The sequence below is a fragment of the Bufo bufo genome, chromosome 2 (assembly GCF_905171765.1).
Source record: "Bufo bufo chromosome 2, aBufBuf1.1, whole genome shotgun sequence".
Lineage (NCBI taxonomy): Eukaryota > Metazoa > Chordata > Amphibia > Anura > Bufonidae > Bufo > Bufo bufo.
Genome location: NC_053390.1, coordinates 350,769,776 through 350,841,864, shown reverse-complemented (window position 1 = coordinate 350,841,864; position 72,089 = coordinate 350,769,776). Strand labels below are relative to the sequence as shown.

The 72,089-nt window shown below is 43.9% G+C and overlaps 1 protein-coding gene across 1 annotated transcript; it reads left to right on the top strand.

Moving 5' to 3' along the window:
• Window positions 1-12,696: 12,696 nt before the first annotated feature.
• Window positions 12,697-68,282, top strand: C2H9orf135 (chromosome 2 C9orf135 homolog). Its single transcript, XM_040417089.1, has 6 exons — window positions 12,697-12,848; window positions 17,189-17,300; window positions 38,542-38,663; window positions 51,560-51,628; window positions 58,201-58,261; window positions 67,759-68,282. The coding sequence occupies exons 1-6, from the start codon at window positions 12,733-12,735 to the stop codon at window positions 67,948-67,950; spliced, it is 672 nt and encodes a 223-aa protein (XP_040273023.1). The 5' UTR covers window positions 12,697-12,732; the 3' UTR covers window positions 67,951-68,282.
• Window positions 68,283-72,089: the final 3,807 nt, after the last annotated feature.

The following is a 72,089-nucleotide window of genomic DNA, read 5'->3' as shown; positions in this document are numbered from 1 at the left end:
TGCACAGTAAAATATCAATTTTCGCAGATGACACTAAACTGTGTAAAGTAATTAACACTGAAGAGGATAGTATACTACTACAGAGGGATCTGGATAGATTGCAGGCTTGGGCAGATAAGTGGCAGATGAGGTTTAACACTGACAAATGTAAAGTTATGCATATGGGAAGGAATAATGCAAGTCACCCGTACATACTAAATGGTAAAACACTCGGTAACACTGACATGGAAAAGGATCTAGGAATTTTAATAAACAGCAAACTAAGCTGCAAAAAACAGTGTCAGGCAGCTGCTGTCAAGGCCAATAAGATAATGGGTTGCATCAAAAGGGGCATAGATGCCCGTGATGAGAACATATTCCTACTACTTTACCAATCATTAGTCAGACCACACATGGAGTACTGTGTACAGTTCTGGGCTCCTGTGAACAAGGCAGACATAGCAGAGCTGGAGAGGGTTCAGAGGAGGGCAACTAAAGTAATAACTGGAATGGGGCAACTACAGTACCCTGAAAGATTATCAAAATTAGGGTTATTCACGTTAGAAAAAAGACGACTGAGGGGAGATCTAATTACTATGTATAAATATATCAGGGGTCAGTACAGAGATCTATCCCATCATCTATTTATCCCCAGGACTGACTGTGACAAGGGGACATCCTCTGCGTCTGGAGGAAAGAAGGTTTGTACACAAACATAGAAAAGGATTCTTTACGGTAAGAGCAGTGAGACTATGGAACTCTCTGCCTGAGGAGGTGGTGATGGTGAGTACAATAAAGGAATTCAAGAGGGGCCTGGATGTATTTCTGGAGCGAAATAATATTACAGGCTATAGCTACTATAGAGGGGTCGTTGATCCAGGGAGTTATTCTGATTGCCTGATTGGAGTCGGGAAGGAATTTTTTATTCCCCTAAAGTGAGGAAAATTGGCTTCTACCTCACAGGGTTTTTTTGCCTTCCTCTGGATCAACTTGCAGGATGAGAGGCCGAACTGGATGGACAAATGTCTTTTTTCGGCCTTATGTACTATGTTACTATGTTACCTTCACAGTCCCCTCATTCGAACATTGAAAATCTGTGGATAGACCTCAAAAAAGCAGTGCATGCAAGACGGCCTAGGAATCTCACAGAAATGGAAGACTTTTGGAAGGAAGAATGGATGAAAATCCCCCAAGCAAGAAATTAAACAATCTTGGCTGGCTAGTAAAAGCGTTTACAAGCTGTGATGCTTGCCAAAGAGGGTGCTACTAGGTACTAACCATGCAGGGTGCCTAAAGTTTTGCTTTGGGCCCTTCTCCTTTATTGTTATTTTGTAAGTTCATATATGCCAGTGCCACAATCACTTACATCAGATTTTGTGCTCTAAGGCTACTTTCACACTAGCGTTAATATTTTCCGGTATTGAGATCCGTCATAGGTTCTTAATACCGGAAAAAAAACGCTTCTGTTTTGTCCCCATTGATTGTCAATGGGGAGAAAAATGTAACTGAACAGAATGGAATGCTCCAAAATGGATTCCGTTCCATTCTCATACCGGAGAGCAAACCGCAGCATGCGCTTCTGTTTTGTCCCCATTGATTGTCAATGGGGACAAAACGTAACTGAACAGAATGGAATGCTCCAAAATGCATTCCGTTCCGTTCTCATACCGGAGCGCAAACCTCAGCGTCCTGGGACGTTTTCTCTGACACAATCTGACACAATAGAAAACGGATCCGTCCCCCATTAATTTTTAATGGAGTTCATGACGGATCCGTCTTGGGCATGTTAAAGATAATATAACCGGATCCAGCAAAAACGCCAGTGTGAAAGTAGCCTTAAAATTGCTTAAATAGTCACGGCGGTGTCTCGTTCGGTGTAGTTTGCCGTGACACGTCTGCCGTGCATGCAGTTGCCTGGGGCAACGTGTTGTTTCTGCATGTGTGTGCACTGGTCCTGTTTCCTGGCCTCTCCCCAGTCTGGTGGTTATGGGGTTAAGGTGTGGATCTGGGTGTGGTCTCATGGCTCTACTTATCCTGTTGCTTTGAGATGGAGGTCAGTTGTACTCCAGCCTTGATGCGTGCTGGAGTTATGCTCCTGTGCTGGAGATTCCATCTGTCCAGTGTGAGCGCCACCTAGTTTGACATCTATGTCTCTCCAATGTCTTCCCTATGTTTCTATGTATTCTACCCTACCTTCCCTTGTATGTGTTTGGTGTTGTTTATGTTCAGGGTGTGTTGTTATGTCTAGTTTGGTGTTCCATGTCCGATCTGTTTGGTGTTTGTAGTCCAGCATGGTTGCTAGACATTGCCTGTGTTTGTCTGTGCCTTCAGTGAGAGGGTTTCTGGGTTACCTGGAGGGGGAACTACAAGTCAGTGAGCAGGTCTACCTGGTGCCGCCATGCATCCTGTCCGCATGTGGGTCCAGGTAGTTTTTGGTGTTGCTGCGGAATGTAAGTTCTTGTTGTTCCGGTGTGTTGTTTCACTGGGTTCTTACCTGCCGATCCAGTTGCTGTTCACTGTCTTACCCTATCCTTGCTGCTAGGCCTGTGGAGACTCCTGTTGTGGAGGAACAAGTCGTCTCTAGTTCCTGACCTTAATTTCAGGGATCATCATGGCGAATCAGGGTCCTAGGTTCATGTGTATGAGCCCTCTTACCATCTGGGTCAGCTCATACAGTTAGGAGTCAGGGCTAGGATATCAGGGTTGCAATAGGAGGTCCCCTGCTACCTTATCCCGGTATCCAGGCCTGGTTTCAACTCCCGCTTCCGATTGGTGTTCGGTGTGGAGTTCCCCCACACCGCACTATGACAAATAGAGGCCATGCAATGTTTGGCCATCATACTCAAATGTGTTAGGAATACATATTGCACAAATGCTACCAAAATCTACAGGTTTTTGAGAGCACACAGAATACTGTATATGGAACTGAGTTTCTAATTATTATAATTATTATTTACAATTATTTATAATCATTATTATTAATAATATCAATAAATTGGCTTAGTGCATATAATTTATATGCAAAAAACACCTTCAAACAACTTTGATTAAAATTCAACTAAAAGTATTCTGCAAAAAAACCTGTAAGATGTAAAAAATTCATACATATCATGCATGTAAAAGCTAACCTTTATCAGTAGGGCCACTAATAATATCACACTCTAGTGTGGGAGGGAAACCCCACACGAACATAGGAGGGAAAGGGAAAAGGAAATAAGGCCTGAAAACTAGGGAAGGAAGATGGACACCTCCTAGTGAAAACCCTAATCAAACCCCTGACCGACTACCAGTATGAACAGACCCCAGAGGTAGGTGAGTTTATACACAAGAATACCTAAGGTCCTATCAAACCCTAAAGGACCCTGGTACTAATGACAGGAATGAGACATCCTGTTCCTCCAAAAGGAAGGATGAACGGGAGTCTCCCTAAGGCCTAATACAAAACAACAAAAACAACAAAGAAATGCAACTCACAGAAAATCCAAAATACAAAGGGAAAGGTGACACTTAACTTCCAAGAAGCTATGGCAGCACCAGGAACTCGGCCGAAATTCAAGCACCAGATCTGACTAAGCCAGTTCTACTCTACACTAGAATCAACTAAGCCAGTTCTACTCTACACTAGTTTGATAAATCTCCCCCTCTGTTTCTATCCACAATCTAGACTGAGCTAGAACTTTTAGTAGTAATGAGATATTTCCTTGCCTACTGAAGAACTTCTCTCCAAGTTCTTGGCAGGAAAAACGATTGTCCTATAGTGAAAAGCTACACCTGAACCAAGACCCGATCACACTATACATAACAAGGGATTCCTTCCAATCTCAACACGAGTAGAAGTAAAGTTATATGGAGTGTAATGGTAGCAGTAGTATCAAAGGCATCTCCATGACATAAGAAGTATTATAAATGAAGGATATAATTTGAATTTTGCACTGTTGTCCAGGGACCTTATATTATGTCTCTGGTCACAGGGAGACATGATTGGTGGCCACAGCAAATATAGGAAGACAACCCAGGGTCCATTGAATGATCCTAGGGCTAGTTTCACATCGGCATTTATCGGATGCAAAACACGTACGGACATCTGAATGGAGCCTTACAGGGGGGTGATCAATGACAGGGGGGTGATCACCCCATATAGACTCCCTGATCACCCCCCTGTCATTGATCATCCCCCTGTCATTGATCACCCCCCTGTAAGGCTCCATTCAGACGTCCGTATGTTTTTTACGGATCCACGGATACATGGATCGGATCCGCAAAACACGTACGGACATCTGAATGGAGCCTTACAGGGGGGTGATCAATGACAGGGGGGTGATCACCCCCCTGTCATTGATCACCCCCTGTAAGTCTCCATTCAGAATTTTTTTGGGCCCAAGTTAGCGGAAATTTTTTTATTTTTATTTTTCTTACAAAGTCTCATATTCCACTAACTTGTGTAAAAAAAAAAAATCTCACATGAACTCACCATACCCCTCACGGAATCCAAATGCGTAATTTTTTTTTGACATTTATATTCCAGACTTCTTCTCATGCTTTAGGGCCCCTAAAATGCCAGGGCAGTATAAATACCCCACATGTGACCCCATTTCGGAAAGTAGACACCCAAAGGTATTCGCTGAGGGGCATATTGAGTCCATGAAAGATTGAAATTTTTGTCCCAAGTTAGTGGAAAGGGAGACTTTGTGAGAAAAAACAAAAAAAAATCAATTTCCGTTAACTTGTGGCAAAAAATAAAAAATTCTATGAACTCGCCATGCCCCTCATTGAATACCTTGGGGTGTCTTCTTTCCAAAATGGGGTCACATGTGGGGTATTTATACTGCCCTGGCATTTTAGGGGCCCTAAAGCATGAGAAGAAGTCTGGGATCCAAATGTCTAAAAATGCCCTCCTAAAAGGAATGTGGGCCCCTTTGCGCATCTAGGCTGCAAAAAAGTGTCACACATGTGGTATTGCCGTACTCAGGAGAAGTTGGGGAATGTGTTTTGGGGTGTCATTTTACATATACCCAGGCTGGGTGAGAGAAATATCTCGGTCAAATGCCAACTTTGTATAAAAAAATTGGAAAAGTTGTCTTTTGCCGAGATATTTATCTTACCCAGCATGGGTATATGTAAAATGACACCCCAAAACACATTGCCCAACTTCTCCTGAGTACGGCAATACCACGTGTGACACTTTTTTGCAGCCTAGGTGGGCAAAGGGGCCCACGTTCCAAAGAGCACCTTTAGGATTTCACCGGTCATTTTTTACAGATTTTGATTTCAAACTACTTACCACACATTAGGGCCCCTAGAATGCCAGGGCAGTATAACTACCCCACAAGTGACCCCATTTTGGAAAGAAGACACCCCAAGGTATTTCGTGATGGGCATAGTGAGTTCATGGAAGTTTTTATTTTTTGTCACAAGTTAGTGGAATATAAGACTTTGTAAGAAAAAAAAATCATCATTTTCTGCTAACTTGTGACAAAAAATAAAAAGTTCTATGAACTCACTATGCCCATCAGCGAATACCTTAGGGTGTCTACTTTCCGAAATGGGGTCATTTGTGGGGTGTTTGTACTGCCTGGGCATTGTAGAACCTCAGGAAACATGACAGGTGCTCAGAAAGTCAGAGCTGCTTCAAAAAGCGGAAATTCACATTTTTGTACCATAGATTGTAAACGCTATAACTTTTACCCAAACCATTTTTTTTTTTACCCAAACATTTTTTTATCAAAGACATGTAGAACAATAAATTTAGAGAAAAATTTATATATGGATGTCGTTTTTTCTGCAAAATTTTACAACTGAAAGTGAAAAATGGCATTTTTTTGTAAAAAAAACCTTAAATTTTGATTAATAACAAAAAAAGTAAAAATGTCAGCAGCAATGAAATACCACCAAATGAAAGCTCTATTAGTGAGAAGAAAAGGAGGTAAAATTCATTTGGGTGGTATGTTGCATGACCGAGCAATAAACGGTGAAAGTAGTGTAGTGCAGAAGTGTAAAAAGTGGTCTGGTCATTAAGGGTGTTTAAGCTAGGGGGGCTGAGGTGGTTAAGTAGTGTCTCCCTGCTGTGTGGTGTCGGTGGGGTTAATACTCTGGCTGGAGCAAAGTGGTGAGTTGGGTGTGGTCTCAGGATAATGTCACGGATGTAGTAAGGGAGAACACCAAAAGACAACAAGAAGGAAGGGAAAATACACTAGGCCTCACCGCTAGGGAAGGAAAAGGGTCACCACCTATAAAACCCTGCTCCTGGCCCTAACTCCTATCCGTATGGGCACCTCTCGATGGTAGAGATGCCGATACATAGGAACCTAGAAAACCCTGATGGCCCTCGGATGCCTTAATGGTAATGACAGGGCAGATACAACCCGCTCCTTCCCTTGTAAAGGAACCAGCGTCTCGCTGAGGCCTAGTAAACAACAAAGGTGGGGGGTAATACAAAATACAACAAGCGGAACACTTAGCTTCATTTGGTTTTTGGAAGAGCTGGAGTGTGGTTCTAGTTGAAGTCCTGTTCATCCATCATCCATCAGCCTCAGAAGTTAGGTGTTCCGCTTGTTGTATTTTGTATTCCCCCCCACCTTTGTTGTTTACTAGGCCTCAGCGAGACGCTGGTTCCTTCACCAGGGAAGGAGCGGGTTGTCTCTGCCCTGTCATTACCATTAGGGCATCCGAGGGCCACCAGGGTTTTCTAGGTTCCTATGTATCGGCATCTCTACCATCGAGAGGTGCCTATACGGATAGGAGTTAGGGCCAGGAGCAGGGTTTTATAGGTGGTGACCCTTTTCCTTCCCTAGCGGTGAGGCCTAGTGTCTTTTCCCTTCCTTCTGGTTGTCTTTTGGTGTTCTCCCCTACAACATCCGTGACAATAGGTCATCAGTATCTGATCGGTGGGGGTCTGATACCCGGGACCCCTGCCGATCAGCTATTTGAGAAGGCACCAATGCTCCTGTGAGCACCGCAGCCATCTTACGGCTTACCAAGCATAGCGCCGTCCATTGCATAGCGGCTGTACTTGGCACTGCGCTCACAATCACAATCCATTAATAAGTGGCGTAGTAAATGCTATTTGCTGAAGTGACACAACCCCTTTAAGTTCCCAATGTGCTCATGATCTTCTAGCCAGAGTAGTGCAGCGTACTCAAGTTGTGTGTAATAGAGTTTATGGGTGTAGTAGTGCAATGACACTAACCTGAGACGGCTGACTCTCTGCATAGGCAGGTGAGGATAGAAATTGTTCGTGACGCCAGTGCCAATTAAACGGTGGCACGCCGTTTGCGGATAGCAGGAATAAATTGAAGAACACGTGGTATTAAAACAGAACTCCAACTTTAGTAGTTTTCATGCAGAGACAATATTGGAATCGCAGTTCCTTGGCATACAGTCGATTTTGCAATACGGTTGATGCAGGCAATTACAGATTTAGCAAGGTGATTACAGAGCGTTGAACACAGGACTTGCAGTACAGGAGCTTGCACTCTATTTCTGTCTGATCCTGGAATATAGCAATTCTTCACCAAGGCCCAATAACCTAGTTCTGGCTTTATATCCTTGGCTATAGCTTTAGAAAGTACCTCCTCTGTTATTTTTAGTACCTCTTGCTTCTCTGCAGTTTGCCTCTGTCTCTCTCTCTGCTTCTTCCTCAGGCTCTTTAGCTAAGATATTCCTGTTTCTGCATATGGGAATTCAGGAGGGAATCTTCTCCTGGACAGCAGGCTTCTGGCCTGGACTTGTCTCTGACATTGTCTAATCTCCAACTGTAGATTACAGACACTAGACTCCGTCTGCCTTCTACTTCCCTGACTGGGCCTTATATAAACTAGGGCTCCCTAGCTCCCTCTAATGACTAGAAGCTGGAATGACACCCCTAGCAGGCCTGTACATGCAAGTGTCATAGTAACAGGGAAACACATAGCATTGCATTACATGAATTTTATAAAACTGACATATACCAACTTCTCCATAACTAAGGAGGGACGACAGCACACCAAGTGACACTTTAGTAGTGACGGGTATTACAGTTCCCGTACACTACATACCCCACTGCTTTAAGCTGAGTACGACCTCGTACTCCATAATGGGTCGCCCAACTGGAATCTCTACCTGAAATAGAAAATAGAGACATGCAGGCATACATACATGTAATTCATCTGCATTTACGTTTACATCAGGTCCAATTGGCAAAGGTGAAGGGTAGTGACAAGGGGCGTCGTTCTCTTCTCTCAGGATAATGAATGGAACGGGGGCGCTGACCTGGCACAGCGTAACATTATAACCAGGATAGTCCATGACAATAAATAAGTCCATGATAGAACAGCAAAATAGATAAAACAGTATAAAAGTTCTTGGAGGCTCAAAGAACAAACATGAGTCCGTACCCAGGTTATTTCTTATTAAATCACAGAGGCTCTCATGCGGTGGAGTCCATCCCTGGGCACAATACTTTTAAAAGAGCAAAAATCTCAGAGGCTCAGGTTCTTTTGAGTCTGTCTCCGGGCACGGTTCCTTAGTATGAAGTTGCACAATAAAAGGACAGCAAAGACAAGTGCTGTAATACCCCTGATCAACCTGAAAAGGGGGTGAAGGGTAAAAGGTGCAACTAAAGGAACAGGCACAACTTGGTGTGGGGTACCAAAAGCAGGCAGGAGATCCTGGAAACAAACGTGGCCTTGCTGACTTTGTGATTTCAGTGGTCAACACCTACCACTGAGCCGTGGACAAACTGGCAGCCGCAACAAAGGACCAGAAACATAGGACTCCTGTCCTGGAAGGGTTAACATCAAACTTCTGCAGTGAAATAAATCAAAGGCCTAGCAGGCTGATTTACAGTGGCATATCATAACCATTCGGCTCCGCTGGCAAGTATCGTCTGTAGTATTCTTCTACAGGCGGGTGTGCCCACATAACAGTGTCAGGGGGCAGCTGTAGGGTAAAGGGGCCCCTAATAGGTATTGGCCCCCTAGGCCTAGGGGTGAACCCTCTGGAGGACCTTGCCGGTCCTGACATGATCACTGCAGGGTGTAACGTGCTTGGCACCGCCGCCGCAAGCGGTCCGGTGCGCTGTGTGCAGCAGTTTACAGCAATCGCGGGTCCGGTCTGGGGCACTGACGGAGCGGTGGCAACAGAAGGTGGTCTACGGGTGGTGACAGGCACCCTTACCTCATCCTTCCTTGGCGGTGTCCGGATCCTGGCGGTGTGTATCTTGCGTAACTCCCGCAACTTCTCCTCCAGCCGGACGATCTGCTCACCGATGCTCTCTGTGTCGGAGTCGCTGTCCTCTGCTGGCGCCGCCGGCGCAGGTACAGTCACCGATGGCGCGGACTCGGCCTCTGCAGGTTCAGGCGATGCGTCTGGTCTCCGACCCATCCGGATGTTCTTAAAGGTAGCACTAAGTCCTTTTAACTGTTCCAGCTCTGATATGGTCCTCTCCCGACGAGGCAGCTCGGGGGAAGGATAGGGGCTCACCCATTTCTCCAACACGGTTGGCTGCCAGAAGACATTAGGCCCAATGAAGGAGCTCCGCTCCTGGAAGGCGTGATGGGCCGGCTCTGGAGAGCGTTCAGGTTCCCGCTCGCAGCCAGAGTAGTCTTCTCCTTCTTCTGCCTCCCAGTCCTCAGGTGCTCGCTTGGGACGGGTCACAGCAGTCGCATAAGGGCCTCGCAGGCTCTCGGCAGGGGTGTACTCCACTTCCTCTCCCTCGCGGAGGCTGTGCTGGTACGAAGGGAGGTAGTCTCTTTTGACAGACCTTCGATTCACATAGAGGTCTCTGCCAGTTAGATAGTCCTGGATAAACCCGTAGCCACGGGATTTGTCAAATGACAGCACCACTCCCTTTCTCCTTTCCAGGCGGGGTTGGGTGTGCGTATGCTTCTCATGTATTGTCTTAGTTAGTTCCTCATAGATGATTTTGGTCTTTGTATTCCGCTTTATAGCGGCCTCTCGGATCTCCGCCATCAGGGAGGACCATTTGAAAGATGGTTGGAAAAAGTCCCTCCACGAGCCATAGCTGGGCTCGGGTTCTTTCTCCCTTGGGCGGCAGGCGGGTTGCTCCGGTCCCGGAGAGTAGGCCGGTGGAGCCTCTTCTGGCTCTACACCGATATCAGTCATCTTTGCAATTTCAGATGCGGACGCTCACTATCCAACATGCTCGATCCTTCTGAGGAGGGCGATAGGGTCGCGTCAATCAGAGTAGCCAGCTCCTCCCACTGCACTGGGAGGCCGCCCCCCAGGTATTCCAGTATATGGAAGGCGGTGTCCATGCTGGCAGACATGCAAATGTCCAGATAAGCAGTGGCGCCTGACCTTGAACTCCTTCCCGCTCTTTTCTCGGAAAGGCGCCAATTTTTCCCGCCTTTTCGGGATGAAGGTGACGCAGCAGTAAATTCAGCAAGCCCAGCAGCCATCTTTGGGTATAAACGCTGTCTATTCACTGACAGCAAGCAGGATTGTAAAAAGTCCACTAAACCACACTCCAATGTGGCGATTTTCTTCCTCTTGGTAGCGCAACACTGCACAGCGCTTTTTAGAAGTTTTGGGTACACTTTGGGTACGATTTTCAGTCCACAAAGTCCACTTTCAATAAACAGGTAATTTGTCACTTTGGTCACAGGGCAACTGTATAAGGCACAAAGTTCACGCTTCTTGCACTGGAAAGCGTGCGTATCCTGTTTGTGACGCCAAAAGAGAGGTGCAGCGTACTCAAGTTGTGTGTAATAGAGTTTCTGGGTGTAGTAGTGCAATGACACTAACCTGAGACGGCTGACTCTCTGCGTAGGCAGGTGATGATAGAAATTGTTCGTGACGCCAGTGCCAATTAAACGGTGGCACGCCGTTTGCGGATAGCAGGAATAAATTGAAGAACACGTGGTATTAAAACAGAACTCCAACTTTAGTAGTTTTCATGCAGAAACAATATTGGAATCGCAGTTCCTTGGCATACAGTCGATTTTGCAATACGGTTGATGCAGGCAATTACAGATTTAGCAAGGTGATTACAGAGCGTTGAACACAGGACTTGCAGTACAGGAGCTTGCACTCTATTTCTGTCTGATCCTGGAATATAGCAATTCTTCACCAAGGCCCAATAACCTAGTTCTAGCTTTATATCCTTGGCTATAGCTTTAGAAAGTACCTCCTCTGTTATTTTTAGTACCTCTTGCTTCTCTGCAGTTTGCCTCTGTCTCTCTCTCTGCTTCTTCCTCAGGCTCTTTAGCTAAGATATTCCTGTTTCTGCATATGGGAATTCAGGAGGGAATCTTCTCCTGGACAGCAGGCTTCTGGCCTGGACTTGTCTCTGACATTGTCTAATCTCCAACTGTAGATTACAGACACTAGACTCCGTCTGCCTTCTACTTCCCTGACTGGGCCTTATATAAACTAGGGCTCCCTAGCTCCCTCTAATGACTAGAAGCTGGAATGACACCCCTAGCAGGCCTGTACATGCAAGTGTCATAGTAACAGGGAAACACATAGCATTTCATTACATGAATTTTATAAAACTGACATATACCAACTTCTCCATAACTAAGGAGGGACGACAGCACACCAAGTGACACTTTGGTAGTGACGGGTATTACAGTTCCCGTACACTACAGTAGCACAAGCTCTTCCGGATGACACAGGCTCTATAAACCCCGAAGGTTCAGAAAAAAAAACATTTGGCGCTGTCAGATTTATTGGGGACAATAAATTGCCACTAGAATACTGTTTTTGAATCAAAATCTAACTTTATGGATGATATGGGGCTGGGCCCACCACCCCAGGAATCATTTCATCTGCTGGGCACCTATGGTTATCACCGCTTAGGGTACTTTCACACTTGCGTTGTGAGGATCCGGCAGGCAGTTCCGTCGTCGGAACAGCCTGCTGGATCCGGAAATCCGTATGCAAACAGATATAATTTGTAGACAGATCCGGATCCATCTGACAAATGCATTGAAATATTTGATCTCTCTCTCTGGTGTCATCCGAAAAAACAGATCCGGTATTTATTATTTTCATATTTTTAAAGGTCTGCGCATGCCCAGACCAGAAGACCGGATCCGTCAATGCGGCAATTTTAATACATTTCAATGGAAATTAATGCCGGATCTGGCATTCCGGCAAGTGTTCCGGAATTTTGGATGGAGAAAATACTGCAGCATGCTGTGGTATTTTCTCCGGCCAAATACCGTAAGAGGGACTGAACTGATGCATCCTGATGCATACTGAACGGAATGGTCTCCATTCAGAATGCATTAGGATTAAACTGATCCGTTTTGTTTCCGGTACTCCATACCAGAAAAGAATAACGCTAGTGTGAAAGTACCCATAGTTGTGTGGCACATCTCACTACATGGCGTCAGTATTATAGTACAGTGCGAGGCACCAGAAAGAAGTACTAAAAAGATGGATTCAGCACTAGGTGGGATTCAGCACACAGGCCAGGCTTGCTCACAGCCTCCTGACACCAGGCGCGGCACGTGACCCGGCGGATTGATCCAGACAGCATAGCGGCTCATAGCGTCTGTGTTACCATGGCAGCGGGGGGCTACGTTCTGAAATATTTACTGTGCCAGTCTAATAGGGCGATGTAAAATGTTATTTCTGTCCATTGTAACTATAGTTATAACGTTATAGTGGAAAATGCCTTTCAGATATAAATAGAGAAGAAAGAGTCTGCGCACTACTTTACAGGAGACCAAAGGCGGAAGTCTACCACAGCGCAGACCACGCATTGTCCCATCGTTAGTATTAGCGGCGGCATACTCCTGACTTATAATGGCCATGTATGTTATAGACGAGCCCTTCAGGGGGCACCTGCTGGAAAGGAAAGGCTCCCTGTACCTCCGCTCCCATCACATGCACTATGACAAGCCCACCAAGGTGTCCGGCTGGTAAGAGATCCAGTGTCCTCCAGAACCAGGACTGGAAGTGATCCCTCTTTCTTCATGAGCTCCGAATCTGTCTAGATGTCTTCTGTAGACTGTCTACCTGCTGTTCCTCTCTTATTCCCACATTCCTTCCAATGACTATTTTCTTTCTTTGTACACAGGAGGCGCTAGCAAGCACTCCCAATATTATGTCATATAATCTAGTATACCATCCTTGTATTATACCATACAGCGTATTCACACTGCAATACAATGCTTTCTAGTGCAGGGGCAGTGCACGTCCCAAGAGAGGCTGCACTACTGCATGTAGGACCCACACGTGGCTTTACTAGTGTCCTGTAACTAAGTGGTCTTGTTCTCTCTATGACTGGCGCTCCAGCGGTTGGCAAGCTACAACTCCCAGCATGCACACTTGCTCTCATAGCAGTAAATGGTGCATGCTGGGAGGTGTAGTGTCGGAGGTTGCTGACCACTGCTCTGTGAAGTAGAAAACACTGGGGGACTCGCGACTATTTTACGCCGTGTTCAGCACTTGGGCAAATTCACTAACAATTACGCCTAGAAGCAGGCATAAATATTGGCGAAAAAACGACTCCAGCCAGGCGCTGACGTAGTTCTTACACCAGGGCACACACTGCTGTAGATACAGCTATGTCTCATCAGAAGTTAGCCAAATTTTACAGCATAGTAGGGGGTATCTAAGAGCGGTGTAAAAAGCTGGCCTTAGTAAATGACCCCCACTGTCACCCCTTCTAGTGAGTGTGTTCCGATAAATAGTGAGCATGCCTGTGTGTACTGTACCATAATGTGTGTAAGGAGCATACACACGTGTGCATTATGTAAAATCTGTGCATGTTCATGTGTGTTAGTGCATGCAGTGAACATTGTGCATATACGCCTGCATGTGTATGTCACGTATGTAGTGAGTCCATATATGAGAGTGTATGAGTACCTGTAGTGAGCATGCCTGTGTGTAACTGTACTGTATGGACTCATGCACGCAACTGTTAGGCCCCTTTCACCCGCACTGCATCCCGACCCGTTCATTTCTATGGGGCTGTTCACATGAGCGGTGATTTTCACGCATCACTTGTGCGTTGCGTGAATATCGCAGCATGTTCTATATTCTGCGTTTTTCACGCAACGCAGGCCCCATAGAAATGAATGGGTCTGGGTTAAAATCGCAAGCAAGTGCGGATGCGGTGCGATTTTCACGCATGGTTGCTAGGAGATGATTGGGATCAGCAACCCCGGACCCCATTAAAGTCTATTCACTGTATTATTTTCCCTTATAACAAGGTTATAATGGAAAATAATAGCATTCGGAATACAGAATGCTTACTAAAATGTGCCTTGAGGGGTTAAAAAAAATAAAATAAATGAACTCACCTCATCCACTTGATCGCGCAGCCGGCATCATCTTCTTTCTTCTTCTTTCAGGACCTGCAAAAGGACCTTTGATGACGTAATCGCGCTCATCACGCTTCGTCACACATGGTGAGTGCGATTACGTCATCAAAGGTCCTTTTGCAGGTCCTGAAAGAAGAAGAAAGAAGAAGATGCCGGAAGTGGATGAGGTGAGTTATGTTTTTTGTTTTTTTTTAACCCCTCAAGCCACATTTTTTTCCTTTATAACCATGTTATAAGGGAAAATAATAAAATCTACAGAACACCAAACCCAAACCGGAACTTCAGTGAAGAAGTCCGGAGTTCGGGTCTGGGTACCAAAACGCATTGCACTCGCGTGGAAAAAAACTGAACGACGGAACGCAATCACAGTCAAAACTGACTGCAATTGCGTACCTACTCGCACGATTTTCCCTGAACACACCTGCATCGCATCTATCTGGCCCTCACCCGCGACGCCTGTGTGAAAGAGACCTTATTTGTCATCAATATGCGATTCTTCTTTTAACACGGATAGCACGCTGTCCTATACATTTTAATGGGGCCATCCACACATTTTTTTAACGGATCCGGTTGACTGTTCCATTTAAAATATCAGACGACCTATTCTAATCCATTTTTTTGGATCAGACTAGCCAAGTAAAGTCTGTGGGCCGGTGAAAAAATGGATGGCTTTCATTTTCAATATGTTAGGGTACTTTCACACTAGCGTTAGAAGAATCCGGCAGGCAGTTCCGGCTACCAAAGTGCCTGCCGGATCCGGAAATTTGTATGCGATGCGGTAATTTCTGGAACACTTGGTACCAGATCCAGCATTAATACATTTCAATGGAAGTGCGATAGTGTTCTGGGATTTTGGGCCTGCTGCGGTATTTTGTCCGGTCAAATACCGTACAAGGGACGGAACGAAGACATCCTGATGCACACTGAACGGATTCCTTTCTATTCAGAAGGCATTGGGACAAAAAGGAAGCTTTTTTTTCCTGTATTGAGCCCCTATACCGGATTTCAATACCAGAAAATAATAACGCTAGGGTGAAAGTACCCTCAGCAATCCTTTTTTAACTGATCAGTTTTCAAACAGCACAAAAAGTGCAACCAGGAGGTGTCTTCATTGTGCATCTCAGGAGACACTTCTGAGGGCCCTGTTTCAGCACCACCTGAACACCCATGGGGACCATGCCTCCTAGGGTGACAATAAAGCCTACTTCCGTTTTTTCCTGGACAGAAAAAAAAAAACGGGTGAAAAAAAACAGACAAACAGTCTGTAAATGGACACAAAACAGATCCGCATTTTCTTAGTGGTGTGCATGAGCCCTTATGCCTCTTTCACACGGGCGTCATGTTTTTGGCCCGGATAAGATTAGGATGCGTCGTGGGAAAATGCGCAATTTTTCCGCGCAAGTGCAAAACATTGTAATGCGTTTTGAACGCGCGTGAGAAAAATCGGCATGTTTGGTACCCAGACCCGAACTTCTTCACAGAAGTTCGGGCTTGGGATCGGTGTTGTGTAGATTTTATTATCTTCCCTTATAACATGGTTATAAGGGAAAATAATAGCTTTCTTAATGCAGAATTCTTACTACAATAGGACTGGAGGGGTTAAAAAACTCACCTTAATACTTGTTCGCGCAGCCCGGCTTCTCTTCTGTCTTCTTTGAGGAATAGGACCTTTGATAATGTCACTGCGCTCATCACATGGTCCATCACATGATATTTTACCACGGTGATGGATCATGTGACGGACCATGTGATGAGCGCAGTGACATCATCACAGGTCCTTTTTCTGTGCAGAGCAAAGAAGAAGAAAGAAGAGATACCGGCTGCGCGAACAAGTGGATTAAGGCGAGTTAAATTCTTTTTAATTTTTTTTTTTAACCCCTCCAGCGCTATTGTACTATGCATTCTGTATTAAGAATGCTATTATTTTCCCTTATAACCATGTTATAAGGGAAAATAATAATGATCGGATCCCCATCCCGATCGTCTCCTAGCAACCGTGCGTGAAAATCGCACCGCATCCGTACTTGCTTGCGGATGCTTGCGATTTTCACGCAGCCCTATTCACTTCTATGGGGCCTGCGTGGAAAACGCACAAAATAGAACATGCTGCGATTTCCACGCAACGCACAAGTGATGCGTGAAAATCACCGCCCATGTGCACAGCCCAAAAGAAATGAATGGGTCCGGATTCAGTGCGGGTGCAATGCGTTCACCTCACGCATTGCACCCACGCGGAAAACTCGGCCGTGTGAAAGGGGCCTTAGGGGAACATTTATTACATCAGATACGTCCGTTTTGTGGCTTAAAAATATTGCAAGAAATCTCGATTGTGGCGTTTTCTGCGACATTTGGTGTTCTGTCACTTTTCACAGTGGTCTATGTTCTGGTCCGCATCCGAGCCGCAGTTTTGGCGGCTCGGATGCGGACTCATTCACTTCAATGGGGCCGCAAAAGATGCGGACAGCACTCCGTGTGCTGTCCGCATCCGTTGCTCCGTTCCGTGGCCCCGCAAAAAAAATATAGCATGTCCTATTCTTGTCCGTTTTGCGGACAAGAATAGGCATTTCTACAATGGTCCGCCCGTTCCGTACCGCAAATTGCGGAAGGCACACGGGCGGCATCCGCAATTTGCGGACCGCAAAAATCTGAACGGTCGTGTGCATGTAGCCTAAGGGTTAAAAGTGAGATTAGACTTGGATTATGGCTCATTTACTATGTGTGATTTTTGCAAAAGTCACAGCTCCTCGCAGGCTACCCTCTGGTCTACTTTTACACATATACTGTAGGTGTAACCCACATTGCACTCACACCAAATATAGGATTAAGGTGCGGAATGGAATACATGTGGCACACAGACACCCGCTGAGCCTATATTTTAGTCCTCTGTGTATGTATTGAGTGGACATTGTTGTAATTCATCTGTTGTTGTTTAGGCATCAGAGTCGTGAGGCTGAACCTAAAGATTATGACATCACTGAAGCTCCACTAGGCAAGAAAAATCTATGTCGCTCTACCTACAGCCGATTTGGAAATGTCAATGGTGAAGTGAGTATCATTTATGTGCCAGGTGAATACAGTTTTTTTTCAAAGTGCTGTTCCATAACCTGCAAACGGTTAAAAAGTATGATCTTCTATACTCACCTCGCTGATTCCCCCGCCGCTCCACTTCCTGATCCTGTTCTCGACACGGCAGGAAATGACACATGCTTCATTCTTGATATCAGACAGTGGACACCATGATGGAACCCAGCGGGCTGTGTATCTATGATACCGGAACCGCCCTGTATGCTGTGTCTGCTGTTGGAGAAGGCTGCAGATTGCCGGTATAACATATAAAAGACATAGTTGTGCAATTTTCTTTGGTGTTCCATTGTGTAGTAAGTTTTCAATCAGTCTAATTGAGTATAAACGCTGTTGCTTTAACTCCTTAAAGGGGTTGTCCGAGTTATAAAAAAATATATATATATATAGCGCTGAAAATCTGATGGGCAGCAATATATAACTGAGCTAAGCAAGTTTCATGCAAAAAAAATATATATATATTTCCTCATTTCCCTGGTTCTCCTCTGGCTCTTTGTTTACATGCAATAAAAACAGTCTCTGCCCCTCCCCCTGCTCTGCTAAGGGAGTGGCTACAAGAGCTGCCCTGAGTGACATGTCTGCCTGCTGGGAGAATCAGCAGCATGTTGTATGTGTAGGACTACAAGTCCCAGCTGTATAATGACACTGCTAAGGGAGTGAATACAAGTGCTGCCCTGAGTGCAGGGAGAATTAGCAGCATGTTGTATGTGTAGTACTACAAGTCCCAGCTGTATAATGACACTGCTAAGGGAGTGGATACAAGAGCTGCCCTGAGTGACATGTCTGCCTGCTGGGAGACTCTGAAGCATGTTGTATGTGTAGGACTACAAGTCCCAGCTGTATAATGACACTGCTAAGGGAGTGAATACAAAAGCTGCCCTGAGTGACATGTCTGCCTGCTGGGAGACTCTGCAGCATGTTGTATGTGTAGGACTACAAGTCCCAGCTGTATAATGACCCTGCTAAGGGAGTGAATACAAGAGCTGCCCTGAGTGACATGTCTGCCTGCTGGGAGACTCTGCAGCATGTTGTATGTGTAGGACTACAAGTCCCAGCTGTATAATGACACTGCTAGGGGAGTGGATACAAGAGCTGTCCTGAATGACATGTCTGCCTGCTGGGAGACTCTGCAGCATGTTGTATGTGTAGGACTACAAGTCCCAGCTGTATAATGACACTGCTAAGGGGGTGAATACAAGTGCTGCCCTGAGTGACATGTCTGCCTGCTGGGAGACTCTGCAGCATGTTGTATATGTAGGACTACAAGTCCCAGCTGTATAATGACACTGCTAAGGGAGTGAATACAAGTGCTGCCCTGAGTGACATGTCTGCCTGCTGGGAGACTCTGCAGCATGTTGTATGTGTAGGACTACAAGTCCCAGCTGTATAATGACACTGCTAGGGGAGTGGATACAAGAGCTGTCCTGAATGACATGTCTGCCTGCTGGGAGACTCTGCAGCATGTTGTATGTGTAGGACTACAAGTCCCAGCTGTATAATGACACTGCTAAGGGAGTGAATACAAGAGCTGCCCTGAGTGATATGTCTGCCTGCTGGGAGACTCTGCAGCATGTTGTATGTGTAGGACTACAAGTCCCAGCTGTATAATGACACTGCTAAGGGAGTGAATACAAGAGCTGCCCTGAGTGACATGTCTGCCTGCTGGGAGACTCTGCAGCATGTTGTATGTGTAGGACTACAAGTCCCAGCTGTATAATGACACTGCTAAGGGAGTGAATACAAGAGCTGCCCTGAGTGACATGTCTGCCTGCTGGGAGAATCAGCAGCATCTTGTATGTGTAGGACTACAAGTCCCAGCTGTAAAATGACACTGCTAAGGAAGTGGATACAAGAGCTGCCCTGAGTGCTGGGAGAATCAACAGCAACTTGTAAGTGTAGAACTACAAGTCCCACTTGTATAATGACCCTGCTAAGGGAGTGGATACAAGTGCTGCCCTGATTGCTGGGAGAATTTGTAATGACCGGCGTCACGCACAGGGAGGGAAAAGGGAAAGCCCTGCCCAAGGGAGAGGGTAAGGTGGTGACCCCTGACTCACCTTGCTGCTGACTGCCCTGACGTCCCTAGACGGGTTCCTCACCCGTGCAGCGATCACGTGCCTAAACCCTGGCTTTCCCTAAAATGAGCCCTAGATAGTGAACGGGCCGGTGGGATCGCTAGTCCGCACCACTGATACTAAGAGGGAAACACCAGGGAGAGGACAGACAAAACAGACAAACACATACACCCAGGTGGGCGACCACAGCCGACCACAAAGGTCCAACAGGGATCCGGAGGGCAGCGTTCTGGACCAACAACCAGAGAACGCAGCAACGCAGCAACACAGCTCCAGAATAGATGTCCAGGTAGGAAGCTCTATATCTGGCAACCAGAGAAGTGTGAGAGGGGAATATAAGGAGGTTTGGGAGTGCTGGACAAGGAACAGCTGAGGAGAAGGAGCTACGGAGTGAGCCAAAAGGGTTTGCAAAGCAAACCCAGAAAGCTACCATAAGGAAACTTCCCTATCTTACACAGAGCGTGCAGCCAACCGCTGCGACTTCCTGACCCCGGGTATAACGGAGTCAGGCGTGGTTCTTGACACCCTCGTGACAGTACCCCCCTCTCTACGAGGGGCCTCCGGACACTCAGGACCAGGTCTCTCAGGATGAGAGGCATGAAAAACCCGAACTAGCCTGTCGGCGTTTACCTCGGACGCAGGAACCCACATTCTTTCCTCGGGACCGTAACCTCTCCAATGCACCAGATATTGAAGAGAGCGGCAGACCCGACGAGAATTAACAATTTTGGATATCTGAAATTCTAGATTACCATCCACGACAACAGGAGGGGGTGGCAGTGGTGACGGTTCTAGAGGTGAAACATATTTTTTGAGTAACGACTTATGAAAGACATTATGGATTTTAAAAGTCTGAGGTAACTCCAGGCGAAAAGCCATGGGGTTGATGATGGCTACAATTTTGTAAGGGCCAATAAACCTAGGACCCAGTTTCCAAGAGGGAACCTTCAATTTAATATTCCTAGTAGACAACCACACATAGTCATTCACTCCTAGGTCCGGACCTGGCGACCGTCTCTTATCAGCCATGCATTTGTATTTACCTCCCATATTTTTCAAGTTAGCTTGCACCTTCTGCCATACCGATGAAAGAGATGACGAAAACCGTTCCTCTTTGGGAACCCCAGAAGACCCCCCCCCCTCTTTGAAAGTACAGAATTGGGGATGAAAACCATATGCACCAAGAAATGGTGACTTGCCAGTGGATTCCTGATGACGATTATTTATGGCAAACTCAGCTAACGGTAAATATGATGACCACAACTCTTGGTTTTCAGACACAAAACATCTTAGATATGTCTCCAGGTTTTGGTTGGTACGCTCAGTCTGTCCATTCTACTGAGGATGGAAAGCTGAGGAAAAGGACAAGTGTACCCCCAAACGGGAACAAAAAGCTTTCCAAAATTTAGAATTAAACTGGGTACCCCGATCCGAAACAACATCGGAGGGGACCCCGTGAAGCTTCACGATTTCACTGACGAATACCTGAGCAAGAGTCTTAGCATTAGGTAGTGCAGGTAACGCAATGAAGTGTACCATTTTGCTAAACCTGTCTACTACTACCAAAATAACTGTTTTACCAGCAGACAAAGGTAAGTCAGTGATAAAATCCATTGACAGATGTGTCCATGGTCTATTGGGAATGACGAGTGGTAATAGAGACCCTGCAGGACGTGTATGTGAAACTTTTGCGCGCGCACAGGTAGAACAAGAAGACACAAAATCCAATACATCCTGACGCAACCTTGGCCACCAAAAACGACGAGACAATAGCTCCAAGGTTTCTTTACTACCCGGGTGCCCAGCAAGTGCCGAATTATGATGTTCCTTTAATAATTCGAAACGTAGGTTCAACGGTACAAACAATTTCTCTGAGGGGCAAGAGACCGGGGCGTCCCCCTGGGCCTCTAACACCTTCCCCTCCAGAACAGAGTGTACCGCAGAAACAACCACTCCTCTTTGAAGAATGGGCACCGGATCACTCACATTACCCCCTCCAGGGAAACAACGAGATAGTGCATCAGCCTTGGTATTCTTTGCCCCAGGACGATAGGTAATCACAAAGTTAAACCTGGTAAAAAATAGCGACCACCTAGCCTGTCTAGGGGTAAGACGCTTAGCTGATTCGAGGTACAGAAGATTTTTGTGGTCCGTAATCACAGTGACGGGGTGGACTGCCCCCTCTAAAAAGTGACGCCACTCCTCAAACGCAAGTTTAATAGCTAATAGTTCCCTAATGCCAATATCGTAGTTCTTTTCTGCTGCAGATAGTTTTTTAGAAAAGAAAGCACAAGGACGCCATTTGCCAGGAGACGGACCCTGAGACAGCACCGCCCCCACTCCCACCTCTGACGCATCGACTTCAACAATAAAAGGCTGAGAGACATCAGGTTGGACTAGTACAGGTGCTGAGGTAAACCTCTCTTTTAGAGAGGAAAAAGCAACTTTAGCGGCGTCAGACCATTTAGAAAAATCAGTCCCCTTCCTAGTCATGTCAGTAAGGGGTTTTACAATAAGTGAATAATTATTAATGAATTTCCTATAGAAATTCGCGAAGCCCAAGAACCGTTGCAGTGCTTTGAGTTCTCAGGAAGATCCCAATCTAAAATTGCCTGGACCTTCCTAGGATCCATACGGAAACCTGAAGCAGATAAAAAATAACCTAGGAATTGTATCTCCTGAACGGCGAAGACACATTTTTCAATTTTAGCATATAATTTATTCGTCCGTAGGACCTGCAGTACTTGTCTGACATGCACCTCATGTGTTCTCAGATCAGACGAATAAATTAAAATATCATCTAGGTATATTACCACAAACCTGCCGATTAGACGGCAGGAGCATTGGTCAGACCGAAAGGCATAGCTAGATTTTCATAATGCCCCTCAGGGGTGTTAAAAGCTGTCTTCCACTCATCCCCCTCCTTAATACAAATCAGATTGTAGGCCCCCCTAAGATCAAGTTTGGAGAACCACCTAGCACCCGCAATCTGGTTAAACAGGTCAGGAATGAGAGGAAGAGGGTATGGGTCTCGGATGGTTATCAGATTTAATTCGCGAAAATCTAGGCAAGGACGCATGGCCCCCATCTTTCTTTTTAACGAAGAAAAACCCTGCAGCCACGGGTGAAGAAGAGGGTCTGATGTGTCCCTTAGCCAAGCTCTCGGAGATATAATCTTTCATGGCTTGTCTCTCTGGACCTGAAAGATTATATAAACTGGTCTTGGGTAATTTTGCGCCGGGAATAAGGTTAACCAGGCAATCATAAGGACGATGAGGTGGTAACTTCTGACAACCCTTTTCAGAAAAAACATACTCAAAATCCGAAATAAATGTAGGTAGGGTAGTTATGGAGGCGACTAAGCAATTGCTATTTAAGCAATTTTCTCTGCACTGCTCACTCCACTCCAATATCTCCCTGGCCTGCCAATCCACCACTGGATTGTGCGCTACCAACCAGGGAAGACCCAGCACTACCGGAGTGGGAAGCCCCTCCAGAACATAACATGAAAGCATCTCGTTATGGTGGTCCCCTACCCGAAGGTGTAAATTATGAACAATGTGGGTGAGGTTTCTCTGAGACAGAGGAGCAGAATCAATAGCGAATATGGGAATAGGTCTCTGTAGCGTACAGAGAGACAAACCCATAGTGCGGGCAAAATGGGCATCTATCAAATTTACCCCTGCTCCACTGTCTAGAAATAAAGAAATAGTCTCCGTCTTATCACCAAAAACAATAACCGCTGGCAACACAAATTGCGATGTACGTATGGAGGAAACGTATACCCCCCGGCTGACATCCTCCACACAGCCTGGGGTTAGTAGTTTTCCGACGGTCTTTTGTTTCTGAGGAAAGAAGGACAGACATTAAAGAGGACCTTTCACCGATTCTTACCCTATGAACTAACTATACAGATATGTAGAGCGGCGCCCGGGGATCTCACTGCACTTACTATTATCCCCGGGCGCCGCTCCGTTCTGCCGCTATGCCCTCCGGTATCTCCGCTCACTAAGTTATAGTAGGCGGAGATACCAGTCCCTAAGTTATGGTAGGCGGAGTCTGCCCTAGCACTGGCCAATCGCAGCGCAGAGCTCACAGCCTGGGAGGTTATTTTCTCCCAGGCTGTGAGCTCTGCAATGCGATTGGCCAGCGCTAGGGCAGACTCCGCCTACCATAACTTAGGGAACGGAGATACCGGAGGGCATAGCAGGAGAACGGAGCGGCGCCCGGGTATAATAGTAAGTGCAGTGAGATCCCCGGGCGCCGCTCCACATGTCTGTATAGTTAGTTCATAGGGTAAGAATCGGTGAAAGGTCCTCTTTAATGAAATGACCCCTCTCCCCACAAAAAAAACAAACCCCACGCCTACGGCGAGCCTCAGGAGGATGGACCTGACGAGTAGTTCCTCCTAGCTGCATAGGCTCGTCTAAGTCCGTACAGACTAACTGCTGCTTGGGAGGGGTTACCAATGGCTCCGGTTTTTTTCAACCTGTCCCTAAGGCGTCTATCTATTCGGATAGAAAGGGACATAACCGCATCAAGGGAAAAGGGGGTCTCATATAATGCAAGCGCATCCTTAACCCTTTCGGATAACCCAGAGCAGAACTGACTCCTGAGAGCCGGGTCGTTCCATTGGGTATCCGTAGCCCACCTACGGAAGTCAGAGCAATACTCCTCTACCGGCCGCTCTCCTTGTTGGAGTCTCCGTAAACTTGATTCAGCCAGTGCGACTCGGTCAGGGTGGTCATATATGAGACCCAATGCCCCGAAAAACTCATCCACTGACCGGAGAGCCTGGGAATCAGTGGGTAAAGAGAACGCCCAGGACTGCGGGTCCCCCTGCAGCAGGGAAATAACAACCCCCACCCGCTGGTCTTCATTACCAGAGGAGTAAGGGCGCAGTTTAAAGTATAATTTACAGGCCTCACGGAATGTTAAAAACTTGTCCCTTCCCCCAGAAAATCTGTCAGGGAGAGGGACCTTGGGTTCTGCAGCAACCTGGTTACCAGTAGCAACCGCTGGGCTTGCGGTCTGTTGTAATTGCTGCTGTTGCTGGAGGACCGACGCCTTCAATCCTGCCACCTCCAAAGACAGGCCATGAAAGTGTTTGGACAGAGCAGCAATTTGATCCATACTGGATTCTAAGTAGGTAAAAAAAAAAAATATATATATATATATTTTTTTTTTACCTACACAAAATAAGGGCCAGATATAATGTTATGACCGGCGTCACGCAAAGGGAGGAAAAAGGGAAAGCCCTGCCCAAGGGAGAGGGTAAGGTGGTGACCCCTGACTCACCTTGCGGCTGGCACCTGACTGCCCTGACGTCCCTAGACGGGTTCCTCACCCGTGCGGCGATCACGTTCCTAAACCCTGGCTTTCCCTAAAATAAGCCCTAGATAGTGAACGGGCCGGTGGGATCGCTAGTCCGCACCTCTGACACTAAGAGGGAAACACATACACCCAGGTGGGCGACCACAGCAGACCACCAAGGTCCAACAGGGATCCGGAGGGTAACGTTCTGGACCAACAACCAGAGAACACAGCTACACAGCTCCAGAGGGTCAGAATAGATGTCCAGGCAGGAAGCTCTATATCTGGCAACCAGAGAAGTGTGAGAGGGGAATATAAGGAGGTTTGGGAGTGCTGGACAAGGAACAGCTGAGGAGAAGGAGCTACGGATCCCTGAGTGAGCCAAAAAGGGTTTGCAAAGCAAACCCAGAAAGCTACCATAAGAAAACAGCCCTATCTTACATAGAGCGTGCAGCCAACCGCTGCGACTTCCTGACCCCGGGTATAACGGAGTCAGGCGTGGGTCTTGACACCCTTGTGACAGAATCAGCAGCAACTTGTATGTGTAGAACTACAAGTCCCAGCTGTATAATGACACTGCTAATACACACAGGATCTTTCCGCTACCTTCTTGTGCAATGCTCTCTCTAGTCTGTCAGCTCCTGTTCCCAGAATTGTCATTGCTGCAGCTAGCCAGTCTGTGCAGCTGAAGGGGTTAAGAATCTTGTTTACAGGCTTGTAAACTACCTTTATCAGAGCAGGGAGAGAAGCTGACATCACAGGTCATGTCACCCTCAGTGAAATCTGAGAAACCAGCCACCGGAGATAAAGTGAGTTAATTGGAAAGGTGTTATATTTGCCCAGTTAGGAACATAGAAAGAACAAAAAAATAACTCAGACAACCCCTTTAACCACCTCCGGACCGCCTAACGCAGATTCGCGTTCCGGAGGTGGCAGCGCTGCGCAGAGTCATGCATATACGCGTCATCTCGCGAGACGCGAGATTTCGCTCAAAGCCGGCCCGCGCATGCGCATCGCGGGCCGGCAAAATTAAAAGAAGTATTTCGTCACCAGCCTGCCAGCAACGATCATTGGCTGGCAGGCTGGCGATTTTCAAAAAATCCAATCCAAAGTCATATAACAGATCATATTAGTAAATATGATCTGTTATATGGCTTGTCTGCTACTGTGCTGGTCCTTTTCGTCGGTTGGATCCAGCACAGGAGCAGACTGAACTGTGAGTACACCAAACACTACATCTTAGCCCAGGATCACCAACCTGCACCTAAATTAACCCTTTGATCACCCCTTTGATCGCCCCTGTCAATCACTAGTGAAAGGAAAAAAAGTGATCAGTGTAAACTGTCACTTTTTTTTTTTCACTGGTATTGGCTGTTAGGTTTTAGGGATAGTTTAGGCCCCTTGGTTAGGTAGTTAGCGTCAGTTAGCGCCCACCCCACCGCACCGCAGTCACTTTTATTCGCTGTTTAGCGTATCGCTAATCAGCATTTGTACTTTTATAGTATCTGTAAGTGATCAAAACTGATCACGGTCAGATCTATAATAGTATTAGTGTCACCTTAGCTCGCCCTCCACCCAAAACGCAGTGTTTGCCCGATCAGGCCTGATCGGTCGCCCACACGTGCGTTCACCCACGCCCGCCCCACCGCAGTGACAAAAAATATATATTTTTTGATCACTGCACATTCATTTTACACGCACTGCGGCGATAAAAAAAATCAGTTTTGATATTTTTTATCAACCGCAGCAGCCTCCGGTACTTCGCTAGCCTCCCCTTTGTAAGACAGGTTTGCTTTTTTTCTTGGGTAGTCTCAGGGAATACCCCTAAATTTAGTAGTCCAAAATGTCAAACAGGGGGTATTCTTCTGAAGAGGCCTACAGGATTCTGACCCAGTCGGATGAGGAGTGGGAACCCTCATCTGACGAATCTAGCTGGTCAGAATATGAACCTGTGGAAAGCAGTGGCTCTCTGACCCAAAGTTCGGACGAGGAGGTGGAGGTCCCTGGCAGCACCAGGCGTACCCGGTCCCATGTCGCTAGACCACAGGTTACGCAGGATCCGCTTCAAGAGCAGCAGAGTGGGGCTGTCGCTGCCGGATCACGTGGTGAGGCATACACCAGCAGCGCAGCCCTTCCTGGACCTAGTACCAGCACTGCCGTACAACCTGGTGAAGTAGCGAGCACCAGAAGGGCAGTTGAAGCTGGTACGGTGGCACGTGCACTAGTTACCCCGTCGCAGCCACCGCACAGACAGGCCCGTAGAGCCCCTAGAGTCCCTGAGGTGCTGGCAAATCCTGATTGGCAGTCACCAACTTCAGCCGCACCAGTAGTTCGCCCTTTCACCGCCCAGTCTGGAGTTCGGGTTGAGACGGCTCAAATCGGTTCGGCCCTGGGATTTTTTGAGCTGTTCTTGACTGCGGAGCTCTTGGACTTAGTCGTGGCAGAGACCAACCAGTATGCCACACAATTTATAACCGCAAACCCGGGAAGCTGTTATGCCCAGCCTTTCCGGTGGAAACCAGTCCTAGTTTCCGAACTTAAAATTTTTTTGGGCCTTCTCCTCAACATGGGCCTGACAAAAAAGCATGAATTGCGGTCATATTGGTCAACGCACCCAATTCATCACATGCCCATGTTCTCTGCTGCTATGTCCAGGACACGATTTGAGACCATCCTCCGTTTTCTGCATTTTAGCGACAACACCACCTCCCGTCCCAGAGGCCACCCTGCTTTTGACCGGCTCCACAAAATTCGGCCCCTCATAGACCATTTCAACCTGAAATTTGCAGATTTGTATACCCCTGAGCAAAACATCTGCGTAGACGAGTCCCTAATACATTTTACCGGGCGCCTTGGCTTCAAACAATACATCCCAAGCAAGCGTGCCCGGTATGGGGTCAAATTGTATAAGCTCTGTGAAAGGGCCACAGGCTATACCCACAAATTTCGGATCTATGAGGGAAAAGATCAGACCCTGGAGCCGGTCGGTTGCCCTGACTACCTGGGGAGCAGTGGGAAGACAGTCTGGGACTTGGTGTCACCCTTATTCGGCAAGGGGTACCATCTTTATGTGGACAATTTCTACACAAGTGTGGCCCTCTTTAGGCATTTGTTTCTAGAACGGATTTGCGCCTGTGGCACCGCGCGAACTAGTCGCGTGGGCTTCCCCCAACGGCTTGTAACCACCCGTCTTGCAAGGGGGCAGAGGGCTGCCTTGTGTAACGAAGAACTGCTCGCGGTGAAATGGAGAGACAAGCGTGACGTTTACATGATCTCCTCCATTCACGCAGACACGACAATCCAAATTGAGCGAGCAACCCGTGTCATTGAAAAGCCCCTCTGTGTCCACGACTATAATGCGCTCATGGGAGGGGTGGACTTCAATGACCAGATGTTGTCTCCGTATTTAGTTTCCCGCAGAACCAGACGCTGGTATAAGAAGGTGTCTGTATATTTGATTCAATTGGCGCTGTACAATAGTTTTGTTCTCTACAGTAAGGCTGGGAGAACAGGATCCTTCCTCAAATTCCAGGAAGAGATCATCGAGAACCTCCTTTACCCAGGAGGTTCCGTGGCCCCATCCACCAGTGTAGTTAGCCGTCTACACGAGCGACATTTCCCCAGTGTCGTTCCTGGTACCTCAACCCAACCGTCACCCCGAAAAAGATGTCGTGTCTGTAGCAGGAGTGGAATAAGGCGTGACACCCGCTATTTCTGTCCTGACTGTGCTGACCACCCTGCCCTATGCTATGGAGAGTGTTTCCGGAAGTACCACACACAGGTACACCTAGCATAGGGATCACATCTCACCAGGACAGGCACACAGGGCTATTAGGGCCCATTCACTCACAGCTGCTGCAAACCTCTCCTTTCACCTGGGATAAAGTGCATAACGTACTTCGCCACATCTTTGGGCGATTTGCGCTTTGCACATTGTCCCATGGGGAAGGAGAGGTTTGCTCTATAAAGGTAAAAAAAACTAAACAAAAAAAAAAATACCGGTAAGTAAAAAAGTTAAACGTTCAGTTAAAAAAGTTTAAAAAAAGTTTCTATGTTCTGTTCAACAGTTAATAAAGTTATTGCTTTGCGGCCTGGTTTTTTCTTTTTTGTTTTGTTTTTTTTACCTTTCAGGTGGACCAACCGATCGACTAGCTGCAGCACTGATGTGCATTCGGACAGAAGCATTGCGCTGCTGTCAGATTACACGCAAGTCGGTGTATGCGGCGCTGCAAGACGAGATTTCTCCTCTGCAGTAAAAGATATGTTTGCCGAGGCATATGAGCTGAGGAGGTGGCGGTGTTCATATACTTTGGCAAACACTTTGTATATATAAAAAAAAAAATCCCGGCAATGATTTATTCATCCACATCGATTGATGTGAATGGAGAAATCTGGTTTGCCAGGGCATACGAGCTGAAGTGGGTATGGATGTTGGGCGGAGCTCCTATGTCCTGGCAGACGCCTTTCCCCTCCTTTTTCTTTTTTTGGCAGAGATTTTTTCATCCACAAAATAGTGGTAGGTTGTGGTGGCTCACTAGCAAGTAGTTAAGGTATGGTGCTCACACATCTGGTATCTCCGTACTCAGGAGAAGGTGGGGAATGTGTTTTGGGGTGTCTTTTTACATATACCCATGCTGGGTGAGATAAATATCTTGGTCAAATGCCAACTTTGTATAAAAAAATGGGAAAAGTTGTCTTTTGCCAAGATATTTCTCTCACCCAGCATGGGTATATGTAAAATGACACCCCAAAACACATTCCCCAACTTCTCCTGAGTACGGAGATACCAGATGTGTGACACTTTTTTGCAGCCTAGGTGGGCAAAGGGGCCCATATTCCAAAGAGCACCTTTCGGATTTCACAGGTCATTTTTTACAGAATTTGATTTCAAACTCCTTACCACACATTTGGGCCCCTAGAATGCCAGGGCAGTATAACTACCCCACAAGTGACCCCATTTTGGAAAGAAGAGACCCCAAGGTATTTCGTGATGGGCATAGTGAGTTCATAGAACTTTTTATTTTTTGTCACAAGTTAGTGGAATATGAGACTTTGTAAGAAAAAAAAAAAAAATCATCATTTTCCGCTAACTTGTGACAAAAAATAAAAAGTTCTATGAACTCACTATGCCCATCAGCGAATACCTTAGGGTGTGTACTTTCCGAAATGGGGTCATTTGTGGGGTGTTTGTACTGTCTGGGCATTGTAGAACCTCAGGAAACATGACAGGTGCTCAGAAAGTCAGAGCTGCTTCAAAAAGCGGAAATTCACATTTTTGTACCATAGTTTGTAAACGCTATAACTTTTACCCAAACCATTTTTTTTTTTTTACCCAAACATTTTTTTTTTATCAAAGACATGTAGAACAATAAATTTAGAGCAAAATTTATATATGGATGTAGTTTTTTTTGCAAAATTTGACAACTGAAAGTGAAAAATGTCATTTTTTTGCAAAAAAAATCGTTAAATTTCGATTAATAACAAAAAAAAGTAAAAATGTCAGCAGCAAAGAAATACCACCAAATGAAAGCTCTATTAGTGAGAAGAAAAGGAGGTAAAATTCATTTGGGTGGTAAGTTGCATGACCGAGCAATAAACGGTGAAAGTAGTGTAGGTCAGAAGTGTAAAAAGTGGCCTGGTCTTTCAGGGTGTTTAAGCACTGGGGGCTGAAGTGGTTAAAGAGAACCTGTCAGCAGGATCAACCCTATTGGAGTATGATAGCCGCCTATATGCTATAATAGTACCATATCCTAGCTATATCCTGGGATTTAGTTTGTTCTCTCGTCTTCTATCCCATGTTGAAAAATATATGAAAACAGAATTGATAACTGCCATGCGAAAATCTGTTGTGGCGGTCCCAAGATAAAGGATTTTATTCTTTATGCTAATTAGGACGTCAGTGCACTGAGGGGTGTGGCCAGCACTGCGGAGCTAAGGTGCACCGAGGCTAGACCCCACCCCTCAGTGCTATGAAACCCCCATTTCCATAAAGAATTAAAGGGGTATTCCGGTTGTTAGAAGTAATTCGAATGCAATTGTTCCATGGGTGCCATTTCAGTGCCCAGTGTGTGCCAGTGTGAAAAGCAAGCCCTCTTCTTATTATATTGTGTTTCCTGGTTCTAGAATGACCCCACATGTGACCCTATTCCTTTACTCAGGAGTAAAAGAGCTCCATGTGCATCTTGAGGCCCAATGTGGTGACAACTGTAGAGGCTGTGGGGCAAATAATAAATGGAACCCCCAGAATTGACCCCATTTTTAAAACTCTGCCCTTCAAGGTATTAAGGGATGTAGTCAGCATTTTGACCCTACAGATATTTTGCAGAAATGAATGCGCAGAGGACCGTGCACGTTTTCCACAGATATGTCATTTAAGTGCCCAGTATGTGGTGCCCAGCATGTGCCACCTGAGACACCACATTCCTTAAATTGTTAGGCAGGTTCTACCGGGTACCGAAATGGCATGAACCTGGACGTAAGCTGATGTTTCAGAAGGGAAAGACCACCTTTTGCAGTGCAGATTTTGATGGCTAGGTTTATGGGCGCCATATTACTATTTTCTGACAACCATCTGTTTTTTATTTTTCTCTCAGCGCAGTTGTGCGAGGGCTTATTTTTTTGTTGCTGCGGGATAAGTTGCCATTATCATTGATACTTTTTTGGGGTACATACGACATTACTTCAATGGGTCCGTGGTCCACATCTACGCCCAAGAATAGGACATGTTCTATATTTTGCGGAACGGACATACAGATGCAAAAAGCACATGGATGTCTTCTGTGTGCTTTCCACATCATTATTATTATTATTATTTATTTGAAAGCGGCAAGCGCTGTATGTCAAGAGATGGTTACACATACTAAATATAAGAAATCACTGATCAAACACTGACCAAATCACTGAAATGTGAACTAGGCCTAACATTGAGAGAGTTTAGTGTTACACATCCTCATGGCCACTAGAGGGTGCACTAATACTGAATGCCAGAAGCTTTCTAGTCTGCTGTGTCTTTTATTCCTTGCTGCCTTTTACTAGTCCTAAACCAGGAGAAAGTCTGGTGGAAGAAAACGCAGTACATTTCTTCCTTCAGATGGTTTGCAACCGGCAAAATAAATTAAATATGGCCATACTCAATGTGATGTATGGACAATTAAGATTGGCATTTTTTATCGGAACAAAAGCTTACATAGGGAACTAGTAAAGAACATGTGTGGACCATAGAACCTCCATAGACTGGAGGTTTGGGGAACACATTCACTTGTCCTTTGCAATAGTTGGGGATCACCCTCTATTAACAATACATTCTAATAAAAAATATGATGAGGAGTGGTCCAAAGAGGGCGGCTTCTTTACGTCTAATATTTAGACGGCGTAAAGATGTGCCAGTGGCTGATGCTGGATGATAAATTTGTTGAGCTGTTAACATGTCTAGCAAGATAATTATCTTTCTGCATGCACCATTCTGGTAAATTTGGGGCAGTTTCTGACTGTCTGGGTTTATCCCCCAACTTTATGACTGTACTAGCTGAAGGACCCGACTTCGCTCGGATATATTTAATCTATTTCATTTATTGTTTGTGTGTGTCGTTAAAAGATATCAACACTACCCTCTTTAACAGTGACATCTATAACACCCCGCTCCCAAAACAGTGACCTCCACAGCCCCCCACCCTTTAACACTGACAAAAGTTGATTTTTACCTTCATTTTTTCAATCCCTATCGGCTGAGGAGTGGAGGGGGCGTGCCTAACCAGATCTGGGCGTGGCTTATTGGGACCTAGAAGTAGATTTTTAACTTAATTTTTTTCAATCTCAGTCGGCTGAGGAGTAGCAGGGGGCGTGGCCTAACAGGATCAGGGGCGTGTCCTTTTGAACAGCTCACTCTAAGACAACAGCACTGTACTGTCTGAGTGTAAGCTGCAGGGAAAGCCACCCTCTCTCCCACCCCTGCAGCTGACAGAAGTTGATTTTTACCTTCATTTTTTCAATCCCCGTTGGCAAAGAAGTGGGAGGGGCGTGGCTTAGCGGAACATGGGGGAGGGATTTTATGTCTTTTGAGGGTGGACACATTGTGGCAGGGGGCGAGTCTGGCCTCCTTTCTGTAAAAATGACGCCCTTCTGGGCACCTTACCGGCTCATTTGCATACCAAATAAACTGGATTTTCAGAGGATAAAAACATCTATTGCTGGAACAAAGGCACATCTTGAAATAAGGTACTAAGTGCTATTAGGCCATGGCTTTACTTCAATAGCGATTATCCTGGTGACAGATTTCCTTTAAAGCTCTCCTACAGCAGTGAAGAAAAACGGCTGGGTTGTTATGGAAACCTGTGTGTATGTGGAGACTAAGGGCCTGCAAGCTTCTATTGGCTGATAAGGGTCATGTGACCTGGCTTCTATTGGCTAAAGCATTTTTTTTTGGGAATATCTCAGTCCTAGAGAGCTGAGACCCGGTCTAAAACCTTCCCGGACACCTGATGTACCTGTGTGCCAAATTTTGTGATTGGAAATGCAACGGTGTGGATTCCTTTAGCAGGCATACACACACACACACACACACACACACATACACATACACTCGGCTTTATATATTAGATTATAAAATCTGTTCCATAGTGTATTGCATTGAACTCATACTTGTCCTTGTCATGCCGCCCAGGTGACAGTATAGCTCATCTCTCCAGTACCAGGTAATACTGTATGCTATTGTTTAATTGAAACAATTCTGTCCGGTGTGTGCTTGCTCTGAAAAGTTCTTGGAGGAAAATGGTAAATTATTTGTGATACAACTAAATCTCAGGTCTGAAAGACTAGAGGAACAACAGGACAGCTGAGACAGATAGTTGACCATAGAAAACTGTTGCAGGGGATGGGGAGTTGAAGGCAACTGTCATATTAATAAAACATTCCCTGGTTTTAACCCCTTTAAATTAAACAAGGTACAATTGAGCGGCCTGATAACCTGAGCCTGCTCCATACATGGCAGGTGCCTTTTATACAGCTGACACCTGACTACCAAACTTCGATCCTAGATGTTTAAAGGGAACCTGTCACCTCAAAAACGCATATAAAACGGCCAGCATTACCTCATAGTAGCCCCCAGTCTGTTAATAATCATATGTTTGATCCGTTAGTCTGATGTTCCATAGGTTCAAAAAACTATGTTTTAAGCGCCATCAGCGCTATCTTGCCGTTCAGCTTGAAGTCAAGGGGGCAACGGCTTCCTTGCTTCAAGTCAAAGTAGGCACGTCCCCTAACCGTCCCCTCTCTTGTTATATTGACAACCTGCAGTGCGGCCGAGATCGCATAAGACTCGCGCATGCGCAGTGCGCCGCTGGAACCCGGTGTTCTGCTAGAATGCTATACCTTGGCAGAATGCTATACCCGAAAGTGACACGGCCGCACCGGAATCCGATGGAGGAGGATGTGTGCGGTGCTGCGCAAGTGCAGATCCACTGCGCAAGTGCAGAATGCGCACAGTGTGTCCCGGCCGGTTTCGCGCATGCGCATTAAGTGGGCGCGCTTCTCCCGCTCTGGTGCTATAATTTTGACTTACCAGTGGATCTGCGCTTGCACAGCACCGCACACACCCTCCTCCAGCTGATTCCGGCGCGGCTGCGTTACTTCCTGGTATAGCATTCTGCCAAGGCATAGCAACAGCATTAGCCGGAGACAGGAACGCACCTTACCAAAGAGCGCACCGCGCATGCGCGAGACTTGTTCGGTCCTGGCCACATTAACAGACCGTTAATATATGGGCCGTTTTATATGCGTTTTTGAGGTGACAGGTTCCCTTTAACCCCTAAGATATTGCTGTCAATAGTGACTACAGCCTCTGACCAGCTCCCTCTGTCCCCTGATTGCCCACCCATGGAAAAATTTGGTATTGTTATGGCAGCCTGTGGCCTTGTGTCGGAAGCAGGACTTAACGCGGTTATGTCATGATTAAAAAATGAATATCAGACATCATATAGTACATGACAATACCTTTCTGACAAAGCTGGAACCGGCCCTGTACCTCACATGGATCCAGAGATTTTCCCATTCATTGTTCCGTTTGCTCTGCTAGATTATCTTCAGCCTGGCAACTCAGGGGCCGTGTCCTTACTGCTGCAGCTCTCTCCCTGTGACTGTCACAGCTTCTAACAGAACATATGGCTGGTGACAGGTGAAGACTTAAACTGAGCATGTTTGACCAGCTCAGTCAGATGGACATTAAATAAGGAAAAGAACAAACAGTAGGTGGCGCTATACAGATAGATTTCAAAATTTTTAATTACATGCCATTACAAAGGTATTCAGATCCAGGTGCTGGTTTAACAAATGAAGAATATGTTTTTGACACATCCCCTTTAATAGGGAGACAGCAGAATCCTCATAGAATGCAGTAGTAACCTAATTGAACGATTGGATGTTCAAGTCCCCTAGGTAAGGTAAAAAAAAAGTAAAAAACTGTTCAAATCACAACTTTTACAGTTTAACACTTAAAAAAAAATTAGCAATAAATAAATAAATAAACATACGGTAATTGGTATTGCCACATTTTTATTAAAATATAAAAATATTTATCCTGGACGCCGTAATGGAAAAAGAAATCAAAATGGCAGAATCAATGTTTTTTGGTCACCTCGCTCCCTGGAATTTTTTTTTTTATAAAAAAACGATCAAAAAGGTCTTATGCACTCCAAAATGGTACTAATAAAAACTACAGCTTATCCTCCAGTAGCTCTGTCGATGGAAATATAAAAAAGTTCTGTGTCAGAACATGGCAATGCAAAGAACTTTTTTTTATTGTTTTTCAAAGCTTTTTATTTATTTAAAGTAGTAAAAACTATATAAATTTGGTATTGCCATAATCCTACTTACCCGCAGAAAGAGGTCGTCATTTTAGACTACACTGATCGCCATAACCACAAAAGTTTTTCTGTACAATAGTAAATTAAATGGTGTCTTTGTCCCACAAAAAAATCAAGCCATCATAGGGCTTTATGAATGTAAGGGACGAAGGAAAAAACTAGAATTGGCCCGGTGTAGAAGGGGTCAGATAATATTGCTATCCTGACATCTTCGTTATTTACACTCAGTGGAAGTGATACTATTAAATCTCCATAAAACGATGATCAATTCTGAAATCTTTGTGGCCTATTTATTATTTTAGCCAGCTAGCCGGTACGCAGAAATATGCCTGTGGCCAGCAGTGATTTCTTATTGAAGGAAAACAAGACTCGACAGTTGGATTTCTCTTTTGGGATTCATTTCCCTTTATGGTGCAGGTATTAGAATGAAACCCCGAGGCTGATGAGGAACCTTCCAAAATGACAACTCTAAAGTATTTGCTCAAAGAAACAAATGACTGTATCAGAACTGATGTCAATTTGAGCGATCGCTTGTGTTCGGCGGAAAATGATGTCTGCAGCAGATGAAATTGGCTTTGGTGCTGAGATCAACAGGTTAATAAATGGCTTGCTGCTTGTCAGTGCAGATTCATGATGTTCTTCAGTGATGAAGAAGTGTACGTAGGGGGCCTATATTCTCCATCACTCCATATAGCGGGATCACTACAGCTGTACTATGTGTAAAGCACTAGAGTCATCCGTTTCTGAACCTGGATTGACTGGGAGATTTACTAAGGCCTTGTTCACACTGCCGTTATTTTCATCAGTGATTGTGAACCAGAACCAGGTGTGGGGTGAAACAAACAGGACAGGTGCAGATCTTTCCATTCTACCTCGTCTCTGTGTAGCCTCACAATCACTGATCAAATAACTGACGTGTGAACAAGGCCTTACTGAGTTTTATTACTACGGATATAGTTGAGCCAAGTTTGTCAGATGTTTAAAGTTGAGTTTGTCATTTTCGCACAACTCATTATTATATCACTGGGCTGTCTGTCCTGTACAACTATCTCTATCTGATCATTTTAAAGTCGGAATGGGACCACCCCGTCAATATGTCTTATCTGTCTGTGTCTAATGGAATAAAACTCTCTGGCGGAGATGATACAATCAGGTATTATTACATGTTGTTCGTCCATTGGCCCCTTCAGAGGAATATTTCCGATAGGGCCATAAAGTGCAGGCTGTGGCAGAATAAAACCACAGCATGTTTTTAAGTCACTGAACCTTTAGGAAGTCCCCCAGCCGCCTCTCCGTTGCCTACAGTGCTGGGATGTTTGCCTAGGCAATGGACGGGAGTTCAGATGACATAAAAGCATGCACCATATCATAAATATTCTTCTAAAGTGATCAACCCCTTTAAATCGGGTGCCCCTGCAGTACCTGGGAGCTCCCACAGCTTTATCAGATGACCAGTGTTGATTTTAGCAGCTAGACCTGTACAATCAGCTGATCACATCTTGTGAGAAGATATGGGCCAATTAAGGCAACCTATTTAACTCAATGTCCCCCCCCCCCATAACCCCCCTTTTTTATTATTGCATTATACTTATTTTGGGCTAAAGATCATTTTTTCAATTGGTCTTTAATAAACATGTTCAGCCACTTTCCCAACCGTCATCTGTGTATTTGCAGAGCATCAGGTGTCTGTGTTTACATTGAATCCCATCATCTGACGCCTCATGTGAATCCTTTATCTGTGATCTCCTGAAACTCACAAACCCTTATTTAAGTCATATTCTTATCAGTGGGAGAAGATTTGGGCTGCCAAGAGTTCAGAGCTGCAGACTGAGCAGGACAGGCTGCAGATACCCTTTCAATTAACCCCTGTAGTACAAGAACTGCTGGAGTATTTTAATAAAGACTAATTGAAAAAAATGTGTTTTAGCCAAAAATGAGTGTAATGCCATAATAAAAACAAAATTGCCCCCAAAGGTGTCCATAGCCTCATTAGGTGCCACGAATGTAAATGCCACCCTTTACAGTTTAAGAGGTAATACTTTATTTAAGTCTGTACGGAGCGCATATTAACGAACTTTTGGAACAGATCGGATTCAGACTTCTCTGTTTCGCTTAACCCTAGCTGGGAGTATATTGCCGGTGCAGTGTGAAAACAGAGGAGGCCGAGTTGTGTGTGGTGACATGACCCTCCATCAGCGGCCATCCTATGGACAGGACCTCTATGTGGACGGCACAGAAGATTGGCCTAACAAGTGGTCATGGCTTATGAAATATAGCAGACGACACAGAATATCAACAACTCGTCACTGGTCACCTGTAGCCAGACAGTGGCCAACCCAGCAGAGCGTTGTAATTCCCAGTAATTTCTGCTGACGCGGGTTGTTGACTACTTGTATATTAGGTTACATTTCAACAAAACTGCTCGGGAAGGCCATTTCATTGAGTCTGCGCATTGCAATTCTTATAATTCATGTGTTGAATTAATTGGCCATAGACCAACTGTTACTGTATATATTGATATTACAAGCCAATCATCCTTTTTTCCCCAATTCCTTTCTTAAACTTGGGGGGGGGGGGGGGGGGGGGGGGGGGGACATAACGTAAACAGCCTCTAAATCATTTTTTGGATTTTAAAAAGGACAATTAGGCCACTTTTGCACTTTTGTCAATGTATTTTGGATCAGTATTTGTAGGCCATAACCAGGAGGTAAAGTATAATGGAAAGAGTTTCACATCTTTAGCATTTTAGACCCACATCCGGGTTGTGGTTTACAAATGCAAACACAATATATACTGGCGTTACTGGTTCCGGCAGGGGAACAGCCTACCGGATCCGTAACTACCATGTGCCGGAACCAGTAACGCCGGTGTGAAACAGGCCTTACGTAAATGTTGCTGTGTAAAAGTGGCCCTAAATGCAAACAAAAGACACAAATTAGAAATGTGTATTCTTTTATGTAGGACTGGAATACCACAACTGAACATCAGCTATCACAGATTCATCATAAAGGAGACTACGAAGTCAGAGATGTCCACAAAAAAATGGTCAGTGAGGACAATCTTGATACTCTGAAATGTGAAAGGTAAGTTTCTGGATAGTTTACAGGTAGATTACATTTACAACTTCGGTGCTTTAGAAACTGTGCTAGCTTATCTGGAATAATTTGGTTTTATCCACTGTAAAATACCTAGAAACAATGGGTATAGAGATGAATGGATGTCTTAAAGAGCGCCTGTCAGCAGGATCAATCCTATTAAACGAGGCATACTGCCTGATGGGGTCGATCCTGCTGAATAAAATGATACCTGTCTTGTGAAATACACTGGTATGATCTATACCAGTGTATTACTGTACTGCGGCGACAGCAGGAAGCGCACGGCGTCATAGCAACCAATGACGCTGCGCGCTCCTGCACTCAGAAGAAATCCGGGCCGGTATCACACGGTCCGTGTTTCACGGACGTGTGCATGAGGCTTAAATCATTTTAAAAAGGGTTGTTCATTCTGGACAAGCTCTTCTTCAATGGTTGTGGGCTCAGCTCTACTTCTCCAGTTCAAATGAAGGGGCATCATCAGCTCTTTCTCCAAATTGTCTGTATTATCTATGTATACCCCTTTTCATATGTACAGTGACATGGAATGAATGGCACTTTAGTAAATAATAATTATAATATGTCTTTATAATCTAAATGGAACTCACCTACTCCCCTTACTGTTGTGTTTGCCATGACAAGTGACATGGAGAGTGTGCCAACCATACTTGGATATTTTCAATATTCTGACACAGTCCTGTTATTGAGCAATGTCAATTCGTCAGATATGTACAGCACATTAAGAAAAATCTGTAGACCCTTTAATTTTTTTTACACTTTGTTATCTTGCTGCTTTGTGCTCAAATACAAAAAAAAATTATCTAGTTTCCCCTATCATTATGCATTCAATACCCCGTAATGAGAAAGTGACAACAAAATGTTGAAATTTTTGCAAATTTATTAAAAAACAAAAACTAAAATTTCACATGGGCATAAGTATTCAGACCATTTACTATGCCACTTGAAATTTAGGTCTGGGAACATCCCATTTCTCTTGATCACCTTTGAGATGTTTCTACACCTTGATTGAAGTCCATTTGTGGTAAATTCTCACTACAGTTTCACAGCTGACAATGCATATCAGAGCAAAAACCAACCCATGAGGATGAAAGAACTGCCTTTAGAGATCAGAGACAGGATTGTGTGGAGGCACAGATGTGGAGAAGAGTACAAAAATTCTGCTCCATTAAAAGTTCCCAAGAGAACACAAGGCCTTCATAATTCTTAAGTGGAACAATCAGGACTCTTCCTAGAGTTTGGCTGTCCCATCAAACTGAGTAATCGGAAGAGAAGGGCCTTGGTAAGAGAGGTGATCAAGAACCCAATGGTCACTCTGGCTGAGTTCCTGCCTGTGTGCAGATGGGAGAAACTTCCAGAAGGTCAACAATCACCGCAGCACTCCACCAATCTGGGCTTTATGGCAGAGTGACCTGAAAGAAGTCTCTCATTCAGTAAAGGACACATGAAAGCCCACCTGGAGTTTGCAAAAAAACTCTCACACTGTGGTAAACAAGATTCTCTTGTCTAATGAAACCAAGATTGAACTTTTTGGCCTCAATTCTAAGCATCATATCTGGAGGAAAATAGGCACTGCACATCATCTGCCCAAAACCATCATTACATTGAAGCAAGATGGTGGCAGCATCATGCTGTGGGTTGTTTTTCAGCAGTGGGGACAGTGAGAGTGGTCAGAGTTATGAGAAAGTTGAATGAAGCAAAGTACACTGATAATCTTAATGAAAACAACAGTGTGGGCCAAAGATTCACCTTCCAACAAGAAGATGACCCTAAGCACATGACAAGCCAATACAACACAGGAGTGGCTTAGGGACAACTCTGTGAATGTCATTGAGTAGTCCAGCCAGAGCCCTGACTTGAACCCAATCAAACATCTCTGGAGAGACCTGAAAATGGCTGTCCACTGACCCTCCTCATCCAGCCTGACAGAACTTGAAAGGATCTGTGAAGAATAATGGCAGAAAATCTGCAAATCCAGGTATGTAAACCTTGTGGCATCATACCCAAGAAAATGGGAGGCTCTTATCACTGTCAAAGGTGCCTCAACAGATAGTTTTTCCTTTTCAATATATTGGCAAAGATTTCTAACATTCTGTTTTAACTTTGTCAATATATGGTATTGAGTGTAGAGTGATGGAGAAAATTTGAGCTTTTTTTTATTTTCATTTTAGCACAAGGCCCAACATAACATAAAAAAGGCAAAAGGTTCTAAAGATCTTCTGAATGCGATGCATATAACACGAAATGCAGACCATTTTATGAGAAAAAATGCATAACACATTGTTTTCCAGAGACTACTCTAAGACAAGAACTATGTTTGATGCTTGTTGTTTTTAGTACATAAAGATTTTATTTGCAGTGGAAAGTATGTCACATTAGCATTAAGTACTAAAATAAGTCGATCCCGGATTGTGCAATATATTCATGCACCACATCCTATTTCATAATGTACCATGCTCCATAAAGGTTGATCAGGAATAAATGAAGCTTGACTTTGACATTTCCTTTATAAATGAACTGCTCTGCATCTCAGCCGAAGCATCGCTTAAGCATTCAAGTTTCTTCAAGTGAATACATGCTTGCTTGTTTTCCCTTGCTGGAATTTCATTGTTTGCTGCTTTCCACCTGAGCCATCTGCCGGTTTAAATGAGTTGAAACACGATCAAGAACTGTAAGGGCAGATACCTTCATTTTACACCCGGTGCCAAGTGCAGCTTTGGCACTCCTCGTTTGTCAGAAATTAGTATTTGGAAGAAGTGATGTGTATCGGTGTGTGAAAACACAATCTTAAAATAAGAGTCGACTAAAAGTCGGGTTTAGAATAATCGGTTAAATGTTACAAATGTTTTACAAAGTGGGATTTGACAAATCCTCTAAAAAATAAAGAGGTTTTCCCATCTCTGGATATATCAGAAATGCCTTATAATACACATTATAAGTTGACATGTCAGAGGTGGGAAAATTATGTTTTTTTTTTTTTTAAATTTCAGTGTTTAGTACTGTCATATCTACCTTTGTTGTACAACACAGTATTGTGCCATTTCTTCCAAAATGCTGACAATTTTATAATAGATGTGATTAAAGGGAAACTGCCATCAACATTTTTTTTCTTACATATTAAGACGAGCGTGTCCGGATTAGGTCCGGATGCATTGCGTCTGCGATCAGGGATAATCGTGTGAGTAGGTACGCAATTGCAGTCAGTTTTGGCTGCGATTGCGTTCCAATGTTCAGTTTTTATCGCGCGGGTGCAATGCGTTTCGCACGCGCGTGATAAAAACTGAATGTGGTATCCAGACCCGAACCCGGACTTCTTCACTGAAGTTCGGGTTTGGGTTAGGTGTTCTGTAGATTTTATTATTTTCCCTTATCACATGGTTATAAAGGAAGATAATAGCATTCTTAATACAGAATGCTTACTAGGGGTTAAAAATAAATAAATAACTCACATCATCCTGTTGTTCGCGCAGCTGGCATCTTCTTCTTTCTTCTTCTTTCTTCTTCTTTCAGGACCTGCCAAAGGACCTTTGACGTAATCGTGCTCACAGCGTGGTGAGCGCGGTGACGTCAGCGCAGGTCCTGCTGAATGAAGATAGAAATCTTCTATCTTCATTCAAAAGGACCTGCGCTGACGTCACCGCGCTGACCACATGGTGAGCGCGATTACGTCATCAAAGGTCCTTTTGGCAGGTCCTGAAAGAAGAAGAAAGAAGAAGATGCCAGCTGCACGAACAACAGGATGAGGTTAGTTATTTTTTTTATTTTTCTAACCCCTAAAGCCACATTTTACTTAGCATTCTGTATTAAGAATGCTATTATCTTCCTTTATAACCATGTTATAAGGGAAAATACAGTAAATTGACTTTTATCAATTTACTTACATCATCTCCTAGCAACCATGCATGAAAATCGCACCGCATCCGCACTTGTTTGCGGATGCTTACGATTTTCACCCAGACCCATTCATTTCTATGAGGCCTTTGTTGCGTGAAAATCGCAGAATATAGAACATGCTGCGATTTTCATGCAACGCACCGCTCATCCGAAAAGCCCCATTGAAGTGAATGGGTCCGGATTCAGTGCGGGTGCAATGCGTTCACCTCACGCATTGCACCCGCACGGAATTCTCGCCCGTGTGAAAGGAGCCTTAAAGGGGTTGTGCCACTAATATAAATGTATCCTGCCCAACAGATATCTCTATTATATCACTTTTCCCAAATACCACCATCTATCAAAACTGCACCCTGTGGCAAATGAGTTTAGATTTTCAGTTGCAGTTGGTCATGTTCCTGCATTGGAGCCTTGTAAAGTAGGATGTAACACCTGCATTCGGTGCGGATCTGTTCGCATTATTCTTTAAAAAAAAAAGTCTAAGTCCAAACGGATCTATCTTGACTTACATTGAAAGTCAATGGGGGATGGATCCGTTTTCAATTGCACCATATTGTGTCAGTGAAAACGGATCCATCCTTATTGACTTACATTGTAAGTTAGGACGGATCCGTTGGGCTCTGCATCATCAGGTGGACACCAAAACGCTGCAAGCTGTGTTTTAGTGTCCGCCTCAAAAGCGGAATACAGGCGCAACGGAGACAAAACGCAGCCAAACTGATGCATTCTGAACGGATCCTTTTCCATTCAGAATGCATTGGGGCAAAACTGATCTGTTTTGGGCCGCTTGTGAGAGCCCTGAAACGGATCTCACAAGCGGACCCAGAAACGCCAGTGTGAAAGTAGCCTTAGGCCTCTTTCACACGAGCGTGGCGTGTGAGGGCCCGATAAGATGCGGGTGCGTTGCGGTAAAATGCATGATTTTTCAGTGCGAGTGCAAAACGTTTTAATGCGTTTTGCACGCGCATGAGAAAAATCGCCATGTTTGGTACACAGACCCAAACCCGGACTTCATCACTGAAGTTCAGGTTTGGGTTAGGTGTTGTGTAGATTTTATTATTTTCCCTTATAACATGGTTATAAGGGAAAATAATAGCATTCTTAATACAGAATGCAAAGTAAATTAGGGATGGAGGGGTTAAAAAAAAAAAGTTAACTTACCTGCTCCATAGCTGCCGGTCTCTGTTCTATCTTCAGGACCTGGCAAAAAACCTGTGGTGACGTCACTGTGCTCATCACATGGTCCAATCACATGGTTCATCACCATGGCGAGGGACCATGTGATTGGACCATGTGATGTGAAGTCACCACAGGTCCTTAGCCGGCAGCTCAACATTACAGAAGAAGACAGAGATCCGCAACTACGCGATCAAGTGGACTCGGTGAGTTAATTTTTTTTTATTTTTAACCCCTCCATCACTATTTTACTTTGCATTCTGTATTCAGAATGCTATTATTTTCCCTTACTACCATGTTATAACGGAAAATAATACAGATCGGGTCCCCAGCCCGATCGTCACCTAGCAACCATGCGTGAAAATCGCACCGCATCCGCACTTGCACCCACGCGGAATACTCGCCCGTGTGAAAGGGGCCTTAGTGTCACATGATCTCACTGCCCTAAGGCATAATGGGTAGCAGACACATGACAAACCAGGAAGTAGGATTCAAGCATGGGGGATAAGAGAAAACTGCAAATGAAAAAAAGCTGTTTATGGCACAAACCCTTTAACCACTTAAGGACCACAGGTTTATACCCCCCTAGTGACCAGGCCCTTTTTTCCAAATCGGCACTTCACAACTTTAACGGTTTATTGCTCGGTCATGCAACTTACCACCCAAATGAATTTTACCTCCTTTTCTTCTCACTAATAGAGCTTTCATTTGGTGGTATTTCATTGCTGCTGACATTTTTACTTTTTTTGTTATTAATCGAAATTTAACGATTTTTTTTGCAAAAAAATGACATTTTTCACTTTCAGTTGTAAAATTTTGCAAAAAAAACGACATCCATATATAAATTTTTCTCTAAATTTATTGTTCTACATGTCTTTGATAAAAAAAAAAATGTTTGGGTAAAAAAAAAATTGGTTTGGGTAAAAGTTATAGCGTTTACAAACTATGGTACAAAAATGTGAATTTCCGCTTTTTGAAGCAGCTCTGACTTTCTGAGCACCTGTCATGTTTCCTGAGGTTCTACAATGCCCAGACAGTAAAAACACCCCACAAATGACCCCATTTTGGAAAGTAGACACCCTAAGGTATTCGCTGATGGGCATAGTGAGTTCATAGAAGTTTTTATTTTTTGTCACAAGTTAGCGGAAAATGATGATTTTTTTATTTATTTTTTTTCTTACAAAGTCTCATATTCCACTAACTTGTGACAAAAAATAAAAACTTCTATGAACTCACTATGCCCATCAGTGAATACCTTGGGGTGTCTTCTTTCCAAAATGGGGTCACTTGTGGGGTAGTTATACTGCCCTGGCATTCTAGGGGCCCAAATGTGTGGTAAGTAGTTTGAAATCAAAATGTGTAAAAAATTGCCGGTGAAATCCGAAAGATGCTCTTTGGAATGTGGGCCCCTTTGCCCACCTAGGCTGTAAAAAAGTGTCACACATCTGGTATCTCCGTACTCAGGAGAAGTTGGGCAATGTGTTTTGGGGTGTCATTTTACATATACCCATGCTGGGTGAGATAAATATCTTGGTCAAATGCCAACTTTGTATAAAAAAATGGGAAAAGTTGTCTTTTGCCAAGATATTTCTCTCACCCAGCATGGGTATATGTAAAATGACACCCCAAAACACATTGCCCAACTTCTCCTGAGTACGGAGATACCAGATGTGTGACACTTTTTTGCAGCCTAGGTGGGCAAAGGGGCCCACATTCCAAAGAGCACCTTTGTGAGATTTTATTTTTTGACACAAGTTAGTGGAATATGAGACTTTGTAAGATAAAAATAAATAAAAAAATCATCGTTTTCCGCTAACTTGTGACAAAAAAGAAAAAGTTTTATGAACTCACTATGCCCATCAGCGAATACCTTAGGGTGTCTACTTTCCAAAATGGGGTCATTTGTGGGGTGTTTTTACTGTCTGGGCATTGTAGAACCTCAGGAAACATGGTGCTCAGAAAGTCAGAGCTGCTTCAAAAAGCGGAAATTCACATTTTGATCACCCCCCTGTCATTGATCACCCCCCTATAAGGCTCCATTCAGATGTCCGTATGTGTTTTGCGGATCCGATCCATGTATCAGTGGATCCGTAAAAATCATACGGACATCTGAATGGAGCCTTACAAGGGGGTGATCAATGACAGGGGGGTGATCAGGGAGTCTATATGGGGTGATCACCCCCCTGTAAGGCTCCATTCAGACGTTTGTATGTGTTTTGCGGATCCGATCCATGTATCAGTGGATCCGTAAAAAACATACGGACATCTGAATGCAGCCTTACAGGAGGGTGATCAATGACAGGGGGGTGATCAATGACAGGGGGGTGATCAGGGAGTCTATATGGGGTGATCACCTCCGTCATTGATCACTCCCCTGTAAGGCTCCATTCAGATGTCCGTACGTGTTTTGCGGATCCGATCCATGCATCAGTGGATCCGTAAAAATCATACGGACATCTGAATGCAGCCTTACAGGGGGGTGATCAATGACAGGGGGGTGATCAATGACAGGGGGGTGATCAGGGAGTCTATATGGGGTGATCAGGGGTGATCAAGGGTGAATAAGGGGTTAATAAGTGACAGGGGGGGGGGGAGTGTAGTGTAGTGGTGCTTGGTGCAACATATTACTGAGCTACCTGTGTCCTCTGGTGGTCGATCCAAACAAAGGGGACCACCAGAGGACCAGGTAGCAGGTATATTAGACGCTGTTATCAAAACAGCGTCTAATATACCTGTTAGGGGTTAAAAAAATCACATCTCCAGCCTGCCAGCGAACGATCGCCGCTGGCAGGCTGGAGATCCACTCTCTTACCTTCCGTTCCTGTGAGCGCGCGCGCCTGTGTGCGCGCGTTCACAGGAAATCTCGGCTCACGCGAGATGACGCCAATCGGCGTTAGTGTGACCTGGGAGCGCCGCAGAGATGACGCCTTTCGGCGTTAGTGTGACGGTAAGTATATGTCAATATTCTGTTTTTTGTTTTCTGCTTTGTTTGGTCTTTTCTCACAGACCATTTACTGCAGCCAGAGAGGGAAGGGGGTTGAATGAATAATAACGTCACACATTAAACTAATCAATGCAATGCTCTTCTGTGGACATCGTTACTGAGGTCTATCAAGAGAACGATGGCAATATTGTACTAGTCTACATCTACTATTCTAATGATGATTACCTTATTCCTATTACAGCAGCAATAAACCAACAATTGATTATTCAACTATATGGGAGATGAACCTACATAGAGACACATGAATCCCTATAGCTCAAAATACATCAGTCTTTATTGACGTCACATACAGAACATAATTTAAAAAAAAAGATGGATCATATCAATGTTTAGTGTGGTGCTCCTGAGGGAGGGAAGAACATGACTAGTACTGGGCGGAAGATAAGTATAAAAAGAAAGTCAGGGATGCTCAACCTGCGGCCCTCCAGCTGTTGTAAAACTACAACTCCCACCAGGGGCATTGCTAGGGTCTAAAAACATCTGGGGCACAAGCCCATTGTATCACGCCCCTGTGAAGCAACGCCCCCACCCCATGAAGCCACACCCCCATGGGCCTTCACAGTAGTTATTAACCCCTTTCAGCAGTCCCCCCCTTCACAATAGTTATTAACCCTTTTCAGCAGTCCTCCCTTCACAGTAGTTATTAACCCCTTTCAGCAGCCCCCCCTTCAGTGAATGGGGGACTGCTGAAAGGGGTTAATAACTACTGTGAAGGGCCTAGCCGTCTGGGCAGCCCCACAGATCATCCCCTCAGTAATCTGTATCCTGCAGTAACTGAACTTTAAATCAGCGCTCATCTCATTACTATCTTTACTTACACACTCAGCTCCAGTAACAGGCAGTGCGGGCGGCGCTCACTCACTGACGTCACGCGCCTGCACCGCCTAGTGGGAGGAGCAGGCGTGTGACGTCAGTGAGCGAGCGCCGCCCGCACTGCATGTTTCCGGAGCTGAGTGTGTAAGATAGTAATGAGATCATGAGCGCTGTTTTAAAGTTCAGTTACTGCAGGATACGGATTAGGATGGCGGGGCTGCTCAGCGCAGGAGAGTCAGAGCGGCCAGCCCTGCCAGCCAGGGGCGTAGCTAGAACTGACTGGGCCCCACAGCAAAAAAAATTATGGGGCCCCCCTCCATGACTATCCTGGCATCCTATATGTGCATATGTAAGGGAGAGTTCACATCACATTTTTGCCATCCGTTTGATGTTTACGTTGGAAAATGGGATACAAAAGAGCAGCACACTACGGTTTTGTATCCTGCAAAGTCTGTTAAAAAAAAAAAATTGACATTAACGTATCTTTTTTTTGACAAATATAAATATTAGAGAGGGCTCACCTACTGATCAGAGGTGAGTCACCTGTTAACATATACATTTTATGTATACATTACCAGGGGTCAGAAACCTTCGGCACTCCAGCTGTTGTGAAACCACAATTCCCAGCATGTTCCATTAATTTCTATGGGAGTTATGAGAAAAGCAGAGCAATAATGCATGCTGGGAGTTGTAATTTCACAACAGCTGGAGTGCCGTAGGTTGCCTACTCCTGCATTAGACGAATGGCAAAATGTGATGTGAAATCGGCCTGGGTGTGCCATGATAGTGCCAAGTACTAGAGACAGAGAAGGGAGGCTGCCATGTACGGGGCACAGTATAGTATAGGGGGTACAGTACAGGGCAAGGGGGGGGGGACGCACAGTGCAGCATAGGGGGTACAATGCAGCATAGGGGGCACACTAAAGGGCAGGGGGGACAGTACAGCATAGCGGGCACAATACAGGGCAGGGGGCACATACAGTGCAGCTTAGGGGGAACAGTGCATTATATGGGGTACAGTACAAGGCAGGGGGCACACACAGTGCAGCATAGGGGGCACAGTGCATTATAGGGGGTACAGTACAGGGCAGGAGGCACACAGTGCAGCATAAGGGGCACAGTACAGATCAGGAGCCACACACACAGTGCAGCAGGGGGCAGAATACAGCATGGGGGGCACAGTACAGGGCAGGGGGGCAAAATACAGCATAGGGGGTACAGTACAGGGCAGGGGGTATACACAGTGCAGCATGGGGGGTACAGTACAGGGCAGGAGGCGCACACAGTGCAGTATAGGGGGTACAGTACAGGGCAGGGGGCAGAATACAACCAAAACATGCACCTAGAAATGCTCCATTCACATGTCCTACCTCAGGAGATGATAGTTCCTAGTGGGCAAAAGGACCTTTCATGATGTCAGGAGCACATGATCAGTCACATGAGTGGGCGGAGTCAGGCTCCGGGCTGTGCAGGAGATTGTGTGGAAATGACTGCGCTGGCACGAAAGCTTTAGATAATCAAGACACTTGATGTCAGGCTGCCGGGCCCCTTGTCAGCCTGGGCCCCGAAGCAGCCGCTTTCCTGGTAGTTACGCCACTGCTGCCAGCATAACATTCGGGGCACTGGTCAAAACATCCGGGGCTCAAGCCCCGAATGTTTTGACCTAACGACGTCCCTGACTCCCACAATACCCTGCTGTAGGCTGATAGCTGAAGTCTGTTCGGACATGCTGGAAGTTGTAGGGCCGCAGGTTGAGCATGCCTGATATAAGTCATAAAACATATAGCAAAGGACAAGTGAGTAATAGCAAATGCTACAGGTAAATGGCCAATGCTAAGGGACAATACTAGTGGTAACCCATAGACCACTCCATCCACTCTAAGTATGCATTAAATAAATTGCAGAAATGACCTACCGATGAAGAACCGTATACCCCTTTGGGGTGTATATTTTGTGACTTATATAATTTCTTTCTATACTTATCTTCCACCCAGTACTAGTCATGTTCCTCCTTCCCTCAGGAGCACCGCACTTTACATTGATATGATCCATCTCTTAATCATGTTCTGTATGATGAATTCAATAAAGATTGATGTATTTTTGAACTATAGTGACTCATGTTTCTCTATCTAGTTATTCTGTTGGTTGCTCGTTTTTTGGGGTTAACATTTCTTTCATGTTGGTTAACCTTTTCATTCAACCGCTTCATTACGGGAGTGCTTACCACCCCCCCCCCTCCTTCCTTCCTTAACAGGCCAATGTTTCAGCAATGGGCCTATATAGATGCAATTAACAAATTCATTTCTGAGCCAACCTACATGTATTTAATATGATTTTTCACAGGACACCTTAGACCTTTCTTTTCTGCCATTAGATGACACATATTTTTTTTATTTTTAATCTAAGGAAAAAATGTGAAAATTATGAAAAATATTTTTCCTTTTTTTTCTGTTACGAAAGGTTTCAAGACAAAAAATTCTTAAAATCATTCCCGTACGCTTGTACCCTGAAAATGGACACTATTTGAGTAATTTATCTATTGGCTGCCGCAAGACTTCAAGACTGCAGCGCATTTTGGACTTTGGCGGCCTATTTTCTATTGCTGGTTCTTTGGCACCGTACTGCTAGAAAACTGTTGTACAGTGCCAAAATGTTACAAGCCCCTTCAAAGTAACTTTTTTTTATGTTGTCCCCTTAAGGTATTCATCTTGGGGAAATTTTGACATTTAAAGTTTTTTTTTTTTAAGTTTTTTTTTATAAATGCAAAAAATATGCATGCATTTGTATATTTTACACAGAAACTCCCCCCCCCCCTCCACCACTATACTAAATATAGCTAAAACGAATACATCGATTTTCAAAATAAAAAAGTGAGTGTATGTTTTACACACACAAATTCTACTCTACTATTGCTAAAAGTAATAAATCTATATTTTTTTATGAATAAAAAGGTGGGGATGTGTGTATGTGTGTGTACATAGTTAGCTATACTATAACTAATACTAGTAACTATTGCTATAACTTTTTTAAAAAATTTTTTTTTTCTGTGTTTCTCTTTATTAATTGTTTAGGATTTTTTTTTTATTATTTATTTACTTTTTGTTTATTTATTAGTGAATTACCCCATTCCAGGAAGCGGTTAAATCAGTGACTGCAGGCGCACAGTTAATTTTACAGCCAGCAGGGGGCACTGTAACTTCAAGAAGAGCGATCTCCATTGGATTCTAAATTGTACACTGCGATTGGTCCTTGTAGCAGGGTGCTAGAAGGAGGCAATGCAGCCAGAGCGCTTGTGCTGGTCTCAGCACTCCTCACTGTAACTGTCTAATGACAATGCAGTCACAGCCGGCAGATTGCAATGTAACCCATCGCTTTTATACGTCCGGTTACAGATACCGTCACAACATATAAAGTCATGCCGCGGTAGGCGTTTTCAGGGATAGCACTGACAAAATGAAAATGACAAATTTTCAATAATTGTTACTTTTTTTTTTCTGAATATTGACTTAAAGGGTGTGAGAAGTGCAAAGATATTGATGACCTATCATCAGGATAGGTCATCAGTATCAGATCGGCGGGGGTCTGACACCCAGCACTGCACTACCCCTTTGAAAAATACTACTTTCGATGGAAGTGTCCTTTTAAATACTGTTTATTTATATTTATTTCTAGTAATTAAAACCAGATAGTGAAACATTATTTTCTTCTAATATATTTTTATTTTGTGATTGTTCAGAATTTTTATTTTTTTTCTACTTTTTGTACATTCTTATGGAGGCGGCCATCTTGCCTGAGATGCTGCTTACTTTTTTCAATAACAGTTTAACATAAAAAAAAAAAAATTGATTTAAGCAATAATCTGATGGCACATTCCCTTCAAGCAGTTACATAACTGAACTGATACATGGATCCTGGAAGAGCCTAGTATTTGCACATAGAAGACACAAAGTAAAATGTATAAAGTTTAATGTCTGTATCTTTGTAGGCCGACTGGACTTCCAGATAGTGGATTTGGAGCTGTTTTGCCACATCATAGTAAAGAGCATAACAAAATGTAAGTGTTAAAATGTCCTATTAAAAATGTTTTTTTTTACATTGTTTTTCTAATACAGCAACTTCTCTTATATTCTTTTCATTAACAAAATGCGTCTTCCCTTAAGTGAAAGCAAACAGTTTCCTTTATGCTCGCATTCACTTTTAATTGGACAACATATTTTGGAAAGATGAGATACTTTATGATAAGCTGACCCCAGTAGTGTTCTGGGAGCATTTGATATACAGAGAATATTGGAAAATTCTAGAGCGTTTACTAAATAAAGAATAACCTGGATTTGCTCTGAATGAAATAACCCTTACAGTACTACTACATTTGCTTCTACTTTATAAGACAGGTAATTGAGGTATGTGTATGATCAGAAAGACTGCAGACTTTCAGGACTTCCTACTTATCTGTTCATTAAAGGGCGGTTTCTGATTTGCATCAATATCCTTAAAAATAATCATTTATGAAGATGTAATTATGTAATGTAGTTCTTTATTGCTCCTATCTCCCACTCTGGGCTGTGGTCACATGACCCTGTCCATGCAGCTCCTTCATATTTCCTGTGATGTTATTGTCCATGAGTGTGTCAGTGATAGGGGAGTCAGCAGAGAAGATGTCCCGCGGCGCAAGAAACCATCCAATAGTTTGAATCAAGTTCAGAGGTTTTCATTCAGCAAGTACCATCTTCTCTGCTGATCCACGCATCTTCTGAGGAACCCCAGGCATCCCCGACCAGAAGCACCTGTATCCCTGGCTGCACACCATCCGTTTTTGAGGGGATCAAAACAACCCCAGATGAGCTTACACTAAAGTTGTACCTACGCATAAACACAACCACACAAGGTGAGCCTCCCGTGTGGAGACACTCTCTTACTCTATATGTAGGATCCATAAACTATCTGGTGGGAGGAGCTATAAACTAGATGGGTGTTAGAGGCAGTGATATGGGAGTGTCTATGTAACTAGCTGGTGGGAGGAGCTATAAACTAGCTGGGTGTTGATAGGAGCAGTGATAGGGGAGTGTCTATCTAACTAAATGGTGGGAGGAGCTATAAACTAGCTGGGTGATAGGGGAGTGTCTATGTAACTAGCTGGCTGGGAGGAGCTATAAACTAGCTGGGTGTTGTTAGAGGCAGTGATAGGGGAGTGTCTATGTAACTAGCTGGTGGGAGGAGCTATAAACTAGCTGGGTGTTAGGGGCAGTGATAGGGGAGTGTCTATGTAACTAGCTGGTGGGAGGAGCTATAAACTAGCTGGGTGTTGTTAGGGGCAGTAATAGGGGAGTGTCTATGTAACTAGCTGGCTGGGAGGAGCTATAAACTAGCTGGGTGTTAGGGGCAGTGATAGGGGAGTGTCTATGTAACTAGCTGGTGGGAGGAGCTATAAACTAGCTGGGTGTTGTTAGGGGCAGTGATAGGGGAGTGTCTATGTAACTAGCTGGTGGGAGGAGCTATAAACTAGCTGGGTGTTGTTAGGGGCAGTGATAGGGGAGTGTCTATGTAACTAGCTGGTGGGAGGAGCTATAAACTAGCTGGGTGTTAGTTGCAGTGATAGGGGAGTGTCTATGTAACTAGCTGTGTGGGAGGAGCTATAAACTAGCTGGGTATTGTTAGGGGCAGTGATAGGGGAGTGTCTATGTAACTAGCTGGTGGGAGGAGATATAAACTAGCTGAGTGTAGGGGCGGTGCTGGAGCTGTGGTAGAGAGAGGAGCAGTGCATCATGGGTTTGGTTGGATACAGAGCAGGAAGTGCTACATACAAGATGGAAACAAACCATAGTGAATGGTTTGCATGGTGAAAATAGGTCAGAAGAATCCAAATTGAAAAAGAAGCATGGGAAAGATGTACATGAAGTAAGCAACTACTTGAGCATATCTGTTAAAAATCATAGTAATCCTGTTAAACTCCTTTAGGGCTAACCTCCCTTACAGAGAATCTGTCACCTCTCCTAAATTGTTTGATTTAGGAGATGCTTAGCCTTCTCAGGAAATGACTATTCTACATCATTTTTTCTCCTAACTCTACGTTGTTCTGTCCCTCTGTTATTCCTCATAAAAATGTATGAATAAGCTGACAATTGGGTGTTGCCATTCCCGTGTCAGAAGAATAACTGAATGGCACAACACAGAGTTCTAAGGAATAATGCCCCAGAATTGTTGTATTATGAGGTATACAATTATTCACCGAAACAGACATCTCAGAAGAGGTGACAGGTCCTCTGTAACATAGTGGAAATATAGGTTTGATATTGTGAACCATGTTTTGGAAATGATGAGATTAGCAGCTCAGAACAACTTTGGAAGTGGGTTGTTTATGATTAGCTGATGCATTTTATGCTTATGCCTTATTGTACAGGTTCATGCTATCAAAATATTTTATTTCCTTAATATTATTGGCATAAAACAATAGCATGCAAACCCTCTGAAATAATTATTCAAATAATCATAAGGCTAATACATTATAAATCAAATTTATTGCTGAAGTCCGCATTATAAAAAAAACAACTAATTCTACCTATTAAAACAAATTAGTGCTGATTGTCCTATAAAATGTTCTGGGCAAGACAGATTAATTGAAGACCATTTTCATCTGTAGCTTCTAGCCGCAAGAACCTTTTTAATATCTGCACATAAAAAATATTTATAGATGTGTAGAGCCTATGTGACTAAGGCTACTTTCACACTAGCGGCACGGACCTCCGGCAGGCTGTTCCGTCGGGTGAACAGCCTGTGGGATCCGTCCTGCCGCTAGTGACCGTGTGCCTCCGGAAAGCCGCTCCGTTCCCATTGACTATAATCAGGGCGGTGCGGAGTTCCGGCGGAGGCACGGCGAGAGGCTGCTGGAATAAATGTCGGACATGTCGTAGTTTTATTCCGACAGCCTCTCGCCGCTCGCTGCCGTGCTTCCGCCGGAACTCCGCCCCCATTATAGTCAATAGGGAAGGAGCGGCAGTCCGGGTGCACACGGTCACTAGCGGCAGGACGGATCCGACAGGCTGTTCACCCGACGGAACAGCCTGCCAGTGGTCCGTGCTGCTAGTGTGAAAGTAGCCTAAGAGTAAGGGTACTTTCACACTTGCGTCGTTTTATTCCGGCACTCAGTTCCGTTGCCTGAACTGCCTGCCTGATCAGGCAAACTGTATGCAAATGCATGTCATTTTTTCTTATTAGGATCCTGATCAGTCTGAAAAATGCCTGATCAGTCAGAAAAATGCATTGCAATACCGGATCCGTTTTTCCGGTGTCATCCGGCAAAACGGATCCGGTATTTATTTTTTTCACATTTTTAAAGGTCCAGAAGACCAGAATACCGGATCGGTCAATGCAGCAATTTGAATTCCGTATCCGGAACTAATACATTCCTATGGAAAAAAATGCCAGATCCAGCATTCAGGCAAGTGTTCGTTTTTTTGGGCTGGAGATAAAACCGTAGCATGCTACGGTATTATCCCAGTCCTGAAAAGTCAAAACGACTGAACTGAAGACATCCTGATGCATCCTGAACGGATTGCTCTCCATTCAGAATGCATTAGGATAAAACTGATCAGTTCTTTTCCGGTATTGAGCCCCTAGGACTGAACTCTATGCCGGAAAAGAATAACGCTAGTGTGAAAGTACCCTAAGTATCAAAGGGGAATGGTTATGTTTTTTTACTTTATTATTTTTAGAACAGAACACCATATCAAAATAAGGAAATCAATATCGACTTGAGTGTATTATGTCATAAATAATAAAAATTTCCAATCGTTATTAAACAAGATGATCCCCTGCTTGTGAATAGAATGTCAAAAAGGAGGGAAATGTAAAAACAAATATAATGAGATTAAAAAAGAACACTAAATAAAAAGTGACTTCACCAGCCCTTATTACCATTGTCCCACTAAATTCAGAAGATACTGCCGTCATTCCCTTGAAAATTTAAACAAGAAAAGTAATGTAGGCCCTCATTCTTCCCCCCAAAAAATCTAATATAATACAGATTTAAAATGAATTCAATTTAAGGGCTACGGACACCTGTTTTTTACTGTTCATTTTCTTCCAAAATGCTAAATTAAGCAACTTTCTAGATTATCTTCTGCAGAATGTGTGTAAGCCCTTCACCTAGCTGCTGGTGCTGCACAGCACTGATGCTGTTTCTGACAGCTATCTCTGTTCTCCCACTCTCTTCTCTTGGTGTTAGAGATAGAAGGAGGAGGTTGTACACAGCAAATGTGCATTAGAAGGAGAGAAAGAAACCAAGAAGGGCAGCTCACACAGGTTGTAGATGGGGAGCAGAGCACACACCAGGCAACAGGAAAAGACAGCAGCATCCTGGAAACACAAATCCACCATGTATTACTGTGAGGGACACGTCTACATGAGAAAATCTTTAAACTAGGAGCAAGTTGCAAACTGAAAATCTGGGTATCTGGAGAAATGGATGTTGCAGAATGAAACTTAGTGTAACTTTCAATTAAAGATAACTACATTTGCAATCATGTTTCTATGTTAATGGTGTCTGTATACTTTAAAGGGACACTGACAGGCCCTATAAACATATTTAGATATTCATATGCTGGCATAGGTCTTATAATGTGTATGCCAATCATATAAGTGTACCCCCTGTCCGCATTTCAAACACTGTAAAATCAACTTTATATTCATATGTGAATCACTTGCTTTTGTGCCCAAGGGGCGGTCTTTCTCCTGCATTTGTGCCCAGCCGCGCCCCAACTGCCGTTTCCTAGCGCCGCCCAGCTCATTATTGTTCACTGTGCAGGAAACGCTGAAGCCGCCGAATTGAAGGTTATGGGACGCAGGCGCACTACGATTCCGGCGAGTGAGGGTGCCGGGTAAGGTATCCGGCGCACCCGCAGAAGCTCCAAGTGAGGCCGATGCCCATACGTTTCTATTTGGCATGCGCGGGATCTCGCAGCATCGGGGACTGGAAAAGTCCCCCAGCGCAGTGAATAATAATGAGCTGGACGGCGCTAGGAAACGGCACTAGGGGCACGGCTGGGCACAAATGCAGGAGAAAGACCGCCCCTTGGGCAGAAAGGCAAGTGATTCACATATGAATATAAAGTTGATTTTACAGTGTTTGAAATGCGGACAGGCGGTACACTTATATGATTGGCTCACACATTATAAGACCTATGACAGCATATGAATATCTAAATATGTTTATAGGGCCTGTCAGTGTCCCTTTAAGTACTGGAATTAGCAATAAATAAAAACAATGGAGCACATAAAAAATATACAAGCCTGGTGCAGAGAATAGCACATGCACTTGTAGCATATTCAAAAACCAGCTGGCCAAAACTGTTGATATCCACTGTAAAATATTCTCCTACTGAAAGGGGTTGTATAGCCTAGCAGCAGATTTAAGCACTGGCCCAAGCTGGTGCCCAAAGGAAAAAAAGGCACCAATCACTTGTTCAAACCCATGTCATTCCAAACCAGGCAGTGATGGGGTTTCGTGACTGCTGCTGCCAGTCACTGGCCTCAGTAGTCACATGTGCAAGCACAAGACGTCACTACAGTGTGGAGGCTACCACGCTACTCAGTCTGCACCAATGTTCTTGATATTCTGCATATTGCGCTGTAAATATTTTTGGGTCATGTCAGGAGGCTGTGTCTTTAAAACTGATAATGAGGATGAGTTACACTATGGCCACTAGATAGTAAAGGGACATAAGTAGCTGGGAGGAAGAATTGAGGGCAATTTTGTGATAGTAGACCACCTGGTGATCCTGCTGAGCACAGCTTTTGGGTTGTAGGTCCTGGGGAGCAGGCTCAAGCATCAGCAGTCAGGACCTGCTTGGATAAGAAACTGTTGGTCCTAACAAAAGAAGTTGGGTCATAGAGGTGGTGGAGAGTCAGGCAGGTCACAAGCTGCCAGTTCCAGATCGAAGTGAGAACCACCATTAGAGATAGGTCTTAATTGTTGTTATAGCTAGAGACACTGATGGACTGCGGGTTTGGAACAAGCAATCTCCCTCTGCCACAGCACAGATTCTAACAAGTGCCGCCACTGTGTCCCACATTTGCCGATATAGTTTTTCACAGCGAATTAAGTTGTGTTTCTGCATTTAAAGGGGTTATCCAGGAATAGATAATGGTCAATATCACATCGATGGGGGTCCGAGTTACAGCACCCCCGCCGATCAGCTCTGGTGAGCGCTGTTGGCTCCCGACAGTTTTATAAGCACAGTGCCGCACATTGTATAGCGGTTGTGCATGGTATTGTAGCTCAGCCCTATTGACTGAATGGGGCTGAGCTGCAACTAGGCCATGTGACTGACTTAGGGTGACGTCTCATGGCCTAGTAAGATGGCGCAACGCTCATGGAACGTCCAACCTCTACTAACAGCTGATCGCCTGGGGTCCCGGGTGTCGGACTCCCGCCGATCTGATATTGATGACCTATCCAGAGAATACGTCATCAATAGTAATTCCCGGATAACCCCATTAACTCCTGTGTCAGCTGCCATTTTTATTCTCCACTCCGTTGCAGAACTGTTCCCATCAGACCCCTTTCCTTCACATACCACTGACATCTTACAGTGAATTATCTAGCTGAATTTCAATCTGCTTCTCTTTTAGGCATCTGGATACAACTTATGGTGTTGATTATAAGACCCCTTTTAAGTATACAACATTTTCAGTAAGTACCATTGTCTTTTCATTAATCTTCTCCAAGTATTTATATGCAGGAATGGGTAAGCAAGGAGTCTACTGAACCTCGGCATATTTCAGAGAGAGACCTCCTGACATGTTGGAAAATCTCACTGCAATGGACCAATCTACTGTTTTTGTAGGAAGGGCTTAAAGGGAACCTGTCATGTGGATAGTGGATTATAATCGAACTAATTATATACAATCATTAACTACTAAAAAGTACCTTAGATGTATTCACTGGTGTGACAGATGGTTACCTCATAATATACACACAAAGATGCCGCATGCTAATGAGCTGATTTGAGTCCAGCGTGATGTCATTGAGTCCAGCGTGATGTCATATATTTATATTTAATTCAGAGCTATAGCCACTCCCCTGCCCACCTGCTGCTGGTTCATATTTAAAATAACTGTCAATCAGCAGCAGGTGGGCGGGGAGTGTCAGGAGCTCATGAATATTCATGACTCATCATTATCAGCTGGAGCTTTTCAATACAAGATGTTGGCAGATTGACTGGGTCAATTAAAGAAAGTGACCCAGCATTGTGCTAAGAGAATCAGTCACTTAGTTAGGACACCATAAAACCCCACATGTCCAGGAGAACGAAATGTGCAGTTTTATCCCCATTAAATAACCCTAATTTTAGCATAGGAACACTCAGGGGAGTATTCTAGAAATGACTGGGCACCACAGCAAATTTTTGAAGGCCCTCAGCTACTTCCCCACAACCCCATCCTCCAATCCAACCCCATTCCTGCAGCTAGTGAAGATCGCCCACACTTGCTATACTACCCCCCCCCCCCCCCCCCCCCCCACACTTAATCATATAACAAATCTGAAACTAAAAACAACATCCGGGTTAGATTTTTTTTTGTTGCAATTCTGGGGTTGTGGAACCTGCAAGTGGCGCGGTGACCCCATTCATTTCTATCGCTGCACTGCTACATTGCAATCCATGGTCGTGCACAAGATCTCCATGTAGCCCAAGTCAAACACACGAACATTGCACCAAACAATGTGCACTGCTATACATCAGTATTGTAGGCTAGGGATCAGCAACCTTCAGCCCTCCAGCTGCTGTGAAACTACAACTCCCAGCATGCACAGTGAAAAGAGGATTCTAGGAGTTTTAGTTTCAGAATAGGTGGACTGCTGGACGTTGCTGATCCCTGATGTAGGCCATCAAGTACTAATTATGAGGGTCTGAACTTCAGGTCTCCCCAAGATAAGTCGAGGGACATAGCAACGTAGAGGAAACAGAGAAAGGGGAAACGTTACTTTCAGTCCTAGGTAACACCACAGATAACACAGTGATCATTCTCTGAGTACAGATGTCACCTGCAGCACTAAGTAACACCATGGATAACATAGTAATATCTCTGAGTACAGACAGTAGATGTTACCTGCAGTCCTATGTAACACCACAGATAGCACAGTGATAAATTTGAGTACAGATAGCAGATGCTACCTGCCGTCCTATGCAACTCCTCAGATAACAGTAATAACTCTTTCAGTACAGATAATGTAGTAGATGTCACCTGTAGTCCTATGTAACACTACACATAACACAGTGATAACTCTCTGATTAATTACTGATACCTGAAGTTACCTGCAGTCCTATGTAACACCACAGATAACATACAGTGAATACAGATAATGTATTAGATGTTACCTGTCTGGATGAAGACTCCTCACTGATAGGGGCCTTGGCGAAAAGGGGAGGGGGGCCTCACCTAACTGCTACCTGGCTCCTGCAGTTATCAATAGGCTCTTCCTCTGTCTAACGCAGTACTGGATAAAGGAGTCAGACTGTAATATGTCAGTCCCTGGGCCCCTGCTGCCACCCTGTATGTAAAAAATGGTCCGTCCTCCTGCGCTGCCCGGCCGTTGTCCAGGCCCTGGGCCCTCTGCTGGTGCAGGCCTCATAGCAGCTGCTACGATGGTAGTTATGCCCCTGGGAACATTATTACACGGCAGGTCAGTATTTTAAATAAGTAGTTGTTAGCAAAAAACAGGAATGAAAATCGCTGTGAAAAATGACTATGAAAGGGTGTGTACCACTTCTGTGTTTTGGACCAGATCTGCAATATACTGATCTAAATACACAAATTATGAAACTGACCTTATATCCAGACAGAAAGGCCACATCAGTGCACATAGTTTGCAGTAGATGTGAAGGGAACCTGACATGTTTTACATGCAGTCCTATCTGAAGGCAGCATGTTCTGTAGAGCAGGAGGAGCTGAGCCAAGCTGTTGTATAGTTTTATGGGAAAAGAATTGGCAAAACTTGTACTTTATATTTTTAAATCTTTGCTCATTCTGTGACTAGGAGTCCAGTGGGTGGTTCACTCAGTAATTGATAGCTATCTCTATGCCCAGTCATACAGTGACTAGGACAACCCACTTGACTACTAAACCTGAAATAAGCAGAGATGTAAATGAATAAGTTAAAGGGCATCTGTCTGCAGACTTGTACCTATGACACTGGCTGACCTGTTACATGTGCACTTGGCAGCTGAAGGCATCTGTGTTGGGCCCATGTTCATACACTGCGTGCAGAATTATTAGGCAAATGAGTATTTTTACCACATCATCCTCTTTATGCATGTTGTCTTACTCCAAGCTGTATAGGCTCGAAAGCCTACTACCAATTAAGCATATTAAGTGATGTGCATCTCTGTAATGAGAAGGGGTGTGGTCTAATGACATCAACACCCTATATAAGGTGTGCATAATTATTACGCAACTTCCTTTCCTTTGGCAAAATGGGTCAAAAGAAGGACTTGACAGGCTCAGAAAAGTCAAAAATAGTGAGATATCTTGCAGAGGGATGCAGCACTCTTAAAATTGCAAAGCTTTTGAAGCGTGATCATCGAACAATCAAGCGTTTCATTCAAAATAGTCAACAGGGTCGCAAGAAGCGTGTGGAAAAACCAAGGCGCAAAATAACTGCCCATGAACTGAGAAAAGTCAAGCGTGCAGCTGCCAAGATGCCACTTGCCACCAGTTTGGCCATATTTCAGAGCTGCAACATCACTGAAGTGCCCAAAAGCACAAGGTATGCAATACTCAGAGACATGGCCAAGGTAAGAAAGGCTGAAAGACGACCACCACTGAACAAGACACACAAGCTGAAATGTCAAGACTGGGCCAAGAAATATCTCAAGACTGATTTTTCTAAGGTTTTATGGACTGATGAAATGAGAGTGAGTCTTGATGGGCCAGATGGATGGGCCCGTGGCTGGATTGGTAAAGGGCAGAGAGCTCCAGTCCGACTCAGACGCCAGCAAGGTGGAGGTGGAGTACTGGTTTGGGCTGGTATCATCAAAGATGAGCTTGTGGGGCCTTTTCGGGTTGAGGATGGAGTCAAGCTCAACTCCCAGTCCTACTGCCAGTTTCTGGAAGACACCTTCTTCAAGCAGTGGTACAGGAAGAAGTCTGCATCCTTCAAGAAAAACATGATTTTCATGCAGGACAATGCTCCATCACACGCGTCCAAGTACTCCACAGCGTGGCTGGCAAGAAAGGGTATAAAAGAAGAAAATCTAATGACATGGCCTCCTTGTTCACCTGATCTGAACCCCATTGAGAACCTGTGGTCCATCATCAAATGTGAGATTTACAAGGAGGGAAAACAGTACACCTCTCTGAACAGTGTCTGGGAGGCTGTGGTTGCTGCTGCATGCAATGTTGATGGTGAACAGATCAAAACACTGACAGAATCCATGGATGGCAGGCTTTTGAGTGTCCTTGCAAAGAAAGGTGGCTATATTGGTCACTGATTTGTTTTTGTTTTGTTTTTGAATGTCAGAAATGTATATTTGTGAATGTTGAGATGTTATATTGGTTTCACTGGTAAAAATAAATAATTGAAATGGGTATATATTTGTTTTTTGTTAAGTTGCCTAATAATTATGCACAGTAATAGTCACCTGCACACACAGATATCCCCCTAAAATAGCTAAAACTAAAAACAAACTAAAAACTACTTCCAAAAATATTCAGCTTTGATATTAATGAGTTTTTTGGGTTCATTGAGAACATGGTTGTTGTTCAATAATAAAATTAATCCTCAAAAATACAACTTGCCTAATAATTCTGCACTCCCTGTATGTGCCTGTATTGCTGAGAAGAATGACATTTTAATATATGCAAATGAGCCTGTAGGAGCAACGGGGGCGTTGGCATTACTCCTAGAGGCTCTGCTTTCTCTGCAACTTCTGTGCCCTCTGCACTTTGACAGGGCCAGGTGTGATCACATTTACACTGCCTGGTCCTGTCAATCAAAGGGCAGAGTCTCTAGGTGGAACGACAATGTCCCCATATCTTTCGCTTTATAAGACGCACTCCCCCCCCCCCCCCCAAAAAAAAAGTGGGGGGGAAATGGCCGTGCGTTTTTATAAAGCGAATACTAGTGAGCACTTCCATTATACACGCAGTCAGGTGACAGAGCAGCGCAGGCCGGGAAGACAGGGGAGCGTCACATCTGCCGGAGGTGGAGAGGAGCCGCGGCGCAGGATAGGTAAGAGATGGTTTTTATTTTAATCTGATCTGAGGTCTTATGGGGGTCTCACTATGGGCTGATATAAGGTCTGATGGGGGTCTTACTATGTGGGCTGATCTGAGGTCTAATGGGGGTCTAACTATGGGCTGATGGGGTTCTGACATGAAGGGCTGATGGGGTTCTGACATGAAGGGCTGATGTGATGTCCTGATAAGGGGGTCAGATGTGATGTCCTGATAAGGGGGTCAGATGTGATGTCCTGATATGGGGGTCTAATTTGATGGCCTGATATTAATGGGGGTCTGATCTGATGTCCTGATATTTATGGGGGTCTGATCTGAGGATCTGATATGAGGTCTGATGAAAAATATTTTTTATTTTATTTCCCTACTCTTAAACCTGGGGTGCGTCTGATCATTAGGTGCATCTTATAAAGCGAAAAATACAGTATTTTCATATATTAAAACATAGTTTTTCTCAGCAATTCGGACACATGAACATGGGACCAACACGGATGCCTTCAGCTGCCAAACACACATGCAACAGGTCAGCCATTTTGATAGGTACAAATCTGCTGATAGATGCACTTTTATCTGAATGATTTCCTATAAACTATCTAACAATCTGTTCAGCTCCTCCTACTCTATAACTTGCTGCCTGCCAATGAGACACCATGTTCAACGGGACAAGTTATTTTTATTGACAACCTGTCACCACGCAATTCAGTGCAATCTGCAGGCAGCATGTTATATAGAAGGAAAAGCTGAGCAAATTGATATATAGTTTTGTCAGAAAAGATTCAGTAAAACTTTATTTTATACATAATATATATTTAAAATCTCAGCTTTTTCTGACTTAATTGTACATGGGGCCATATCATAAATGACTGATAGCATTCCTTGTGAAGTCTGTATACAGAGGTACACGTAACTGTTAGTCACTAATAGTTGTACACGGTGGAGGTGTTATCAGTGATTTATAGCATTCTCTGTGTAAGTGTGTATACAGAGATAGCTGTCAGTCACTGATAGTTGTACATGGGGAGGTATTATCAGTGACTGATAGCATTCTCTGTGTAAGTGTGTATACAGAGATAACTGTCAGTCACTGATAGTAGTACACGGAGGAAGTGTTATCAGTGATTGAGAGCATTCTCTGTGTTAGTGTATATACATAGATAACTGTCAGTCACTGATAGCGGTACACAGGAGAGGTGTTATCAGTGATTGATACCATTCTCTGAGTAAGTGTGTATACATAGATAACTGTCAGTCACTGATAGCGGTACACAGGGTTGGTCTTAAGTTAGAAAGAGCAGAGGTTTAAATGTATAAATTGCAAGATTTACTGTCTCTTTTCCCATAAACGGAGCCAGGTTCTCTTTAAGGCTTCTTTCACACGAGCGTGACGAATTAGGTCCGGATGCGTTCAGGGTGCATTCAGTGAAACTTTCACCATTTTGCAAGCAAGTTCAGTCAGTTTTTCAGTTGTTCAGTTTTTTTCCGCGTGGGTGCAATGCGCTTTGATGCGTTTTTCACGCGCGTGATAAAAAACTGAAGGTTTACAAACAACATCTCCTAGCAACCATCAGTGAAAAACGCATTGCATCCGCACTTGCTTCCGGATGCAAGGCGTTTTTCACTGAAGCCCCATTCACTTTTATGGGGCCAAGGCTGCGTGAAAAATGCAGAATATAGAACATGCTCATGTACACAGACCCATCGAAACGAATGGGTCCGGATTCAGTGCGGGTGCTATGCGTTCACGTCACGCATTGCACCCGTGCGGAAAACTCGCTCGTGTGAAAGGGGCCTAAGTGTTCCATGTTTTTCACCACTAGAAGCTGCTAAGGAACAACTGGAGTAGCAGACTGGAAAATGAAGAAACATCTGCGATAAAAAGAGCTGTGTGCACAGTCAAAATATTACAAGAAGCTAGATAGCTATTCATTTTATTTTCTGGCAGCATCCAGGCAGTTATCTTCTCTTCAGAGCACAGCACTATTTGTATATGCATGATGTTCGCACACAAGGGCTGATTGTGCTGTCTCGGCCACACAAACTGCTGGAATCAGATTTCCTATTTTAGCGCATTAGAAAAGCTACTATAAATAATCCTAATAAAATATTCTTCACTCCATGCTCTCTGGGTAAGTATTCTGTACCAAGCAGTCTAACCAAGATTATTCTGTATTGACGGAACAGTCAACCGTATATCTTAATAATAGGGTCGCGATTATGGGAGCTGCTATGAATTACTATGAAGCATGTATACAAGGATGGTTGATGATTGCCCCTGCTAACTTATATACAGTATATTCATCATTTGTATGTAGCACAGGCTGTAGAAAGATACACTGGAGAAATGCATCTAGAGCTGATAGATCTCAGCAAATACATCAGCCACGTTCAGTAAACTTTGAAATATATTTGAAGGGGGTTGTCCAGTTTCCGATATTGATGAACTATCTTCAGGATAGGTCATAAATATCAGATCGGCCGGAGTTCTACTCCCGGCACCCCCGTCAATTAGCTATTTCAGAAGCCCTGGTATGAGATCTGCATTCTCTTCAGTGTTTACCTGCTGGCAGCGAGCAGTGTTAATTATAGCTCCTCTGTCCCGTTCACTTGAATGGGTTGGGGTGTAACTACAATTGTTCTGTACCGTTCAAATGGATACGCCTGATTACCACTGCAATGTTGATGGCGAGCAAGTAAACAGTGAAGAGAATGCTTTGCTCATACCAGCTCTGCGTTCTCTTCAAACAGCTAATCGTCAGGGGTGCTGGGAGTGGCCCCCCTGCCAGTCTGATATTGATGACCTATAGTGAAGATGGGTCATCAATCATTATTGGAAACGAGACAATCCCTTTAACTTCTCAATACTTTGGGACTAAACTTGTCATCGCATTTATGAAATAGAAATAATAGAATAGAAAGAAGATAATATACAATAAAAGAGGTAATACTTCTGGTGTATCGTTGGGAGTTACATGCACTAGAAAACAAAATCTGTTCCAGCAAGGGAGCTGGTGTAGAGTTCCGGTGTAATGTGCACCAGTTTTCTGACACACATGCTGTTTAGGCCCCATGCATGCAACCGTATGTGTTTTGCGGTATGCAAACCACAGTTCCGCAAAACGCGGACACCGGTCGCGTTCATGCCTCCACTTTTTTCATGTTTATAGAAATGTCCTATCCTTGTCCACAGAACGGACTAGAATAGCGTGTAGTTTTTAAAATGGTGTCATTTATCGGGGGTTTCTACTATGCAAGCCCCACAAAGTGACTCCATAACTATACGGGTCCTTAAAAAAGTGGGTTTTCCTTAAATTTTAAAATTTGCTTCTAAATTTCTAAGCTTTCTAACTTCCTAAAAAAATAAAATGACATTTACAAAATAAGGCCAACATAAAGTAGACATATGGGGAATGTAAAGTAATAAATATTTTATGAAGTATCACGATCTCTCTTAAAAACAGAGAAATTCTGATTTTGAAAATAGCAAATTTTCTGAAAATTTGGGATTTTTTTATGCATAAAGGTAAAACGTATCAACTCAAATTCACCACTTACATGAAGTATGATGTCTCACAAGATAACAATCTCAGAATGGCTTGGATAAGTAAAAGCGTTCCAAAGTTATTACCAGATAAACTGGCACATTTAAGATTTGAAAAATGGGGCTCCGGCATTTGATCCAAACTGGCTGTCGCTTGAAGGGGTTAATGCTACTTTTTAAAGTACATATGTCTTGCTATGTTATTGTTACCTTAGAACCAATGTATTTTATGGGGGTTAATAAAATAATATACCAACATCCTTAGGGTATGTTCAAGTGTGGCGGATAGGCTGCCGATTTTCTTCTGGATATGTGGGCGAAATATTCGTAGCATAAAGTAGCAGCAAAGTGGATGAGATTTTGACAGATTTCATTTACACACTGTGGAATGAAATGTGCTTGGAAATTGTGCAGATTTTAAAACATGTCAATTTATATTGCAGATTTCACCCTTTATAATTCATAGAACGAAAACAAAATTTATGATCAAGTATAAAACGCTCACATTTCACAGCAAATTTTATCGATTCCACAACTGATTTTGTGTGTGTTTGTGTGTACATACCCTTGAAGTTTAAATCTACCTTTACACTTTCATGCAACAACCATAAATTATTATAGGAGAAAAGTTAAGATTTAGCATAAAAAATGTTTATACAGTCCAACAGTCTACTTCTAAGTATAGCTCCACTTGAGTATTAGATTTTTGATGTCTGTTTTAATTGTGGGCAAGGCTCTCATAAGTTTTCCAGAATGTTCCTTAGATCTGTGTGGGCTTAACATATAACAAAGCAGAACACCACACAACAGTAGAGGAATAATGTGAGTGGAGAGTTTGGAACCAACACGTTTCAATCTCTAAAGGTGGCCATACACATTAGATAAACGTTGGTTGATGATTTAACAGCAGTTGAACATACAATCATCTGGTAAGCGATCCTTTCACAGACACAATCATACACCTTTTAGTTCATATTGATCATTACAGTTTTTTAAACTGCCCATACATGTTCAATGAAACTGCCCATACATGTTCAATGAAACTGCCCATACATGTTCAATGAAACGAGGAGATAGACGAAAGACTTTCTGGAAACTTTATTTTAAAGAAAGATTTTGAACAAAAGATCTTTCATCCAACTATGAGATAAAAATATTAAACGCACTCAACTTCTTTTTGAACTATAATGGTCTGTCATTGGTCAGCTAAAACAATTGTTCATTGTTAAATTTCAACCTACGAATGTTGATTTTGATTGAAATTGTCCATTTGATCAACTTTAGACTAATGTGTATGGCCACCTGCAGCCTGCAATCTTCTGTAATCTCCCTTACTATGCTTTATAATACTAATAATGTATTTTAGTAGCCTGCACCATGTGTACTATAAATTATGATTCTGCTTTTGAAAACAGAATATAAACAAAATTCCTGAAGTTCCAGACTATTCTTCTGCCTTCAAGAAATGCCATTCCCAATTTACGGACACAGCGGACTACAGGAGACATGGAAGGAACACCTGGCAAGATGAAAGCGCCATATATGCCAATAGAGAAGTGAAACATAAGGTCTTCAAACCAACCTGCCCCATCACACCACATCTTTGAAGCTAAAATATATTCTTGAGCTCAGATGATGTCATTATAGATTGATTTAGACGTCTCAATTATAACTTTTTTATAATATTGAAACTAAATATGAAAATGACTACCTGGATAGTGTATTTTAACTTATTTTGCACAGAGATGTCAGTCATTTAGTAAAGATGAAACTACTCAGCCTCAGCTGTCACGTGATTCTTACTAAATAAATATTATACGAAAACTTTTCATTCTAATAAAATGTCTGTCCCTTAATCCACCTAGAGTTGCCCATGTTTTTAGGGATAGGACGATGTATTGGTGAAATCTTCTCTTTTTGAGATCCCAGGGTCAACATGGTCTAGCTGCTACCTATAAAGAAAAATAGCAATTAGAGATGTGCTAAAGAGCGTGAACTTTATTTTCTCCTGATCATAAAAAGACTAGCTAATACATTGAATGGGAATAGCAAAAATTTTTGAAAAGCCTACAAAATTACCCTATGGTGCTACTGCTGTATGTTGCCTGTTTTAGGTTCCTAAGTTATAGTAGAAAAAACTAAATAGAGTGTATAGGGTATGCGTCCTTTACCACAATGGAACAAATATAAGTGAATTTGGGACGCTAAAACAAAATAATAAATCTTTATTAACTTATTTTGTAAGAATAAGGGGTAAATACTGTGTCACTGCATCCGCAGCGAAAACAATCAAAACTAATATGTGGGGCGTCACCTAGAGCAGCCGTGCAGGCGGCACTACAGCCACCGCATGGCGAACGGTGAGTCCCTCACACTAAACCCACCAACACACTAAGTTATAGTAGGGCTTAAAGTGTACCTATCCTTGTGTGTTTTTTATATATAATATTTTTTGTCTAAATTTAATAGTATATCTCATAAAGTTAAAAAATGAAATTAAGCCTTCTTACAGCCACCATTAGGGGGAGCTAACTTACACACAAAGGGAAAGATCAACAATAAAATTATTGTTGATCCTTATTTGTAATTTACACATAGTGCATAGCCATATTCTGGTGTTTAGTGGTGTGCACTGTGGTTCACAAAACTCATGTACTCTACTGGGAAATACAGTATCCGAATATATAGGTAACTCTAATAATAAATACAGTAACTAAATAAAGCCATACTATGACTGCATAACAGCACCACACAGCGGCTTAATAAAAGCACCGCACCGTGACTGCATAACATCATAATCATCCAGTAGCTGAATAACACCACCATACCATGACTGAATAAAGTTATCAGATACTTCACAAGTGCTCTGCAGAATATCACCACGGTACAGACTGGACAAATTAATAAAATACTGATTAGAAGCAGTCAAAGGCAAAATGAACAGCTAAATCCAGTAACTCACAGATAACATCTTATCTGATTGGAGTCATTTTCCCATCTTTTCCATCTGGCTCAAACCATCATGATGTCTTCTTCCAGCCATGATTCGCCTCTGCAAAGATTGCCACACAGACATCTTTCACACCCTGCTTCGCTAAATCCCCCATTCTTCTTTTACCCCTAATAATGTCTCTGCTGAGAGAATTTGGAGTAGCAATGTAGGCAGAAATGTGGTGGACACGGGGGGGAGGGCTGACAGTTCGTGGATATTGGGGGAGATTTATCAAAACTGGTGTAAAGGAAAACTGGTTTATTAACCCATAGCAACCAATCAGATTCCACCTTTCATTTTTCTGAGATTCTTTGGAAAATGAAAGGTGGAATCTGACTGGTTGCTGTGGGTAACTAAACCAGTTTTCCTTTACACCAGTTTTGAAAAATCTCCCCCATTGTGTCTATAAATTGGGTGGGGGGCATGCTGTTTAGACATTGGGGTATGCTCACAATATGAGTATGCCACGTATGATAAATGTCCCTATGCTGAGAAATTTTACAGTTCACATTGAGAGAAACTGCTCTTTGCTGCTCTCCATGACCTGCCGTAGCTTGACACACCTGAAATGCCACGAAAGACCCACTCAGCCAGTCACTGAGGTGGGTCAACTCTAAGGCCACTGATTGACCTTTCTTATCGTTTCCAGCATGTCAAGCCAGGATGGGCGGTAGAGAGCAGCAAAACAATAAGGGAATGGCATTGACAGGGAATCTTTGGAAGTGATTGTCTTCTTTTTGACATTATGTAGCTATTTTTTCTTCTCTTCCTGGAAAACCTCTTAAAGGGGTTATCCGCCTTTTTTATGACTGATGATCTATCTTTTGGATAGGTCACCAGAATCAGATCAGCAGGGGTCGATTCACTTCATTGGGGCTGAGTTGCTCCTAGGCCTCTTGAACTATGGTCGTAACGTCACTAGTCTACGGGAAGTTTTGAGAAGGCTGTAGTGCTACTGCGAGTGTCACTGCCTTCTCAAACAGATGATTGTTCGGGATCCCGGGTGTGGGACCCCCACCGATCAGATGCCGATGACTAGGGATGAGCGAAGATACCACTTGGAACCGAAACTGAGTTCGGGTAATGTTTTTTTACAGTACAAATTCATTTATAAATTTATTACCTGAAGTCTTGCGAGACTTTGCAAAGCAATAACTTCAGCTCATCGGAGCCAATACATTCTAACACTGTACGGAGCTCCTGCTCCGTACAGTATTAGAACAAAGTTTTATGCGACTTGACTACGGATGTTTCATCCGAAGTCGATTCGCTCATCCCTACTGATGACCTATTGAAAGTACAGATCATCAGTCAGAAAAAGAACAAAAAGGCAAAAAAAAAATTAAATTTTTCTTCATTTAATTAGTGGAACTAAAAACCATTCCATGTAAAAATGTTCATTAAACGAAGACAATTGGAAAGGCGGAACTTCTTTTTGAGTTTGCTGTAGGACAGTGTTCGCTTCCTGGAGCTTTAGAACTTTGCTAGTTTTTTATGATTTATCACAGGTTCATCAGTGCATGGTTCACGTAAGGAGAACTATTAATAATATGGCGTGCATTAAACAAGCCTACATCTTAACATATTGCTGACCTTAATAAAAGAAAGAATGCAATGATGGAATTTGTAAGCCAGTCATGTGCTAACGTTCGTGTTAGACGGAAAAAAAACAACAATCTTGTTCCTTTCACTATAATCAGCATGTTTCTTAAGAGACAGTTAAATCCAGAAGTCATGTTGGGTAATACAAACCGCTACTTATGGAATAAAACTGCATACTGCATGGAAAAGCTTGCAGATCTTATCAGAACAGAAAACTACTCCAACCTGTTTCCACCGACCACAGAAGAATGGTCTGTTAAATGGATTGACAAAATTGGAAGGTCTGTCCCCAGCTTAAAGGGATCATCGCTGGCAGCTTGTACACAAACTGGCGTGGGACTGCTGAAGCTTCTGCATTGAATAGGTGGGGAACTGAAGACAACCCCTTTAATTTTGTACAAACAGCAGTATTATAATAATGTAAGTGAATTGTAATCACAATCCCTTTAGCCTAAATTTGTTCGCACATATGTACAAATCAGCATAAAAGTTTGCACATGTTTAATAAATGCATGAACCTGGCTAATGAAGTCTTCTTTGTTTGTAAGAATCAGTTCACATCTGCAGCCATGTCAGTTTTTTCTTTTCTGGCATAGCAGAACAACAAAAATGACAGAATGTCAGATCCGTCACTTGACCAAGACATCAACAGCACCCGACAGACCCATGTGGGGCATATTGGGATCCTGGTGCCTGTCATTTTACCAGAAAAAATATCACTAGACCCATGGGCATATGGGACATGTATTAAGGCAGATTGCCTGGATTTGTGGGAGGGGCTGAGGTCCGCCTCCAGCCTATTTAGGGCACTCCCCTTACCTGGCTCCTGCATCATTGAGGTCTGAGCTTTGGAGAGAGGAGGTCGCTTGTGGAGTGTCTGGAGAGTTGCCTGCGAGTCGCTGAATTCCTGGGAGTTTTTCGTTGCCATCGGTTCTGGATTTGGAGCATTTCGGTTCTATTTTTCCGGCTTTACTCAGGTTCACTGTGGGTCACGTTTGCCCGTTAAACTGCGAGTCATCCATACGGTACAGCCGGGGCCTCACGGTTGCCCCCTGTACCGGTTCAATTCATTTCACCAAACGCTGCACCAATGTCACTGTTTTCTCATACAAGTCACCAGTATTTCATTTCTGTCACGCCTTGTTCATGCAC

Bases quoted from the DNA above. Each gene is read 5' to 3' on its own strand.
- C2H9orf135 (XM_040417089.1), top strand. From the start codon at position 12,733: ATGGCCATGTATGTTATAGACGAGCCCTTCAGGGGGCACCTGCTGGAA. The intron at 12,849-17,188 runs GTAAGAGATCCA...GTTGTTGTTTAG, and splicing joins CCCACCAAGGTGTCCGGCTG to GCATCAGAGTCGTGAGGCTG. The intron at 17,301-38,541 runs GTGAGTATCATT...TCTTTTATGTAG, and splicing joins TTGGAAATGTCAATGGTGAA to GACTGGAATACCACAACTGA.